The sequence below is a fragment of the Nilaparvata lugens genome, chromosome 4 (genome assembly GCF_014356525.2).
Source record: "Nilaparvata lugens isolate BPH chromosome 4, ASM1435652v1, whole genome shotgun sequence".
Taxonomy (NCBI): Eukaryota; Metazoa; Arthropoda; class Insecta; order Hemiptera; family Delphacidae; genus Nilaparvata; species Nilaparvata lugens.
In genome coordinates, this window is record NC_052507.1 from 37,438,788 (window position 1) to 37,499,213 (window position 60,426).

Below are 60,426 nucleotides of genomic sequence, written 5' to 3' on the forward strand. Positions count from 1 at the left end.
TTATTTTTTGAACGTCAATAACTAGAACACTATCAGGCAAATCTAATCACAGGTTTTGTTTGTAAAGAAAAATAGAGTTATACTGAGGTTCATATGATTTAAAAAACTTAAAACAAAGCAACATCAATGAAAACCTTATTGAAAATTTCTTCCTCATCACAGAATTAGATTTTGACTGATAGTTCTCTAGTTATTGGAGTTTTATAAAATATCGAAAAATCTTTAGATTTTGAAAACTAAGGTTGCTGTAGGAAAAATTTACTGGACATTTTGTTGTAAGTTTCCTATGGAATCTGTATTCTCGGCTGTTACATCTTTCTTGGGACATCCTGTGAAAATTACTATTATTCTTCATTATAATGATGAATATTCAATTTTTGGGAAACAAAAATGTTTCCCAAATTGGAAAAATTTATATGAACTGCCTTCTGCCAGAAATTGTAGATCCGAGGAATAGTAGATCTATGCCCATAAGGAACCCGCCCTACATTGAAAAGGAAATTGAAAAAGCAAATCAGAATAAACTCGAAAAAATTAAAAACAAAACTGAGTGAATCAGTCCGTATGAAGTTTTTGTAAATATATGATTATATAATAGCCAATAAATAAATAAGTCATACATGTTATCCATTTATTGTTAAATTAAAAAAAAAAAACACATTTTCTGCATTTCCTTTGTAAATTTTATTGAAAATAGAACTTGAAATTGTAATGAATTTTGATAATATGAATATGCATTATTATTTCTCATGATAATCTCTATTATAGGTTGATGTTATAATAATTATGTGGAATCAATATTTGTAAAGTTTTTAATATAGAACAGAAATTATCTATTTGCTTCTGAATTCTCTTTTCATTACAGTAGATGTATTACCTTTCACTGATAATAGAAACCTTAAATAATGTATAATTTGGAAATGAATTGTTTTATTGATTTCAATAAGCATTTCAATTCACTTCAATAAGAAATCATGTTATCACATACAGTGGTGTAATACAACAGTTCACTAGTATTATAATTCTTTGTTATTATATCAGGCTATAAATACCTTTTTCCATTGCATATATTTCCACCAATAGATTCATTGATGGAAATACCATGTAGTACATGGAAATGTAACTCATGGGAGAATGTATTAAATCTTTCTACATACGAGTTTTCGTAAGTTCAAATATATATATTCGATGATATTCCATGATAAGGTATAGTTATATACTATTCAGAACCTTACCAATTTTCAACCTTTGTTTTTCTTATTGGTCTCACTGTTTCCAAATCAATGTAGGAATTTGCCACACTGCGTAAAATAAATATAATTTCAAACTTTGTTCATTATTCAATCAATCAAATAGTTATTTATTTATCATTGCATTTATACAATATAAAAAGTGTGAAAATAAATATAAAATAATTGCAATAATCTGTTCAGAAAGTCTTATATTTAATAAATACATTAATTGTATTTTATTCAAATATAAGGTATAAATTTGAACTGAAATGTTTAGAATTATCAGTGTATTGAGGTTTCAGCTGGATATGTTTATACTTTCACACTATTGCTGCTTATAGTCGAAATATGATTCCTAGTGAAAATCATTTACAAGCTCAAGAATGAAGACTAAAATGTTGGCCCCTGTGAGAATTCAAGGAGCTCCAGGCTACTAAAGATTTCTTCGTGAACACACTGAAGACTAGACAGACAGTCATTCATCAGACAATAGACAGGCATTTCAACAATCAATTGGTTACGGTCAACTGCAGACTTGTGTGGAGGGTTGATGGCTTTGTATGTTCACTCCCAAACGCTCTCTCTCATAGCGCTCTCACTTCTCACTCAGAAAACTTTACTGTTTTTAGCCCTACACTGTTTTTAGGTCTACACTGGTTCGTGCCATAGACTAAAAATTTTACTCCCTTCCGGGCCTTAAACCAAATGTTTTGGCGCAACTGAAGAGGTACATGCATTAAATGTATAGGAACAAGTTCTTAATGAAATTTATGAACATCCAGAGAAGAGCACTAGAGATTGTCAGTGCAGTTCATGTCAATCAATCTATTAGTTGGAGGATACTAAAAGAGCAACAATTCATCCATACCACCTCCAGAAAGTTCATACTCTATTGCCACGAGACTGTTTTCCCCGTGTGGTATTTGCCGATGGTTTTTAGAAAAACTTGTAAACCCAACTTTCTAACAACTGTTTTATTTACCGACGAGGCACACCATACAAGGAGGAGGAGGAGGAGGAGGAGGAGGAGGAGGAGGAGGAGGAGGAGGAGGAGGAGGAGGAGGAGGAGGAGGAGGAGGAGGAGGAGGAGGAGGAGGAGGAGGAGGAGGAGGAGGAGGAGGAGGAGGAGTAGAAAGAAGAGAAAGGTTAAATTTCAACTTTAAGGCCGGAAGGGAGTAAAATTTTTAGTCTATGGCACGAACCAGTGTAGACCTAAAAACAGTGTAGGGCTAAAAACAGTACAGTTTTCTGAGTGAGAAGTGAGAGCGCTATGAGAGAGAGCGTTTGGGAGTGAAAATACAAAGCCATCAACCCTCCACACAAGTCTGCAGTTGACCGTAACCAATTGATTGTTGAAATGCCTGTCTATTGTCTGATGAATGACTGTCTGTCTAGTCTTCAGTGTGTTCACGAAGAAATCTTTAGTAGCCTGGAGCTCCTTGAATTCTCACAGGGGCCAACATTTTAGTCTTCATTCTTGAAGCTTGTAAATGATTTTCACTAGAAATCATATTTCGACTATAAGCAGCAATAGTGTGAAAGTATAAACATATCCAGCTGAAACCTCAATACACTGATAATTCTAAACATTTCAGTTCAAATTTATACCTTATATTTGAATAAAATACAATTAATGTATTTATTAAATATAAGACTTTCTGAACAGATTATTGCAAATTATTTTATATTTATTTTCACACTTTTTATATTGTATAAATGCAATGATAAATAAATAACTATTTGATTGATTGAATAATGAACAAAGTTTGAAATTATATTTATTTTACGCAGTGTGGCAAATTCCTACATTGATTTGGAAACAGTGAGACCAATAAGAAAAACAAAGGTTGAAAATTGGTAAGGTTCTGAATAGTATATAACTATACCTTATCATGGAATATCATCGAATATATATATTTGAACTTACGAAAACTCGTATGTAGAAAGATTTAATACATTCTCCCATGAGTTACATTTCCATGTACTACATGGTATTTCCATCAATGAATCTATTGGTGGAAATATATGCAATGGAAAAAGGTATTTATAGCCTGATATAATAACAAAGAATTATAATACTAGTGAACTGTTGTATTACACCACTGTATGTGATAACATGATTTCTTATTGAAGTGAATTGAAATGCTTATTGAAATCAATAAAACAATTCATTTCCAAATTATACATTATCTAAGGTTTCTATTATCAGTGAAAGGTAATACATCTACTGTAATGAAAAGAGAATTTCAGAAGCAAAATAGATAATTTCTGTTCTATATTAAAAACTTTACAAATATTGATTCCACATAATTATTATAACATCAACCTATAATAGAGATTATCATGAGAAATAATAATGCATATTCATATTATCAAAATTCATTACAATTTCAAGTTCTATTTTCAATAAAATTTACAAAGGAAATGCAGAAAATGTGTTTTTTTTTTAATTTAACAATAAATGGATAACATGTATGACTTATTTATTTATTGGCTATTATATAATCATATATTTACAAAAACTTCATACGGACTGATTCACTCAGTTTTGTTTTTAATTTTTTCGAGTTTATTCTGATTTGCTTTTTCAATTTCCTTTTCAATGTAGGGCGGGTTCCTTATGGGCATAGATCTACTATTCCTCGGATCTACAATTTCTGGCAGAAGGCAGTTCATATAGAATTTTTCCAATTTGGGAAACATTTTTGTTTCCCAAAAAATTGCATTTCTAGCAATATTTGCAACTTTTATGCCTTTTGGTGTCCACAGCACAAAATAGCATAATTGCCGACCTGTCACTCTCAGCTGCCCTTGGACTTGGTAATAAAAATCATGGTTTTCATTTATGCCCCCTATTTCCCCATTCTTTTCAACCCTCCAAAATGTTACTTTTTTATTTCTAATAGCATCGTCTGGTGTCAGTTCTCTCGCAGATGATGGACACTTTATTTCCACTGTAGCATCACTATTTATAAGACCGTCTGGACTCGCTCCAAGAAAACAATGCTCATTGTCAATGAAGAGACCACATTTTTCAATAGTGACCCCTAGATGAGTAGCAACTTCCTGACGAGCAGTGTCCTCATGCTCTCTCCCATAAGCCATTGACTCACAGTCGAACACAGAATATAACATGTGTTTCACTACTGATTGACAACTAGTCTGTGGTCTCATTTTGCATACTCTTCCAAAATTTGATGCGGTCAACAGATTCCTGCGAATTTCCAGCCATTCACTACTGCTACTTTGATTCATAGTCTTTTTCTGGATCATTTCTCTTTCTTCTTCAGTTTTCTGAAGTGATTTTAAAAACTCAGCTGTTTCCTTTGCCATGGTGTCGTCGTCCAAATCTGGGCGCTGAGCTGAGAGACCATAGTTCTTGTCATTTTCAGTCTTTGATGACGAGAAGAGAGATCTCTTGCATCTTTTTTTATCCTTTTGGGATTCACTCTTTCTTTTTCGTTTATTCTCGGTACTTTTTATAAATACTCCAGGACTGCTGTTATGTAACACTTTGTGAAGGCTGTAGTGAGCCTTACCAGAGTTGTGTTGTACAACAGCGGCTGCACATCGTCCTTGATATGATCCTCTCATGGCAAAATTTATTCTCTTACCACCAATGAATTTTGCAATTATTGAATTGAAATTTTCAACATAATTACTTGTGACATCCGTTAGCAGGCTCCTACTGTGTCTACTAAGGTCTTTGAAAATTTGAAGGATGGAGTTGTACAGCCCAGCTTGTGTCATGCTGGGTACCAGGTTAGACTGTTGTGGAGCAGTACCAGGCATTATCTGACAGAAGTAGCCGCGCTCAGCACATCCTTGGTGCTCACCGAAAACATGACTAGGAATGTTTAGGATGTCCTTTCTCAGATCTTCAATTCTTTCTTGTAGTGGTCGGTTTTCTGATTTTCTATGCTCTTTTGCTTTGACTACAGCTGTTCTACACCTCATTATATTCTCTCCAATTCTTTTACGAAGAATAATTGAATTGTTGGAAGTTTTTGTAGTGGTTAGTGTTTTAAGTCTGTTGCACATATTTCTGAGAAGATGATTCTTGCACTCAATTTTCTCCACTGTCAAATGCTTATAAGGACGGCACTCGCGAATTTTCTTATATACATTACTGTCACCGTCTGCTATAAGCCTAGCATATATGATACCTTGCACCTCTTCACTCCTCTGGAAAGCTTCACAAATGATGGCTGCTTCCATGCTCGTTGAACTTTGACTATTTCCCCAGTTCTTGTAGCAGGAATGTTCTTTTGCTGGCTCTTCCAAGGACTCAGCACGAGCACATACACAACAATATTTATTTTTCACCCCAATGGATAGCACTTTCCGTGTCCTGTATCCAACAACTGCTGCCTGCAAAAAGAACATAAATCTTATCACAGAAGAGTGGTTATGAACTAAGCCTATCTTTTAATACTAAGGTAGGTTTCAACTCAATATTTATCACTTTTTAAATAACATAGCCTGAATATTCATCATTATAATGAAGAATAATAGTAATTTTCACAGGATGTCCCAAGAAAGATGTAACAGCCGAAGAATACAGATTCCATAGGAAACTTACAACAAAAATGTCCAGTAAATTTTTCCTACAGCAACCTTAGTTTTCAAAATCTAAAGATTTTTCGATATTTTATAAAACTCCAATAACTAGAGAACTATCAGTCAAAATCTAATTCTGTGATGAGGAAGAAATTTTCAATAAGGTTTTCATTGATGTTGCTTTGTTTTAAGTTTTTTAAATCATATGAACCTCAGTATAACTCTATTTTTCTTTCCAAACAAAACCTGTGAATTAGATTTGCCTGATAGTGTTCTAGTTATTGACGTTCAAAAAATAAAAAAATCAATAGCAGCACTTCTGCTCAGTCTACACCTTTTCCAACTGTATTTTGAGGAAGTCCAATTGTAATTCCAATTGTAATTGAGAATAGTCATTTGTATTTGAGAAAATGTCAGATGTGAATGAGAACTGTCAATTGTATTTGAGAAGTCATCCTTTGTAATTGAGAATAGTGAATTCTATTTGAGGAAGTATCATTTCAATTTGAGAGCATACGATTTGAAATCGAGAAGTTGTCAGTTGTAATTGGGAAATCATTTTAAAAAATCAGTATTTCCAGTACTTATATTTTTCATAACTGTACTCATATAAAATAATATGATAATAATATTTAACACTACACTAAAACGTTTAGTTTTGGAAAAAAATATTTTCAAGCCCCAAAATCCATTGACGAATTGCCAAATTGTTTGATCAAGAGATTCAATTGATTGATGATAAAGTTTAATTGCGCCGTAAACATAGTGAATTTGATTTTTATCAAGTGCAATATTTTACAAAATGTTTGGAGACAAAAGTCGCGTTGCCAATACATACATAGAAATAATACTCATTAACCATTCGTAAACAGTACAAGGGAAATACTTTCACGATTGAAAATATTAATTTACCGATGCTATAGTAATTGGAATACTGTGTAGACCTACGTAGTACAGTATCCTTTCCTGCTCAAATCGAACCTGTACTGTAGGCTACAGAAGAGTCACATGTCGATTGGAAAATTATACCGATCGAATACTTTGGCCAAGAACATTGACTTACTCCTTCTTCCTTCTCGAAGATATAACAAGATAACATTGAAAGTGCATTAGAAATGACAAATTGTAGTAACTCCATAATAATATTGCAAGTGAAAAGTCAGCTTGGATTATTTTTATTTCATGCAATGATGTATGCATTACTCAATGCAACTTGACCTACTTCTCTTGACTCTTGTGACTCTTGACTGCTTCCAATAGAACAGCTGACGGAATCTCAGTGGCATTTTGAGCGTGTTCTCCAGCCCAGAACTCACTAGTAATAAGTCTCACTGGTATTACTAAATTGTTTACGAGAACATCCCATAATGTATTGAATTTTTCCCAGATTACTGAGCTACTGTAAACATACTTATAATTAATATGCTAGAATTGCAGTGATTGAATGCTTACCACGCCTGACAATGAAGAGTAGTTGTTACGGTAGGATCGCTTACACCAGCTGCCGTCGGCGACAACAGTGATAAGAGGAGTGCCATTCTTATCTACGTCGCCGTGCTCCCTGGCCAGCCTCGCCTCCTCCTCTGCAGCATCTTTCATCGACATCTCCGATGTTGAAATCCAGCCTTTAGTAACTTCATTTTCATACTTGATATAAGTTTTGTTACTAATTGGAGGAATATTCATGATGGACAGCATCTCCTCCAGCTGAGCGTGGCCACCCCCCGTAGTCATTGTCCCACTCACTGCTGCCATATTTATCCCCATTCTATTATCTTTCTTCTTCTCTGACCAAATAGTTCGTACAATATTGCACATTTTACACTTCATAATAAAACAACTTTTCAGTCCTACCCTTTTTTCCCCCACAACTTTCATATCTCTAAATGAACAATCGAAAAGACTATGATGATCCAAATGTTTTATTTGTTCAAGAAATTCATTGATATTGATGATGCGTCTTCCCAGTAGCTCTTCTTCTTTTTCTTCTCCACCATTTTCATTTCTGTGTTGTACTAAGTTGTCCATAGATTCCTTTGCTTTCCTGAAATAACAACAAAATTTATCTTAGTATGATAAACGTATTTTCAACACCTGATTAAACTTGTAGCGTGAATGTTGATGTGGAACTTTTCCATAATTGAAGAGACTTGAAACGTTGTCAAAAATCCACTTTTATTAAATAAAAATGGATATTTTACAGGAGCATGCTTTCCTGTGTGCTCACACATCATCAGCTGTAAGTTACAGTACAGTTGGGAAGTAGAAAGATTCCAACTTAACAAAAACAAAAGCAAAATTAAAAGAATTAAAATTAAAATCATAAATTAAAAATAGAAATGATAATTACTCAGAATGATCAAGTAGCTCTTGCTTTTGTTTTTGTTAAGTTGGAATCTTTCTACTTCCCAACTGTACTGTAACTTACATCTGATGATGTGTGAGCACACACGAAAGCATGCTCCTGTAAAATATCCATTTTTATTTAATAAAAGTGGATTTTTGACAACAAGTCTATTCAATCCTGAGCAAACTATTAGTAATGTTTCTATTTGATATTTATTAGGGGAAACTATACAAGTTATATTTGCGTGTAGTCATATGGAACCAATATGTATTTGTAACAATTATACCAAGCTTCACGCAAGACTAAATAATAATAGCTGTAAGAAACCTTTTGGCGAGTACGAGACCCATAGATAGATATAGACTATAGATAGACTATAGATAGCCTATAGATAGACTAAAGATACCTATAGTCTATATAGAGACTATAGAGACCTAAAGATAGACTCCATTGCAATTTCGTGTATACTGTATTGTTACCTTTGATGAACAATAATATGTGACAGGACAGGTTTTGGTTGCCGGTCAGTCACTGACTCCACTTGCACATCAAACCCTGAGACACACTGATCCGTCTCTCTTACTCTCATTGGAATATCCTCTCATTACAGTGTCCTACAGAGGGCGTATAGTATTTGACATTTTTTCTCAGGGGTTATAAATTTTCAGAAATTATATGGGCTGTAATAATAATTTTTCAGTGAGTGTTATGTAAGCCCACATTCCACGGGATTTTAAATGAATACATTGAACTGGATATTTGTCTTTATAGGTTTTTCTAATAGATGTTTTCTATAGTACATAAAAAATATCTCCCAATTACACGTGATAAAAGACTATGCTAATGTAATAAATATTAGACCTTATGGATATTTCGATCTATTCGTATTTCGACCCCTTTCTCACGGATCACACCGATTATTACTGTAGGGTTCTTTGAAATACTGCACTTGAAAATATGTCTAGTGAACTGTGAAGGTATTACAGATGTAATAACCAAGTGAACATTATAACATCAAGAATTTTCAAACTTACCTCTTTTCCTCCATGTATTTTTTCAATGCATCATTCAATCGCCGCTTTTTCCTTGGAGCTGACAAGCATTTTCGAGTCTTTCCCATAATTGATAACACGAAAATGAAAAAAACTATAATTATTCACCAAGGACACAAATGAACACCACAAAACTGATCCTTTCTTGTTTCTCGTATTCAAAACACTAATGATTTCCTATTACTAGTCGACAAGGCGACAGAAGACAGTCGAAGTCACTTGAAAGACAAAATTCCTCAACTAGCTTACAAATGAACAATAGTGTTTTTCTACTCCCTCGCTCACACAAACTCACTCTCTCTCTCTCTCTCTCTCTTAGTGGGTCTTTTCTACTAATCGGTCTATTTTGGGTGGAAGGTATAGAAATACAAACTTGTTATCCTGCTACCAGCCCTTCTGAGTAGAAAAGGAAGGTGATATCCTCCTCTCCTACCCTCTCTCTTCTCTCTAGTGCTACCCTCCCTCGGAGAACGCCGGAACTACCATGCAGGCCGGCTAAATGCAGTTTTTGCAGGCATTTATAAATTTATTTTTTAACAATTTCAAAAAATAAAATATTCTTGTTTGAAACGTATGGAAATTTAGAAATTGGGGTACCTTAATTTTTCTCGGAAATCGATACTTTTCTTTCCTATGGTAATAGGGCAAGTAAAGTGATAACATTTTCTCGAATTTCAAGCTTATTTTTAATTTTAGGTGAAAATGTTACTGAACATAAATTGTAGAGATTTTCATGCTGAATCCTTTCCACTTGAAATTTTTTGTGTAATTTTTAAAATTTTTGTCCTGGAATTTTAACAAATATGGGACTTGTGGTAGTTTATAGAGCTTATCAATGACTATTTTAGGTATAAATTTGATCAAAATCGTTGGAGCTGTTCTCGAGAAAATCGCGAAAAACCCTGTTTTTACAACATTTCCGCCATTTTAGCTGCCAACTTGAATTGCATTTGATCGAAATTGTTCGTGTCGGATCCTTATAGTGTAAGGACCTTAATTTCCAAATTTCAAGTCGTTCTGTTGATTGGGAAATGAGATATCATGTAAACAGACGCACATACACTCATACACACACACCAATACCTACTATACTATTAAGTGATAGTAGGTATTGCGCACACACACACAGCCACACACACATACACACACATACAGACCAATACCCAAAAACCACTTTTTTGGACTCAGGGGACCTTGAAACGTATAGAGATTTAGAAATTGGGGTACCTTAACTTTTCTCGGAAAGCAAAACTTTTCTTACCTATGGTAATAGGGCAAGGAAAGTAAAAAAAATGAGAAAATCAGTGTTTTCCTGTTTTGTACAGCAAAAAAGGAGTCAAAGCCGGCAGCTGAACATAAGGTTTGAAACAAAGTTACAGCATTGTGGGAATGCTGAAACATGTGTAAACTGAGAAAGTTTGATCGGAAGGCATGTGCCAATTTGATGCCCGCTGCCATCGGACTCCCGTCTACTTACTGCACTCCAATCCCTATATATACTCAGCACAAACCCATAAACAGCCCAGCAAAACGCGAGAGTTTCAGAATCTGCTAAAATTAGTTCCAAATATCCAACAAACTACAAATCCATCCACCATCCAACCATGCTCACGTGAAAGAACATACATTTCATCACCAGCTTCAGCGATCAAAACTGGGAAAAATATCAAGGAAGTGCTGAATTTCAAAGAAAATCGGGTTTTAAAATTCGTTGAAAATATTTGGTGTTCGGAATGTGCAAGTAGTTCGGCTGCTAATCACTAGATAGCAGTGGGTGTCAAGGGTTGGGGTGCGTGATTACTATGAAGGGGTTGGGGTAGCTCGGACTCCAACCCTCCCCTCATTCCGATAAGGGAGGGAGAAACGTAGGCAGTGAATCAGACGGGGCGATGTCAGGATACACCACCGTCAAAGTCAGACACATCCATCCTAGCACTGAAAATCAGTCTTGTTTTGGCGGTGGCCACTTTTGTCGTTCTTGTGCTGAAAAAGAAGTGTCTTGTTTTGGCGGGGCGAGTCCGTGACTAATTTCTCTACCTGGAAAACAGTCTCTGGTTGTCGCTATCAGCTTTTGACGCTTATGTCAGAATAGCTTGGAAGTAAACTGGTTTCAATTTTGGCACAGACTGTACTTTCTTTGAAATATTCTTTTTAGAACTTAGTGTGACTGTAGAAGTGTGTGTGTGACCACCATTGGACAATACTCCTGCGTGACATTGTCTCTTATCTCAACCTTATTTAGTTCTATTGCTTCCTCTCACATTCTCTCTCTCCCACTCTCTCTCTCTCCCCCTCCATCACCCTCTCTCTATCACTCCTGCCCCTTTCTCTCTCACTCTCTCTCTGTCTAACACACACACACTCACTCTCTCTCTACTATAGGCCCCCTACTCTTCACTCTTTATGCGAATGACCTACCCTCTGTCATCAAATTTTCTAGTTTCCATACTTATGCTGATGACCTTCAAATTTATGCAAGCTGCCCAATCACTAAAATTAATGAAACAGTAAATAAAATGAATCACGATATAATTTCAATAGTAGAATGGACAAAGAAAAACGGACTAAAACTCAGCCCATAATAATTGGATATTCAAGACAAGTAAACAACATCGATTTAAACTCACTTAGCAAAATTAATGTTGATGGTGTCGAAGTAGCTTACTGTGATTCAGTTAAAAACCTTGGAATTATTATGAACAAAAATCTTGACTGGTCTGATCAAATTAATAAGACTTGTAAATTTGTATTCTCTGCAATGCATTCATTGAAGAAGGTGCAAGATATTCTTCCCAGAAAAATTAGATTGTTACTAGTCAAATCGCTCATATTCCCACATATTATATATTGTAATTCTGTGCTCAATGATATGCAAGTAACCTTAAATGATAAACTTCAGCGATGTCAAAACTATTGCCTCAGGTTTGTTTACTCTCTCCAACGCCATGAACGAATCACTCAAGCCCATATTGATAGTTCAACTGATCAGTTACCTGATAGTTACCTGATCAGAGAATGCTTCGTATAATCAAACCTGTTAGGGATATTTTAAAATATGGTGAACCAATCTATTTTAAAAACGATTTTAAATTTGTATCTGAAGGTAGGAGAATTGATGCTTCCCACACTAGAACAGGTGAAAATACTCTAAGAATTCCAAATCATCGAACAACTATTTATACTATTTATCTATTTCAAAATCCTTCCTTGTTAGCGGTTGTCGTGCATGGAATGCACTACCAAATCAAATTAGGTCCATAGAGAGTCGAGCGGGCTTCACCCGTACATTGAGACATTATCTTTTAGAAAAAATGGCTGAAACTGTCCCACCCTAGCGCAGCATGACATTCAATTAAACCTTCCTTAATACCTATTCTTATCCTCTTTAATCATTTCCCTCCACTCCAAAGTAAAAATTATGAGTTTTCTCTTTTTTATTTCTTTCATGTAAATTTAGCATAAAATCTGTATAGGCTACATTTAAGATTGTTTCTTATTCTAACTCTTCCTCGAGTGGATTTTAGCAACCTTTTTCTATATCCCTTCCCCTCTTTTTTTGTATTATAATTTCCCCTTCATAATTCCCAATTAGAATTATTATTATTCCTCCATGAGCTTTCATAATCATATTATCTTGATACTTACATGAACAGAACTAATCTCTTTTGTACAATAATTTCCCTTTGTCATCAACATTATTTTTGAATTAAAATCTAAAAATCTTTTTTCTAATAATAAATTTCACTCCCTCATTATTCCAATTATTATATCATATTGATTTTCGAATTATTGGGAATTAACTTTTTCTTTATTTTTTCCCCTTATTATTATTTACTCTTTTCTGTTAATTGATTTAACTAAATGATTTATCGTTTCTATGATTTGGTTTTTACTTATTGATACTTTTTTCTTCATTTTTTTCGCTTAGACATAATATTTTGATTGAATTTTCAACTTTCTTTTTTCACGGTCAAGTGCTGAAGGGGAGGGTATCCTTGATACGCTCTCTGAGAATGGACTTCTTAAGGTCCAAACTTCACCGTTTCATGTGAAAACATTACAGTAGTATCTTAACTTATGCATTTTTCATCATTATTCTTGCTCAATATTATTGTAGAACTCATCAGTTTAATATGATTCACCATGTCATTTTACCGCTACTGGTATTTATTTTTAACACTAGAACGTAAGTTGAATTATGTTTTGTTAAACACATGAATAAAGGAATCTGAATCTGAATCTCTCTCTCTAACTCTCTCTCTCTTGCCCGGTTGTGTGCTAATGCTCTCCTTTCTTCAAAACCCCTCAGGGTTTTGTTATTATTTCATACAATGCTTCAGACATAATTATCTACAAGCCATGCCTAGATTTGTAAATTTCTTTGTGTCAATAATATTCATTACTATCAACTCTTGCTTGTAATATTGTAAATTCCCCCATTCCACCGAGTAGGATTGTATAATATAGTTGATGTAGCATCGTACTGGAGGGTTGATGGTTGAATGTGAGAGAGGGCCGGCCGTGCAAAAAAAAACTAAAACTGCTATTCAATTAAATCCTCACTTCTTCACTTTCTCACTATAAGCCTACATCCCTCAGAACCACACTCTCTTGTGAAATACACAATCCCCTACACTGAAATAATTTGACTCCTTCAAGTTATGTGCTCCCAACTTGATAATACCGCCCGTTGTTCTCTCAATAATATTTGTTGAACGAGCGTTAGCAAGTTCTTACTTTTTACTAAAGTTCAAAGTTGTTGCCAGTCTGTGGGTTTGCTTGTTTGTTTGAATGCACTACAATAACTTTAGAAAGAGTTGATCAATCAACTTCAAATTTTTAACACACACTCTTCGAACCTTTTTACAGGTCAAGTTCGTTGAACAACAAAATATTTTACTCACTTCTTCGTCGTTTTTCAGGATATAAAAGTAACATTGAAAGTTAATGAGATAAAATAACTTGCTCCTGTGTGTCTGCCTGACTATTATCCTTCAGTAGCATACACATAATATTAATGATACAAATTGTGATGGCAGTTGCTATGTCGTTGGTATTATTAATTTAACAAAATTTGAATTTTGATTCTGAATCATTTACCCATACGGTGGGTCCTATGAAGTTCTATGGATTCACGTAGGCCTACAGCGTAATATTAATAGGAAAACAGCTTAATGTTCCTTTTCCAAAGATAATTTGACAGTGGGCTTCACTGGGATTATTCAAATTGAAAAAAATTCTGTAAGTAGCTTCAAAATTTTGGTCTGCCATCTTCGTTCCGCCACATTGAATCAAACATTTTCTCTCCTGGATTATTGAGTTATGTGTTGGATATTCCTCAGTGATTGCTGCATCATCTGAGAAAACTCCGTAAAAGTGATCTCTGTTCGAAATTAACAGAATGCTCAAGTATAGACATTTAGAAGAAAACAAACATTTCATTTAATGTTCATTGAAATCGACCACATCAGTATTATTTACACGTGAATTACCGGTAGTGTATTGTTAATGTATTAAGATTTGAGAAGATAATATGAGCATCTTATTGGTTTTTCTCTCAAGGATTGAAATGAATGGCTTAATTGCTTTTATATAATCATGAAAATATCACAGTTTATTACATTCCAGTACAATTATCTTGTTTCACAATCCATTTCTAAGTAGAGCTCATAAGTATCGTAATCTTGTCATACAATTACCATACAATAATTGAAGTTGATTTCATTCAACTTCAGTGGTGCCATTTCCCCAATCTGCTAAAGGGGGGGGGCAAAAACCAAGAGGTATTGGGGGGGGGAGGAATACCCCAAAGGATAGAGGGACCTGGGTTTTTCCCCATAAATGTTACATTAGAAGATGTTATTATATGCTTCATTTTTTCCAATTTTATACAAATGTGGTTGAAGTATCAATACAAACATAGGTATACATTATTAGTTATTAAATTCAATCATGGAATATTTATTAGAAATATGGGTCTACAGAGAGGCCCTAGAGTAGGAATACACTGAAACAGATTTCTTAAAAATAATGGAAAAAGATAAATTTTTCTTTTACAATGACAATTTCATTGGGGATCATATTCTAATTGGAAAATAACTTTCAGTTAGAAAGCTAAAGATACATCAAGCTGTTCCCATAATTCTCAACAACTCTTTACATACATTTTTGATTGTCTGATTGTGCCCTTTCTTTTGCTTTCACTGTGTCATCTTGCAACTTGTTAATTCTCACATTGAAATTTATTCAATAACTCACTTATTGTGCTCTGATCAATAAGTGTACCCATTCTGTATTCAAACTATACCACAGAGAAAAATATATTATTTATTACTCTGTACCCGTATCCATACTTTCAAGGCAATTTTGCTACATTGTTGATACTGTAGAAGGAATTATACTACTGCTGATAAAGAAAAGTATTAAATCATTATGAGACTCTAAGGATTCGTGTAGATAGACCCGCATTATCATTATTTATCTAATTCTTGAGGGGGGCCTAGGCCCCCTAGGCAGCTGATTATAAGTAAGAATTAATATTGATATTTTCATAATACAGTACACCTGAAGAATTGGCAAAGTTTATGGTAAGGGGTGAGGAGGTACTCAGCTCTTCCAACTAACATCGTATTAGTTTTGTGCAGTCTACTATAACAGACGTTCCCATATGGATGTTACTATAGACGTATTTATCATCGTATTCAATTTCTGTTTGTTTGTATGTCTGATGGAAATCGAAAACGGCTCTAACGATTTTGATTAAGTTTGAAACATAGTATATAGTTTGAAATATAGAGTTTGTGATACGAAAATCATCATTTGGATTAGGACTCATGTTTAGGATAACTCACTGAGGGAACTTAAAAATAATTAGGTACGGTAATAATATTCATCAACCGAGTAGCAACTGACTGAGAGAGTTTTCCGTCGTCAGTTGAAAACAGTTGATGAAGAGAGTTTTTCATCGTCAGTTGAAAACAGCTGATCGAGAGAGTTTGCCATTGTCAGTTGAAAACGAGACAGATATGTTAAGTCACCAAGTTTGTTGACGTCATTTTTTCGAAGTTATTGCATGATTCGAGAAATAACTGCAGAAACGAGAGACAACTGCACAAAATAGGAATGATATATAGGACTTATAAATAGATAGGACTGATAAATAGGAATTATACAGTTACAAGATAAGTCATCGCCTGATATTACTACAAAGAGAGATAGAAAAGAGTGATAGGTTTCAGAAATAAATTGTCAATGGTCTTGTTAAGAATAGCCTACATGTGAGGATTCATCAGAACAATACCATTGTTTGAAAACCAGACAGCTCTGCGTAGTACAGTCCGTCCAAGAAGTGTAACCTAACCGAAGTGTCAGAGATTCGATGTGTCTGACTTTGTCGTTTCTGTACGGATGTAAAAGTGTCCGGTTTTGGCGCCTAACGCACACGCCAATTCGAGACTCTTTCAAAACAGTCTTTCCCTGTCGCTGGCGTACGGTGTCGATGGATGAGATAGTCGCTGTCCACTCCTGTCAGGTTCTGGGTGTGTCGGAGGACTAAGGTGGCGCGTACCCGAATCAGACTAGTGCATTAGCATTCTATGCGTTGAATTTCCTGTTCTGCATGATTAAATCAACTAGTTCATTTTTTATCGTTGCATATTGTATGATTTGATAAAAAAAAGGTTATTGAAGTAATTTCTTCAAGATTCACAACACAGTTATATTATTCAAATTCAGTTACAAATACAGTATTTCTCAATGTAGAATATTATTCATTTCTAGTGAATAAACCACTAGAGTTCCTAGTACTAAACTTTTTCACGGTTCTCTATTGATATCAATTGATGAGAAGCTAGTTGAATATTTCCATAACATATCAAGAGGTAGGACCTTTAATTCAATTTTGTACGGAAATTGGTTTTTCACTTCATAAGTTGAATTATCAACTACCTACTTCACCTATAATAGCTCAAATCTAATCAAACATTTTTTTTGACTCTACTTGAGAATATAATATATTTTCGTAACTTGGAAAAAATTGGTTGGGATCTAGACAGTAATTTTCCATGAGTATTCTCGTACAATCTTCTTCTTCATCTATAAAAGGCTAAGCCTCGACAGACTGAAATCACACCACAGCCCCAAACTACTGAGCCTAAAAACTTGAAATTTTGCACAATTATTTATGGTAGCCTCAAAACATCCACTAAGAAAGGATTTTCAGAAATTTGCCCCCCTGAGGGAGCTGGGGCCCCCAAAAAATGTTGTACTTTTTAACCGTTCATTTCACAGTAAAGTCATGAGGAACTTTTTTGTTCAGCTGCGAAAAAAATATATCTATGCAGGAAAATTCTGATCAGAAGCACAAGGGGGTTCAGGAGAGGGCATTTTTCGAAAATGTTGATGTAAAATCACACTACAGCTCAAACTAATTGGCCTACACACTTAATACTTCGCACAAATATTCTTCAAACATGCTAGTCGCGCACTAAGAACGGATTTTGAGATATTTTGCCTTTAAGGGTTTCAAAGGATGAAGAAGAATCCTATTAAGTAAGCTTATGAACATGGTAGGGTGAACGCCATATGGAAATGAGATAATTGACTCATGATATTCTAACATGATATGTTGTAATCATTGGAAAGCTTAAAATAATCTTATCAATCAGCTGATCGAAATAATTTTGCGTTGAGCGCGAGCTTGCCATTGTGTTCCATTGTTGTATGCTTGGCCAGTTTGGTTTGCACCCTTCTATCAGCTGTATATTTATGGAATCTCAGAAAAAAGCAAAGTTGAGTACTAGCCGTGAGTTCATTCAATAAAACTTATATATATATTTTGGTTTTTTTTATGAATAAAAAGTACGAGTTGATGAGTAACTCCTTATATTTGATCCAAATGGTTATTCATATTGTAGTAGTCGGGGTCACTGCAATCAAAAGTTCTTTATTCTGTAGCTAATAAATTACATATGTATTGATTGTCCATAATGTATCCAGTGTCCATAATGCAAATGATTGAACTACTCAAAATTAATGGCTTACTGGTCCCTCATAGAATTTAGAGTATTCCTGGTGATTGAGCCTGTCTTTTTTCAGCGTTGACTATTAATAATAAAACTTTATTTACAACCAGCTTACCCGGCAAACTTCGTACCGCCAAAAACTCAATGTATCTCATGTCACACTTGACTTTATTTGGTGAATCATGAAGTTTATCTGACAATCAATATTCTCATTTACATCTAAATACGGACTTCCTATTAGTCATGCAGCATTCATTATTCCGAAAATATATTCTTCCCAATCAATTGTTGTAATATCTATCAGTAAAGTGTAGAATTGAAAAAGATAGATGAGTTAAATCAGTGTTTCAAAGATGAATTCAATGTTCTCATAGTATTTGATTGCCAATAGATGGTCCAGGAAATATGCGATGTACGATGAATCACACAGAATTTCATATTCTTTCCATCTTCCATTTTAGGATGAATATAAGCTGAGTTAAATTCAAAAAAATTGTAAATTATTCTGTCATTCTTCAGTAATTAATGAATGCAATATGAACAACTCTCTCCCATGCGGTGAATAATTTTTTTTCAACATATTCCATTGTCTCAATGATAAACTAGAAGAGTGATAATTATTTGTATAGGTCTTCTAAGGAACCATTATCTACAGCTGGTACCAATCAACTAGACTTCAACTCCAAACTATCGTGACGTGTTTATTTCAGCTGGTAACTTCAGATGCTAAATCATATTATCACAATATGATCTTAATCATGATCATCTTTCCGTTCTTCGGTAGCCGCTCGGCCAACAATTTTGAAAACATAGGTCTGTAAAATGGATTAATAAATAATTATTATTAGCTCCCCTATTAAAATTTCTGCCCAGAAACCATCCCCAATATTTACACAACATATTCCCAAAGTTTCATGAAATGAAATGAAATGAAAAAATTCTTTATTAGGCGGAGTTAGGACTTTCAAGTCCTCTCTACCACTCAACCTCATGCCGTTATGTCAAGTAGTTTTCAAGTCTATAGGGAAAAAACATACAAACAAACACACAAACAGACATTCATTTTCATTTTTATATATATTATATTATTATTATATATATAGATTCACATTCGGCTCAAACAAAAGCCTCTCTAAATGGAGATAGAATAATAAGTTTGACAACTTTCAGTTCTGTTGTTTTAACTTTTTTTCCAAATCACTTTCAAAAGTTCATGTAGTACCTATTATTGTGTTTGAGACACTTCTAGCGCTATCATAGTTTCACCACTAGTCTGTTTCATAGTCCTACCTCTTGCAGTCGTTTACTATATCTATAAAAAAGTAAAGAGCTGGCTTATACACTGTTGGGTTTCATAATCTTGAAATCCCAATCTAGAAATATCCACTACTACCTTGGCCTATTTTTATTGAATAAATTTGAATTAGTTCCATATTTTTATATTTTAAAAGGTTCATTGTATTTCATAATTGCTCCGAATAACTCAATAAATTAATAGGCCTAAGTTACACATGTGGTGGTGATGGAATATGCAGGAAAATTTGGCAATATATATATTATTGATCAACTCACCGATATATATAGTCCTCATAAACCGGTCGACACGATACGACAGCGACATATATGTGTTATATCTGTCCTTCACATATGAAGCACGTTCAGTTCTCAGCACATCATCATACGGCACGATCCGACACACACCCGACAAACGATAAGATTTTTTCTTCACCGCACTTCTGAGATGTGACGTCACACTCAATTGCCAAATTAAGGAAGGACATAGGATAGGTGGTGAATGGAATTTGATATTTTATTTTATTTCGAATTACTTTAATTTTTTTTTAATAATTTGGAAAATATTATCATCTGTGGAATATTTTTGTTTTTGGCTGACCAATCTATCAGCTGTATGGAAAGGAGCGCTCTCTATTATCGGAAATAGGAGATAATGAACTCAGGGATTGGCGCCTACTTTCAAAATTCTTTTGATTTAAGCTGTTTCTATTTTTATTGGAAAATATGCCGTGACAACACGTACGGGATAGGAAAATTATGTTTGACGCATCATCACGTCTGAAGTACTGGACTAATTAACTTGAAATTTTGCATATATTCCTAACCAACCAAGGATGGTTATAGGTCTAATTATTTAAAATTTCATTACGTCAAGTTTTCAGTTTGTTAAGTTTTAAAATAGATCCTCGCGGAGCAAGGGTTCCTGCTAGTAATAATTATAATAACCAACACCATGGAACAAATTAATTTGACAATAATCACCTTTATTTAGATTTCCAAAATTCAATCACAAAGTGTACTCATAATTACAGCAAATAGTAATGCGAAACAGGAGTACAAAAGTAGAATAACTACTTCACTTCTTCATTGCTTCAAGCTTTTTCTTTCCATTTTCTAACAGTTCTCTGACATTTTTGACGACATTGATTGATTCCCTTGAAACTGTCTCTTTAACTTCATTCAAAAACTGAAAATAATCATTGAATAATCAGTGAACAACTTTGATATCAATAACAGTAACAATAACAATAATATGCAATCCAAATACAATTCACAAGATTAAAAAATTCGTCAATTTGTGGAACTTGCAACTTTATAAGCTTTATTGTGTTTAACATGTTGAAGTACTGATTGAATATTTTTCTAGATCACTAGACGATCACGACAAACATTTTATCGACGTTATAATGAAAGTATGCAGCTGAAGAATTCACTGGTTTTGATAATGATACCGGTCTGTATTGAATGAAAACCATCAAAATGATCAAACGCTCCAGTACAAAACAATTTGAGACAAGAGTGGTTTTGGCAATATCAGGTCATTTCCATTAAATATGCATATCTACACCTACAACATCAATAATTAATTCAAATATCATATTGCTGGAAAAAAACTATTATTAAGTAGTATTACCTCTTTTCTGGCAATCGGATCTTTCATTTTTGCAGCCAACTCATTAGCTTGTCCCATCAGATCATCCAATTCACTCTTCACAGACTCTTTGTATTTCTTGAAAACTTGGTCCGATTTACTGATGAGAGAAAAAAAATCATGAGCATTTTTTGGGCATCAGTCGTAAAATTCATCAGATACTGGGAATTCCAGTATCACAATAAGTTGGGATTTATATAATATAGAGTTAAATAACAATAAAATTAAGATTGAAAGATTTTGTTTTGGATGAAATAGTCTGTAGTGTAATGGTTGAGAGTCACGAGTAGGCCTACGGTCCAAATGAAGCGTATACATTGATTGCATCATAACATTCAATGAAAATCATCTCTTATCGATTTGAACTTACGAAGAAAGAAACATCAATTTATTCGATTCAGTGACAGCGAAACTAGTGGGTTGGAGTCAGTTAAAAAGTAGAATGAGTCAGTGGATCAGTTGTCCATCCTGGAATCATGGAGTGAGGTCTAGGAGAAGTTATAGACTATTAAAATCTTTCATGCTATATTATCAAACGCTATTTATGAAGTAATTGTACTTAAAAGTAAAAGTACTCAAAGTAATATTATATAAGTAGTATTACCATAGTTAATCATACAAAATTACAAAGATATCTTTCCGGAAAAAAATTCAATTTCAAAATTTCTATTATCAACTCCAAAGAAGCCGTATGAATCAATAATTTGAAATAGATTACTCGCAAACCCCGTCGAAATCGTTATGTTTATGAGGATGATAATTTAATTTCAAAAAGATGAATCTGAGCCGAGAAATGAAGCTCCTTCAAAAATACGTCTATGCAATCCGCTCTACATTGCTGCACAATATGCATTGTGCCCGCTATGATATTTGTTTAACGGAATTATTTTTGGAGTACTATCAAATAGTACTAGCTATTTTTTATGTTACAGGTCATATTATGAGAAAATGAGACATGATTTGTAGCTATTGAGCAGTATGATTCAAAACTGAATATTCATGATCATATTCATACTCACACCCCAAGCTCCTGAGAGGATTCGTCCATGCATTTTTTCAGTTTTTGATGAGCTGCCTCAGAACCATCACGTATAGCATTGGTAACATTCTTGGCCAACTGTGGAATCATTAATTAAATTCAATATTGATAGAATTTCATTCACTATCTATACAATTTTAATGATTATTGCTTGCTGTGTGAATAAATTGATAAATGAAGAAATAAATTTCATTTCATCTATATCATTGTGATTATAATTATTGCTTGATGTGTGAATTGATGAATAAATGAAGAATTCAATATTATTGGTAGGGCCAATGATAAAGCACTAGAGAAATATTAATTGATGATAAATTATGTTAGTTATATTACAAGAATTTTTCTAGATCAAATTCTTGCTGGTGGAATATTTTTTATGATAAATATATACACATTTATAACTGGATTTTTCATAATTGATACCCATTCGACTCGTAATTTTGATCGGATTATTCAACCTCAAATCACGTTTCCATTCACATGATTGAAAATAAGTATTTTATTTACTCACCTCCACTGCTTTTTCCGAGCCTTTCATTTGATCAATCATGATAACTGCTCTGTCTACCATGAGTTTCAATTGCTCATTATCCTTCACAGCGGACGTACCTGCCCTGGTAAGACAATACAACAAAACCTTGAACAATATCAATTCAACTGGAATAAGGTATTCATAGGAAGTTCTAAGTTTTGTTATTGATCCATTAAAGACTACTAGAAAGCAACGGAGACATTGATTGAATCTCGAAACTAATATGAGAAGCTCTGTATTGTAATGGAATCTGGAACTCAATAAGCATCAACTGCAAAGTGATTTCAGAAATGGAAAATAGAGGTGTACTGGAATGGGAGATGGGAGATATAGGAGTGTAGCTAAGCCGGGGACGCCAGGGACAATGTCAAACATGCTTATATGACTGAGCACTCAACACAGATGTAGACAGTCCCACACAGTGTAAAATTTTCATAATTTTCGAAGATACCGTAAGTGAAACGCATTATTCGGAATTATGTATAAATGTATCAAATAACTGTAACAGACTTTTTATAACGTACTAATCCTAGTAAAGAGGAAATCAACTGAAATAATAGGCTTTAGTTTGCTAGTCTTATAATATTCTGTGTGTAAAGTTATACTGCCGTACTTCATGGAAGGATGGAGATTATTCTCCCAAGCACTAGAAATTCACGGTTGATACATTCATCCATATTCTGAATATTGCTATTGCACTTATGCTCTCTTGAAAAAAAATCACGAAAATTACACACCTTGAGCAGAGACAAACGAATAGCTTACGCTTATCCTTTCTCTATGCCATGGGTGAGGAGTGTCCAGCCCTGCAGGCCCACAAATGACTTGTTCCATACTGTCTTGGGTCGTTTGCAACGCTACACTTCTATTTCAGAAACTTTCTCTTATTTCCTTTTTTCGCTGTATATCTGTATAGTCTCCATTTCTGGTCATTTGATAAATTCATTCATGATTTTGAATAATGCTTTTGCACTTAAGCTTACCTATTCGGTTTTTTCTAAATACAATCATATTGTTATTCATCTATAGCTCTATCACTAATATTGGAAGATATATAAAATATTCAACATAATTTAGCAGTACGTACTTGACCTTTTCCCCAGCCTCCTGAAGTGATTGATTCATTAAGCTCATAGCTGCTCTCAGATTCTTCGCCACCTTGAACAAGTAAACCTTGCAGTTGTAAAACTCTTGGATATTGCAAAAGAAGCATAATTATTTGCACCAGAAAAAAATTGTTAATTTGAATCCTATGATGTATCACTACTAAGCAGGAATCATTTTGATAAAAGAAAATGGGAATTCTCTGTGATGTATATTTTTCAAATTGAATGAGATTATAGACACTATTATCAATGAGCATAATAATATATACAATTATTATTAGATTCCTTCTGAGAATGGGATTTTACATCTTTGAGTAAGATTAATCATCACTAGAGGACATGTCCTTCAATTTTTCACAGTCTCACATCATATATTTATAGTCTTTATCCAGTGAGTATAGGCCCCATATTCACTGGTCTCACCTAACCGATCGAACAATCTTATTGAGAAGCCATCCAACTATCACAAAGATGAAGTTCAAAACATAACAATACAAATTCCTATTGAATGGATTAAGAAGTATACAATTTGGATAGAGAAGGAAATTATTCGAAGTATATTGATGCATTAGACTCACCAAGAAGAAGCTTTGCATCTTTCTTCTGAAGTCTATGGTAATTTCAATGCTTTACAACCACAGCAATGATGGATTCTATCTGGCAATAAATAACACACTGTAATTTGTATAAGATTAAGAGCAAACGTTTTTATTCAATGAACTTCAAAGCCTGAAAAAAATTCTCACTTATGTTTTTCGTTAATATTTTATATATTGAACAGCGTGAAAAATTTAAATAAATTGGTTCAATAGAAAATAATAAAAGGAATCTAGTTTGAATTTCGAAAACATTTTTTGTTATTTTGAAGAATTTGTTCATTTTCTTACTGGATTTTTTCAAGAAAAGTCAAGCTGTATTTGATTTAATGTTTGAGACGAACCACCATGGAACAAAAGACTTCGCAAACATGTATTTGATCAATTGAGTAGGTTTCTTGTAATAGTAGTAGTGTTTTGTTTCTTGATTCATCCATGCGATCATTTCGGAGGTTCGCATTCGTAATACGTAGTGACATCGTCTTCCACCTTTCTACATTCTTCTTTTCCCGTAGATTCGTTCAGTTTGCATTCAATGCTCTGCTGCCATCTCTTTCTCACGAAATACACTTTATCTCTATTACTATTCCTCCCGGCCTCAAATTCTTCCTTGTTGATTTCCCTGCAATTCGATATATCCATGCCTCCAAGAGCTGAAGGTGGCCGGAACGTATTCAAAAACTGTAAATGACGGAGAAAAACATTGTAACATGCTCTTAAGGCCTTCGAGTTTACATAGGATTTGATAAGGATACAGTGAACACTGCGTTAGGATACGACTATATCGGTCAGGTTGAGATGAAGATTACTGATCGCTAGCGTTCATCTATACCCTATATTATCAATGACTCCAAATAGTGTTTCTATCATTGCACAGCAGTTTAGTGGTGACGATCTTCACCTCGAATTGCTGTTTTTGTTCACACAGATTGAAGATAGTCTGTAGAGATGCAATTTATCTAGACTATTTTCAGTTTATTTCGAGAGGTTCAACTCATTTAGTTGTACATTGAAGCTTATTTGAAATGGAAAGAAAAATATACTGTACTGACGCCAATCAAGACAAATTTTATATCATGAGAGGGAGAGAAATAATTGAATCATAAATGAGTGGTGCACCTAGCAATTTTTCTTGTTGATTCTATCATTTTTCCTTGCGTGGAAGATTCAACTGCAGATTGTCACTCATATCAATGTCAACGAATTGATAATACTTAGTTCGAGTAGATTGATCAAATTCCCTGATAACTTAATAGAATAGGTCTATTTAATGCTTCATACTCTTCATATTATGATGTGTGAACGGTGGCTTTGGATTGCTAAGCTCATATATGTGCGGGGGTGCATTCTGCTGTCCTTCATAAAAAAATGTAATAAATTGCAAGTTCTAAACTTGCAAGTCACACTAGATCATGCCACCTATAATATTTTGAGCTAGAATGCTTTCAATAGTACAGCCTTCCAGAATTGATAGGTCTGAACATTCCAGTTTTCATCTACAAACTACTGATATCAACCAAACCATTGAAATAACAGGGCTACACTTTGGTATTCAAGCTATTTGCAATAATATTGCGAGAAATCAGATTTGAAGATTGCAATGATTATAGTCATATTGTTATGCTTACTTTTTGTAGAACAACAGGATCAGACAGACTCTTGACAACAGATTCCAAATCCTTTTTCAACTGCTCCATATCTACTTTGTGTTTGGGTAAATTCTCATCAGATTTCCTACAAATGGAAACGGAAGTAGCTGGGATATGACCGATTCAATCAATATTGATATTTGAATGAAAATTCGAATAAATTAACTATCAAGAAAATTGAAATCAAATGAAAATCAAGGAGAGGTTCTTGCAGTGATAGCTTTTGAACATTTTAATATGAAATAACGATTATTATACTGCTATATTTACTTTGTGAATCTATAAACACAGACAAAAATGACAACAAAGACAGACAGGTGTGTACTATTGCTATCAATAATTGAAATGAATCGATGAATTCACTCCTCTTTGAATGCTATCAGCCATTTTGAATTAATGAATCAAGAAATAATACAATCGAATAAGCTGAAGAATGAAAAGGAGAGGAAAAGGAATAAATTTGAAATAATGCAGGGGAAAAGTAGAAATTTGATTAAAAATATATAACAAAACATGCAAGTTTTCAAAGAGACTTGCTCAAAATCATAAATATATGACTATGGAACTATTAATAGAGTTTATGGAAAACTCATTCAAACACAAAAGGATTACTAACAGAATAACATCATCCTGGACATTTTTCATGATCTTTTGAAATTCATTCAATGCCTGTGATAAATTTTGCTCAGTGGTCTGTAGGATTCTCTTCTTGAGCTGTAATTCAAAAGTATATCAATCTGAATAACTTCTCCATTTCAAGAATTCATCTCTAGTTTCAGAAGATAATGGTTAGCAATAAGTTTTGAACTTCACCTTCCATGAATGAAAAAGTACAATTCATATTATTGGATGATTTATATTAATGAACTAGAAAACGAATAATAATAATACTAAATTAATATGATATCAATTTGATGAATTATGTTGGATATGTTTTTGAACATCACCTCTTCTTGCACTTGGGGATTCATTAAGTCACTGACAACATTCTGAGCTTTTCCTATCAAATTATCAATATCCTGCTTCAAATCTTCAGGTGTTTTAGATTTGCCGCTTCCCCCTGGTCCAGCCATATTTGAACGACTGAGTATTGACAGCCTTCTTGTATTACACCTGAAAAGAGTGAGGAGGAGGAGGATAGGTAATAAATGGAGGTAAGAAGTTAGAAGAAGAGTGGAGAAGATGAGGAATATACAAGGAGAAACAGAGAAGCATGGATTTTCTAATCAGGATACTGAGCAAATATTGTTAACTATATCTATACTACTGTATATAATAGGCTATAACAGGATGAATTGGATTATACATGTACGGGATACAAAATATATGTTTGGCACAACATCATGGCTGAAATAGTGAACCAATTATCTTGAAATTTTGCATAACGATTTTTAATTCACCGAGGATGATTACAGGCCGATTTTCATTTCATTCGTATTAATACAGAAAGTTTTTTTTTTAATTTGTAATATAGAGTTTATATGAAGAATAAATGTCCAATAAAATAGTTTTTCTTTTGTAAATTATTATAGTTGTTATTACTTTTAATATCAGTATGAAACTTTATAACAAAAATCTGGTGTTTCAATATTTGCAGTAGTAGAAGTCTCTGGGGTGAATTACAGCATTTAAATGGATTTTCGTTTAAGAATAATAATTAATTTATCAGCATTTAAATAATTGCAATATTGCAGTACCATCTGTCCATCTGTACCTTGATTTCCAAATTTCAAATCATTCGTTAATTGGGAGATGAGATATCGTGTACACAGACATACATACACTAACAAAGACACATACAGACCAATACCCAAAAACCACGTTTTTAGACTCAGGGTACTGTACCTTAATTTGTTTTTGTAAGACTTTCCTTACCTATGGTAATAGGGCAAGGAAATTAAAAATTGATCTATTTGTGCTTTTAAAAGACCATTGTGAAGCACGAGTAACATTTATAGATAAACAGAGCATGGCCACTGAATTACAAGACTAAGTTAAGTGAACATGCTTCTGTTTTGTTTTACCATCAGAATAAGATAGCCCTGAACTATATGAGACGCTTATATTGGAAATTAATAATAGTTGCGGTAATCAATGAATACTAGCATGAGTTTCTCACTAGATTGAATATTCCAATAATTCTCAAAAAATTTAGTAACTTACCCGCTTCTTGTAGACTCCGCACTTCCAATACAGCCACTCTTCTGTCTAGAGTAGCTTGAAAACAGAGAAGACACTCTTTTTAAAATCAAAGCTTTGTCTAAAACTTTTATGCTCATTATAATTTTCCCGTTATATTCTACTAGATTTCTTGTGGGAGATTTTATTCAAGGTTCTACATGTTTCTGTGTTTACGTGGAATCACAGACTATTCTATTCATTCATGTTGTTTCAAATCAGCTTCAACATGTGGATGAACATCTGTTTGTAATTTTTCATTTTGAGCTCTAGTCCAGGTAACGAATGCTCAACGAAAGATTATAGGGGGAAAAGTTTGAAACACAATTTTCAACTCCACAGCTCTTTTAAAGATAGTAAGAGGATTATGAAAAGTTCTCACCCCTACCACTTGTGCTAAAGGGGTGGGGGTGGTTTGAAAGTACCATTTTTTGATTTTTCGCATATATCTCGGAAACTATGCACCTTATGAACATTTATATACCATGCAAAATTGAAGCTTACAAAATTACCAACAAGTTTTGTCTTTTACATTGTTCCTATATCTCTCATAGATTCTGGGATATCCGCTCTTGAAGGTGAGAAATGATTTGAAAAAACACTTTTGCCTCCAATTTTTTTATCTTTTCGGCCTCATAATTTTTGAAAGATTGATTCGTGCTGATTATGAGCTGATAGAGCATCAAATTATCTATAAATGATGTATATTTCCACTATTTTACGCATTTCTCTACGACTGTTGCAGCAGTTTTAGTGTTGAGAGTGAAATTTTCGATTCAGCAACAATAGATCAGTTGACAATGTAATTTGGAGGGAATGCTTGGAACACAATTTTCGACTTTGCAGCTTTGTTGAGACTATTTTGGAGGTGAGCATATCAAAAATCCCAACCCCTACATCATGTGCTCAAGGGATGAGGGTGGTTTGAAAGTTACATTTTCCACTTATTACTTACATGCTTATATCTTGGAAACAATGTATTCTATTGACATAATCAACTACATACAAATGAAGCTTGATAAATTATCTACAAGTTTCGATTTTTGATATGCTCACCTCCAAACTAGTCTCAACAAAGCTGCAAAGTCGAAAATTGTGTTCCAAACATTCCCTCCAAATTGCATTGTCAACTGATCTATTCTTGCTGAATCGAAAATTTCACTATCAACAATAAAACTGCTGCAACAGTCGTAGGGAAATGCGTAAAATAGTGAAAATATACATAAAATTTAAGATAATTTGATGCTCTATCAGCTCATAATCAGCACGGATTTTTTTTCATCAATCGTTCAAAGATTATGAGGCCGAAAAAATGGGAAAATTGTAGGCAAAAGTGTTTTTTCAAAACATTTCTAACCTTCAAGAGCGGATATTTAAGAATCTATGAGAGATATAAAAAATGTAAAGGACAGAACTTGTTGGTAATTTTGTAAGATTGAATTTTGCATGGGATATAAATGTTCATAAGGTGCATCGCTCTCGAGATATATGCGAAAAATAAAAAAATGGTACTTTCAAACCACCCTCACCCCTTTAGCACAGGAGGTAGGGGTGAGGACTTTTGATATGTTAATCCTCTCACTATCTTTAAAAGAGCTGTGGAGTTGAAAATTGTGTTCCAAACTTTTCCCTCTATAATCTTTCGTTGACTGGACTACTTCCCATCTGCCAATATTGAGAACTTGCAATATTATTGAACAAGGAATTGGCAATAAAGAATGAAACCTTTCTCATATTATTATTATTTTCATTGGATTGTTCCACCTTGATATATTTTTTTTCCTTCTCTGATTTACTACTTCCTGATCTTCCATTCGTTTTAATTTTTTGTGTAGTTCGTTTTTCATACATAGATCGTCTTCTTTTTGAGTCATAGTTCTCAGATTCACTTATATTTCTCTCAATTCTAGAAGTAGAATTTTTATGTCGTATATTTCTTCTCCCCAGTATTTTTCTAAGAAACTTCAAAGGTACTTTCGATTTTCCCGACTGCTTGTCATTTACGATTTGAATACTCTGTCTAGATGATTTATGGAGTTCTGAATCATGATTGCTTTTGAAATTTTCCAATTTCTCCTCTCTCTTTCTATCATTATTTTTTGATGAACTTTCATCTTCTTTTAAGTTGTTTTTCTTTTGAGCTCTATTTGAATTTATTATAATTGGCGGATTAAGCTGTTTTTGTTTATTATCATTCCTGGATGTATACATTTCATTCATCTTTTCTTCTCTAGTTTGTAATATTCTATTGGGATCCCTGTTTCTTTTCAAACCACTTCTCTCTCTTTTGAAATCTTTCTCACTCCTTCCTCGGAAAAAATCAAAAGTGAAGTACCTATTTAATCCATTACGTTTCTCACTTGTTCTTGATATGATTGATTCATCAGGTTTTGCTTCTGTTCCATCATTGTCTTCTTCTGATTTTGTCTCATGCATTATTCTTGTTCGAAGCTCCTGTTGTTTAACATCATCAGCATCAATTTTTTTCTCTACTTGGCACTCGTTCAATGTTTGGTTCCTCGTTTTCTTGCTATACTCCACAAAACGCTTCCCTCCATTCAGCCTATTCCTTCTACGGAGAAAATATACTTTCTGTGGTTGACTTGAGCTTTTTTCCACACCTACTTTCTTTTTAATATTTTCCTTCGACTCTCTACGTTCCATACTACTTCTTCGTCCCCCAAAATTACTCTCATTACTTACTTCACGTTTCAAATGATAACATATTTTCTTATTACCACTGTCTTCATCAAATTGTTCTCTAGTCATTGAGAAATTCCTAGGTTCGGTTGAAGTTTCTGTGCTATTTTTCCTCCTATGGCGATAATTTTGTTCCACAGCTTTCTTTCTTTCTTTCCTATTCATTTCATCATGTGTTATCCTCTTTGAACTCTTCCTATCATCTTCCTTGACTCTCTTGTAATCATGGCCTTTACGTACATCCTGTAAATCTGTTCCAGAGCTCATTAGTGTGATTTCATTACTAAATCTTACATGACTATCTCTTCTACTCAGTGGAACCTCTTTTTTCAATATCTTGACTGGTTCATTATCAGGCCTAGCATTCCTCTTATCTGTTTCTTCACTCTTCTTCAACAAAGCATTCCGTTGTTCCTCTTGATTAACTTCCAGTATTGAGAAATTTTCTCTGATGAATTTATCTATGTGTCCATTTCTATTGTTTCCTTTTACACTATCACGTCTCATTGACTTTTGTAACGCAACTGGAAAACATCTACCAATTCCACACCCCACTGTGGGATTGATACTTTTCATACTGTCTATGGACGTGCATGGCTTGATTGTGATGTTAGGTCCTTTAATGGTTATAATATCTAAATCACTGGGATCTTCAAACACTCTACGATTTGCATATCTTTGAAGTTGTGACACTTTCAAACTAGGATTTTCGTTTCTCAATTTTCTCGTTCTTATATTTCTTTCTATATTTCTAGACAATTTAACATCTCCAGGCAATGTATGATTTTTGGGATTATGGGATGCTTTGTAAGCTTTTTGAGTAGTTTCACGAGTCTTATTATCCCCATCATCACTAACCTTTCCTCTTTCTCGATTTGAATCTCTAGATTTTTTCCTGGAATACCCGTCATGATAGGAGTGGAAGCTACTGGATAATTTATCATGCTTGGAACTTTCTTTGCGATTATGTCGTTTCTCTAGAGTTGAATAATTCATTGCTGATCTTTCACCATAATGATATGTCACTTTTGTTCAATAATATCAGAAAAATGAGATATTTTATGCATTCAATTGAGCTCATAAATTCTTACGGATTCCATTAATACAATTTGGACATCCTGAATTAACGAAAGTCTCTCAAATGGAGATTGACCGATCTGAAAAATCGATAACAAACATCAGCTACCTATACCTAAAAACACAATAAACATATCTCACCATAAATTTTATTTTGTGATTCAATTCAAACCATCCAACAAACTATCAATAATGCCGAAATAGATTATCAACATTGATGCTATGATTATGTCAGAAAATTCCACTAAAAATGAATTGCTGGAATCTGAACAGGAAATTGAACTGAACACATAACACATTGCTGGTAACAATGTCGATTGAACGTGTTTGTCGATCAGAGTATAGAAATTGATTAATTGAGTGCTTTATTTATGCAGATTACAATATATACTGGGATATCATAATAGCTCACAGAACAGTTTGAGATGAATTTTCATATAATCTGAAATAATAATTATTATTGAATTGTACATGTAATTCATTGGAGATAGTATTGTTCATGTATTCTACATGAATTGGTGGAGCTTTAAACATATCAATGTCTATCATTTGGAAAGAATAATTAGAATATCCTTTCCAGTATCTCTCTACCAAAACGTTGATTTGAATTATTCAATTCAGAGTTTATTTGCAAATGAAAAATGTTATGGAAGTTTACATACACATGAAACGTAAAGAACAAAACATAAGATTGATTGAATAATATAATTATGGGAGTAAATGGAAATATAAACTTTTAATGATTGAAATGGGGTAGGATAATAGTGGATCAAGGTGCATCCCGACACATAGACTCTATAGTGGGATGCTACATGATAGTTTAAGGAAAATGATCCAAGTATTACATACTAGGGGTAAACAGTTTCATACATTTGTTACAAAACATGTTCCGTTAGTCAGGATTAAGCTCTTTCAGCTCTCGATGGACTGGACGGATACGGAAAGTGCATTTCCTGCACGACAGGCACTAAAACGGATTTTGTGTAAATAGTAGTTCGATGATTGAGTATCCTCAAAGTACTGTCTCCGGTTCTAGTATGTGGAGCATCTATAGTCCAACCTTCAGAAACAAATTTGAAATCATCTTTTAAGGGGAGCAGAACAAAAAATCTGGTGTGGCGCACTCACACAACTTTCCTTGCCGTTATGAAAATTGATCAACTGACGCTAGTGTTCACGCGCATCTCAAGTCTAATCTAAGATCAAAGATCTAAGCCAACTGGTGACATGACGATAACGCAGCAGACACATAAAGTCTGCTATCTCTTCAAAGTGAATGATTAATAGAATCAACACTTGCCAACAGTTTGCCAATTAAATGATCTAATTTTCTCATACTTGGAGCTAATTTTCAATTTTAGGTGAAAATGATACTAAACATCAATTGTAGAGATTTTTATGTTCAATCTTTTCCACTTGAACTTTTTTGTTCAAATTGTATCTGAAGCCTGATAATTGGGAATCTAAAATCAAACTTTGCATAGATGGGGCGAAGCTCCTGGAATTCTTACAGATTTGGGACTAGTGGCAATTGATGGAGCTTATAAATGACTTTTTTTAATATAAATTTGATCGGAATCATTTGAGCCGTTTATGAGAAAATCGCGAAAACCTCTGTTTTTGACAACATTTTCGCCATTTTAGCCATCTTGGATTGCATTTGATCGAAATTATTTGTGTCAGATCCTTATAGGGGAAGGACCTTTAGTTCCAAATTTCTAGTCATTCCGTTAATTGGGAGATGAGATATCGTGTACACAGAAGCACATACACTCATACACACACACACACACACCAATACCCAAAAACCACTTTTTTGGACTCAGGCGACCTTGAAACGTATAGAAATTTGGAAATTGGTGTACCTTAATTTTTTTCGGGAAGCAATACTTTCTTTACCAATGGTAATAGGGCAAGGAAAGTAAAAATAACTCCATAAGACGTAATGTTAACATATGTATCTTCTTCTCAGGGACCCTTTGAGGTAGACGTCTAAAATTCTGTACAGTACTACTTAGCACTATTATGAACACTTTAGCGAGAGGTAATTAAAAAATAATTTTTAATTGATGTCTTCAACAATAGTTTCGTCTTTTTTGTAATTCAATATTGTGTTTTCGAGCATTCATTCAGAAAAAATCATACTTAGTGAAAAAAATGGTTGAAAAAAGAAAAGCTTGTGCTGAAATATGTAAAAAGGTCATGTTATTCAGTGTTCGAAATATCAGGTGGATCGGTTGGATGGATCTCTAGTGAAAGGTACATAATCATGGTAACATTACGGCTTATGAAGTTATTTTCTGGTCTGCTCCCCATATTCTGAGATTCAACAATTCTCAAGATTCAAGAGGGTTTTTGAGCCACACTTTGGAGCCTCAATTCCACTATCTACGCCTCCATATCCATCACCTTTTGCTGGAGCTAATCTGTATTATTGATATCTCTCAACAATAACTCACTCGAACTTTAAGAAAAACTTTTGTTATTCAAAGATCAACTCAATATTATAACTCAATAAGTTAAGAGGTAAGTGAATGAAGGTGATTACTAACATTTTTTGAGAAAGTGATATTTCAACATGATTAATATAGGAAGACCATCAAAGAGATGGCAATGAAATTTTTCACAAATAATCTATACTAATAGTCAGATAATCATCACACAAATTATCGGGAATATACGAATAATCATTCCAATAATCCAGATTATTACCAAAATTCTGAGTCGGAACAGGCAAATAAGCCCAATCTTTGAAGGCAAGATGAAGATGAAGAAAAAGAAGAAAAGAAAAAAGATTTGATTCATCAGGAGTAATAAAATAATTGAAAAAAAACACAAATATGTTGTCAAATTCAACACTGTTTTATTTAGTACACGACCAAGTTATTTCGTGACCATACCGGTCACATTTTCAAGCTAAAAGGTTAAGGGAAATGTGACCGGTATGGTTACTTGGTCGTGTACTAAATAAAACAGTGTGGAATTTGACAACAAATTTGTGTTCTTATTCAATTATGGAACGGTTCTACAATATTGACAACGACTCAGTTGAATTTTTAATTACAAAATACGTAACTGGACAGAACTAACTCTCTCGAAAAGCAACTTAGAAAAACAATCATTGCTATCTGATTCACTGTAGAAATTTATAGCCGAAATATATAACATAAATTATAAATATATGCATATCCATAGACCAAAAACGATGTAAATGCTCTTTTGAATTGAATGATAGTTTACTCAATATAGTTAGAGCTATAAGAGCTAAAAAAAGCTGTCAATCAAGAAGATTTTAAGAATAATAAGTTGTTTCATTTGGATTTTGCATTCAATTATTATACATGAAATTGAAAATTTTATAAGGGAATTATTTGATTCACTCACTTCCAATAATTTGTTGTAACTGATAGAAGTTGGGTAAGACTATTTGGATCTGAATAATCTAAGTTTTTCTTACAGAATTCTATTATGTAAATTAATAAGTGGATTCGATACGTGTATAATATGACTCATCAGATGGATCAGATCATTGATACTTCTCTTCAAATGGAACCCAGTTTTTGGCTGGTTCCAGGAATCACGCATTAATTCATGCAGCATCCTTCACCCCTTTCAAATAACGCCACATCAGATAATATATGACTGAAAAACCTGAATAAAACAACCCTTCTTTTTGGATGTGGAGCCATCTTGCGAGAAATAGTGTAAAACCTTGCATCAGCCATGCAACTTGTCTCACTCAAGGGTAGTAATATTCTAAAATTTGTTGAATTCCATCAAATACTTGAGAATTGAGATGTTTATAGTGTAATAGAATGGAATAAAGTAATGATGAAACGCAACCCCTACATAGTGAGAGAGTCGATTCAGTCACAAGGTAGATGAGAAGCTATGCAATCGAGTCCAAAGTTGAGAGTTTCTGTGAGATATTGCGACTCTCGCAGATCATTCTCAGAAAGGTGATGAGTATATATACAGTGGAGTGGTGGTTTGTATTCGGGGAGTCCGAAGGCAGCTGACACCAAACGATCAACTGATCATCCGATCCATACTCTCAATTAGGGATGGGTATCGAAAGACAAAACATCGATGTTTTGAACATCGATGTTTTTTTCATCCTAACATCGATAAGTGAAAAACATCGAACAGTAAACATCGATGTTTTTGAACATCGATGTTTTTAAACATCGTTTATCGCCCTACGTTTTTATGGATGATACTGTTAGTCCAGTCAATATAGACATAAAAAAAGGGGTGTTTGCAATTTATATTGTAGTTCTGATTTTTTAATATATTATTTGGGTACATAAGAGAAGTCCAGAACCAATTTCTTCATGCAAGATTTCCTTGTGCTAGATACAAGATAGCCCAAAAACCTCGTATTTTCGGCTCATATTCCAGTTTTCAGCTATTTCTGCCAAATCTCTCCCAGATTATATAATTCTGAAAAAAAAATGAGATCACTCGGAACTCTCTATCTCCAATGAGTACTTTGTTATAATTTTTCAAAAATGAGTAAAATTTGAAGAAAAAATCAATTTTGATGAATTTTAGTTTTAAATCAACAATATCTTCCGATTGTTACAATTTAGATGTATATTTCAAAATCCCTCTAGGCGTATTTTTGTGCTATACAATCTGAGATCAGGTAGAGCGCTCTATGTCATATAGATTACCAGGTACACCTGTGAACAATGCTCCTTGTATTTTGGAAAACACCTAATTTTCAGCTTCAACCATCATCACCATCTACTTTGTCCTCACATTGATATTTCGCACAATGACATAAGTTCATGGGTAAGAATCACCCGTTAGATGCACTTAATTTCAGTATTTCCTAGTAGAGGCACGCTTAAGGACACCTCAAGGATCAAAATTTCAAACACTTATAATTTACTTTTGACACAATGCTCAGATTTCATGGTACTACACTTTGTTCTTCTCGGCTTGCCAAGGCGGTTCAAAATCATGCATCAACAGTCAAATTCGGTCAAAAAATAGAAAATTTATTGTTGAGTGTAGGTACTTATTCATATTCAATACATAAGAAATTGCCAATTTCTATATTCAAAGCTATGTATCTCGGTAACCCCTTATTATAAAAATTATCACATGATCTTGAAATGTAAAATAGAATTTTCTATTTCATCTGCTGTAAACAATTCATGAAAAATATGTTCGTAAAGTTAGATTTGATTGTTTTCCGGAAATAAATCCGGAAATTGTAGATATTTTTCTCATACTAACTGTTTTGGCAGTTCTATGATAGCGAAAAGTGATTCAAGATGGATTTTAGGCAACTGAGCTCGTAGAGGATGAATTTATCTACAATTTGTAATCAATCGTGAGTTTCTATGATGTATCAGACTCGTTTTAGAAACTCTCGATCAACAGTAAAATTACGAAAAACTGAAATCGCCATTTTTAAAATCTTAACTTCCAAATTGTTTTGGAATCGAAAGTATTATTCATTGGAGTGGGTGGAGGGGGACAATTTTCACATTCTCACTAAATTTGGAAATTTTATCAGAAGTATTTCACAAGACATGCAACTTTGAATATAGAAATTGGTCATTTTCTGTGTATTGGAATCTGGGCTTAAGTACACTCAACAATAAATCTTCCACTTTTCGACCGAATTTGACTTATTATGCATGATTTTGAACCGCCGTGACGAACCGAGAAGGATGAAGTGCAGTGCGATGAAATCTGAGCATTGTGTCAAAAGTTATGTGTTTGAAATTTTGATCCTTGAGGTGTCCTTAAGCGCGCCTCTCCACTAGGAAATACTGAAATGAAGTGTATCTTACGGGTGATTCTCATAGAACATAATCTCAAGAACTTATGTCGTTGTGCGAAATATCAATGTGTGGACAATGTAGTTGGTGATGATGCTTGAAGCTGAAAATTAGGTGTTTTTCACAATACAAGGAGCATTGTTGTCAGGTGTACCTGGAATATGAGATCGCTATACCTGATCTCAGATTGTAGAGCACAAAAAGAGCTTCTAAAGTGACTACAATTTTATCTGGAGCTATTGTTCCAATATTTCAACAGTTACTAATTGGAATCACAGCAATTTTGGACTTGTGCTATTCAAGTAACAGTCTTTCGAATAATTGAAGTCAGGTTGTGACTAGAAAGATACATCAACTCTAGTTCACAAGATTTGTCATCTTCATGGTCTAGTCTGAGACCTCTCGGGATATCCTTGAGGATTCAGTCTTGAAATTTCACCCTAAGCTAATTTTAGCAATCATTGATACTCATATCGTATTCATTCAATACCTGCTAGATTTTTTAGGAAATGAAAATGGATTAAGTTTTTTTATATGGATATCTGCACTCCTTACAATACGAGGACCTCTTTTCCAGAGCTAGATTAATTAGTGTTGAACACATGTTGAGGGAATAATTGTAGTAAGAAAAAACTCTTTCTTCCTAAGAAACGAAGAATCCGACCTCTTATTCAATTCTAAATAACTAACTATCTAACCTTGACATGGGCCACAGAAGTAATGTAAATCTTCAAGAGTATCCAACAGTCTCACATAAAAATACAGAGAGCCTGATTAAAAAATAAAAATAGCAATCTGCAGGAAGTCAAAACTTATGCGAGATCTTTTACAAGAGTGATCTATATTCACAAAAAACACTAAACAGAATACTATACTAAATATGATAGAGATAATGATTGTAATTCTGTTACTATTGCTTATTGCTCTCAAGATAATCCTCTTCAAACAAAAAAAAAAAACTTGTATCAAATTAAAAAATTAGAATTGTTTTTACTTTTTAGTTGGGAAAAACATCGGATGACCGATGTCTAGGTAAAACCATCGATAAGTGAAAAACATCGAACAATAAACATCGATGTTAAAAACATCGATGTTTGATGTTGAAACATCGATGTTTTTAAACATCGATGTATCGATACCCATCCCTACTCTCAATGCATACAAGCTAGGTCACAATAACTCACTTATTAGGGACCTGTGTCAAGCTGTCGGATTTGACTTCCTTTTTTACTTTCCTTGCCCTATTACCATTTGTAAAGAAAGTATTGCTTCCCGAAAATTATTAAGGTACCCCAATTTCCAAATTTCTATACGTTTCAAGGTCGCCTGAGTCCAAAAAAGTGGTTATTGGTCGGTGTGTGTGTGTGTGTGTGTGTGTGTGTGTGTATAAGTGTATGTGCGTCTGTGTACACGATATCTCATCTCCCAATCAAAGAAATTACTTGAAATTTGGAACGTAAGGTCCTTACAATATAAGGATCCGACACGAACAATTTCGATCAAATGCGATTCAAGATGGCGAAAATGTTGTCAAAAACAGAGGTTTTCGCGATTTTCTCGAAAACGGCTCCAACGATTTCGATTAAAGTTATACCTGAAATAGTCATCGATAAGCTCTATCAACTGCCACAAGTCCCATATCTGTAAAAATTTCATGAGCTCAGCCCCATCTATGCAAAGTTTGATTTCAGATTCTCAATTATCAGGCTTCAGATTCAATTTAAACAAAAAAATTGAGCATGAGAATCTTTACAATTAATGTTCAGTAAAATTTTCACCTAAAATTGAAAATAAGCTCTAAATTTGAGAAAATGTAATTATCCAATTATTGCAAACTGTTGGCAACTGTTGATTCTATTAAATGATTCACTATGAAGAGATTGCAGACCTCGTGTGTCTCCATCGTTATTGACCTGTCACCAGCTGGCTCAAATCTTTGAATAGTAGACTTGAGATGCGCGGGAGCACCAGCGTCAGGTGATCAATTTCCATAACGGAAAGGAAAGTTGTGAAGTGCGCCACACCAGATTTTCCTTGATTGCGATAACAATAATTAATATTATTTAATTAATATTCACTCCAGGTTTTCTAAGAACCTCTTAATTACTTGTTGAGGGGCTAAATGTCAGAATATACTAGTAGTTCTCTTGTGTTTATGGTAATTTTTTATGCGTTACAATTTCTGGATTGTTTTCATGAATTCATGCTTTCAACTCATAAATTATACTACTGTATTCACTAGAAATATCATTATATACAGACTATACATTATATACAGAGTATACGAGGTAGACCTGAAATCATTTCACTTATATGGACTACTCTTGTTCAAATTAATAAAAATGTTGTTAAAATATTTTTATGTTTTTAATAAAGAGGTAGACCTATATTCCCCATCAATTATGTAACCAACTTATTATGAAATTTATTCTGGAATCAAAATAAAGAGTAAAATACTTCCTAGAATCAACTCTGTTTCCAAAAATGATTTTTAGGAAAATACCCTCAAATTAATTAATTTTCAATAAACATAAATTCATTTCGATCAGCACCATTTTTGAAATGATTCTCCCAATAACAAGATGGGAAACAATATTAGAAGTTTATTAGTTTAAATAGGAATTTTTCTTATCAAACCGAACCCATGTGAGATCCTTATGATAGGGTTTTCAACGTCTTTGACAAAACTTTTCTTTTCCTTGTCCACTCTTAGTGGTGGAGGTCTAAATACTGGTCCCTTAGGTTTATAAACGGCAGGACCCTGCTTCTCTACAGCCTTCTTCTTTCCTTTCTTAGAATCCTTGCTTCTTCCTTTATGTGGTTGACTCTTATGTGTAGTTCCATTCACTTTTTTCTCCACATTCTTCATTATTCCTTGTTTCTTAGCAGTATCAGTTGTTTTCCTGCGTTCTTGGTGGACTGCTTTTGGTAAACAGCTTCTATATAGTTGGGTCCGTGATATCATACGATTAGCCTCATTTATGCCTTCGTTATTTCGAATCTGCTCAAAATTATCTGACTCGTCATTGTTATATGTATTTTTCGATGCTATTCTTCCATTGTGATGACGATTCTCCCTTTCTAATGCTTCCTCTCTATCAATTTGATACATCTTTCGCCTCAATTGACGTTTCTGATCTTCCAAGAATCCTTCCATTATTTGCACCCATGATTGCAGAACATCATTGGGTTTTGTACGGGTGAAGTCTCTGTCAAACACACTTTCTCTTGTATTCAGCTCCTGCTTGAATTCGTCTACGCTCTTAGTGGGTGTGTCTCTCAAAAAAATTGGTACACGAGGTTGATTCTTCGAGCTGCTCTGCTCAATACTGATTGATTCCATCGGTTGTCTAGTTTTATGATCATCTTTCAGTATTCTTCGTACGCAATGCTCTCTGAAAACACTCTTATCAACGTCAGCGACAAAATTTTGATCGACTGCCAATGGTACTACCTCTATATCTACCCCAAGTGGATTCTTAACCGATTTGATCCTATTTCCAGCTTCAGAGCTTGACTTCTTATCCCTAATGATTGCAGGTGTTCCAGGAGCCTTCAAACATTCATCAGTATCAATATTAGCCACCGATGCAGTAAAACCTTCTGATTCCTCTGAAGGTTCAACCCTTATATTGAAAGGTAAATCCATTGGACTAAATTCCATTTCGAGTGTAAATGTTTTGTCTTTACCTTTCGATATGATTTTTCTATGATTCTTCAAAGCATTTTCAATATCTTTCGCTAACAAACGATCTCCCTCTTTAGTTTTATCAGTAGTTTCCCATTTCTCTTGCATGTTTCTATTCGAATTCGCTTGATCACTGATATTTTCAATATAATTTTCACAAGAATTCTCATTTTTGACAATATCATTGTGGTCTCTCCCAGAAATATCACGGACTTTCCATTGTTCGAACAGCTTTTCTGTCAAGTTTGGTTCATCGCTAGGAACCTCCAATTTTTGTAAGTTTTGCAGTGGGTCTTTACCAATATTCACGGACATGTCGTGGTGATACTCGAAAAGATTTCCTTCATCTTTTGCCTGGAAGCTCCTATCTTGTCTATATTTATCTGGAAATCCCCATTCTTCTTGAATTCTTATGGTGGGATTCAACTCATTATGAGATACATCAAATCTTTGTGAGTTGTGTTGAACAATGAACACACCATCAGTCATCAAATTAAGCTCTCGGTTCCCTGAAGCAACTCTATTATAATATTGAAATGGCGAGTTGATACGGTCTGTATGTTGTTGAGGACTTGGAGCAGCTTTGTTATAGCTTTGAAATGTGAAGTTGGTGGGGTCAGTATTCTGTTGGATACCTGATCTTTGGGAATATTCCCATTTTTCTGGGACCTCTCCAGTCAAAACTGACTGTTCATCATCTGTTTCTACAGTTTTTTGTGTACTGTAACAATCGATATGAACCTCATCACTCATTGAACTGGCCTCTGATTCCCCAAATTTGTCATTGTTACTCTTGTGATATCCATTGTCAGTGAGAGGATGAAATTCATGAGCCTGAGCCACATTGTGTCGGTTGGCTGCCACAAAGATTTCTTCCACTTCTAGGTTTTCAGTGTCTGTAATGTTGTAACGCTCTTTAAACTCTTTCCTATCCATTGTTTTCAGAAGTTGTAAAATAATCTCATAAACGATATCAGTTCAAACCTGCAACAGATTATAACAAAGCAGACTTCAAAAATGGTGATCATCTAGAATATCAATCGAGAATATTCCTAACCATTTTCTAATGATAGTGTCATGTAGTTTGGACATGATTATTTTCACTGCTTCTTTGCAACTTATAGCGTAAGATTCACGTACTTCTGTGCCTTTGTTGTTTTGGATCATGATTATATCTTAAGACATGATGATGCTGAATAGGTACTTCTAGTAAACTTGATAATTTATGAATGAGGGTGTCACATTACGCCTGTTGAGCGCTGGAGTTTGATTTCAACTTCAGTTTCTGAATCACATTGAGATTGATCATAACTTTTATCAGTTAAGCAGAATTCCGAGATCTGTTTTTTCCAAATATAGATTTGTCATGCATAAATTCAGGTAATTCAAGAATCTTCTTGGATATTAAGAGATGCCTAGAGTTATAAATCAGGATAGAATTGATGATGCTGAACAATTTTATTCAAAAAGACCAGCCTAATCAGTAGGCCTATACCCAGGTATTCATCCTAATCTTTCTACAGGATGTGCGATTTAATCTTCTACTACTTTCAGTAAAAAGGCAAAACAATTCGTGATAAAAAATAGAGATACCAATGGATTGGTAGGTGTAATGGACACCAATGTAAAAAGAGGAAAACTGAACAATTTATTTCAAGTTACGGTTACTGATAAATAAATGATAATAATTATTCAAATTTACGAGAACAAAAAGTCACAAACTCTAATTATCTTCCAACTCATTAGGAATTTACAAAAAAAAAATTATATATATACATATAATTATATTTTATATATGAGATACTCGCTAGGCTATTATCTGTGGCCGCTCAATAAAATTATAATTGAAATTGGGATGTGCTGAAATTCCTATTTCCTGGAAATACCACCTTGTAAGATTCCCGGTCCCCTGGTAAGCACCCAGGTCTTGTATGGTATTCACTCTCGACGTTGAATAAAAATATATAATGGAACTCTACAAAATGACTGATTGAAACACTACATTTCCTTACAAGATTCCAATATTGAAAATACAATATTATGCAAGGTTCAAACTGCCTAGAATGAGACAGCCTATAATATTGTTTTTCAAGAGAATACCCCTTCAGGTAAGTATTGGAAAACTAATATGGGCCTGGACATGAAAATTCGAAAAGTATTTATGTGGTTCCAAACAAGACCTTGGCTTTTTGGAGACCAAAAGCCAACTGTAGCTTGCATGAAGCAAGGAGTGGAATCATGAAAATTGCTTTTACATCTCAGTTACTGAACATGATAAATAACACGTTCGTAACTGACACATTTGAAATTGAATCGTTTTACCATCTGAGTGCAGCAATATTATTGACTCCATGACTAAACTTACAATTCTCAAAAATAATATTAAAAATAGAACAGTTGAGTCAATGTCATGTTTGAAAAATCAACGACAATGATAAAGGGCTTCAGACTTATAGAAAAAACAATCAAATTTTATACCGTATAATGATGGTACCTCACCATTTCAAATTGAAATGACTTGACAAAATAATAATTGTCAGTTCACTGTACTTTCATAATCGATTTATAGGATCTTGAATTCCTGTTCCAGAAACAACCCTATATTACACGGTCACGAAAACGAGTACCGTAGCATAGTAAGATATGCATCATATATGTAACATTATGAAATCAGCAAAATAGCAAATGCAGTCAAAAAACTTCTCACACTTTCATTACTGGATATTTTGTTTTGTGTAGTTCAGGGTGCTTTTTTAATGGATGATATCATGTTATGTGGAAATATTACGAATACTATGGCAGATTTTCTAGGTGTATTGTCATTCAAATGATATAAGAGACCAGGGAAAGCAAAACTCTACTTTTGTTTCCAAATCAGAAAATGAATTTGATTGAAAATTCATAATCCATCCTGAAGCTGGGTTTACACCAAAGTTATTAACAAAATGTTAATAACTTAATTCTTATAGATCCTATTAGATTGAACGGAACTTGACGAACAGATATGTTCATCATGTGCATGATAAGTTATGTTCAATATAATAGAATCTATAAGGATTAAGTTATTAACATTTTGTTGATAACTTTGGAGTAAACGCAGCTTTATTCGTAGTAACCAGGCATTGATATTCAATCTTATCTAAATGATTTAATATAACATTGACAGATGATATCCGTTATTGATTTGAAAATCACTAGTTGGGAGACTTCAATGACATTAGAAGGCCCTATTGTGGATTGAGATTCCAGCTGCATGTCTTGTTATTAATGCTTTCTTCTAAGTTTTCAGCATTGATGATTATATTGAATTTGTTTTATATAACTGGATAAACGGTTGTTTAATAAGAAGAACAAATATTTTTAATGATATTTCTTAATCTTTCAACATTGGAGACTAGATTGTAATACCAACGCGCTTCCACACAGTCTGTTGTTGTGAATAAAGTGAACTGCGGAATTCTTAGGAACTGCAGGAACTGAATTAGATCGATTCTATTTGTTCTAATCACCAATATTCTATTATTGTTTCAGAAAGTGAGAAATTTTATTTTGATGATCGTGTTTCTTATTAGTAATGTGATAAACAAAAATGTTCGTAGTTGAATCATGAAACACTGATGAGGATTTCGGATTTCACAAACTTCTTTCAGTGAAGGAATTTGTGAGTGACAGGCAACTTTATTCTCCACTTTTCAGATAACAAGAAATTGAACTTTCTTCTCTTTGGGATTGTTAGAGGCATTTTGAACGTATTGGCCAATTGTTTCGGACCTCCGGCCTTGGTGTTTGCAGAATTATCAGAATTTGTGCTACGTCTGCCTTCAAAATCATCCGATTCCTTGGTTCGTTTCTTACCCGGAGTCCTGGTTTTCAAAATAGTTTTAGGTTTCTTCTTCCCCTGACTCTCAACCGATTCACCCGTTATCCCACTCATACGATCCATTACATTGGATAAACATTTCCATTCTACACTTTCTGTGATGATTTCTTCCTCAGGATTGACAGTTCTTATATCGTCACATACAGTAATTTTCTCAGGTTCAGATTTTGAAAGATTACTCCCTTGGTTCTTATATTCATTTTCTTTATCGTCAACATCTATCTCTGATTCATCACTCATCTCTTTCTTCAACATATGATTTGATCTCTCATCTGATTTATCATTGGATTTCTTTTTCGATAAATCTTTCAAATTTGTTGTTCTCTCTCTTTTTAATAATTCTTCTTTGGGGTTTTTCAATACTGATTTATTGGCTCCTTTATTGGTTATAGATTTCTCACTAACTGTTCTCTTCTTTGTTGTTGAAATCACTTTCACACTGGTTCTATTTTTTTGAGATGTTACAACATTTCCTGCTTTCACACGAGGTTTAATACTCTTTGTAATCTTGGTTCCATTTTTCCCATTCTTTGTAGTAGGCATAACATTTTTCACCTTCTGACTATCCTCGTGTTCTTTCTCGTCTCTCAGCTTTGTATAAGTGTCAGTCCTTTCCACTTCCAATTTCTCTTTCTGCTTCATTGATAATTCCCTGTTTTCATCGTCACTTTCAGCTCTTTGAAGAGATTTTTGCGAAACTTTTGAAAATGTTTTTGAATCTGAAATCCTTCTACTTCCATCACTCACTTGTTTCTTCTGAGTTGATACCCCTTTTACTGCTATTCTGTTCATGATGTTCCTTTCCTCAAGTTTTGCTTCCTTGATTGTCTCCTTCGTATCTTATTAATCTGGGTCACCTGAAAATACAGTGAACTTCTATATAACGAAATATCAAAGATCGATATTCTCTAAAAAACGAGTTCTATAGTTCGGCAAGGTTAATTTCCTATAAACAAATAGTCAACAATTATTTGCTCTGTCTTTGATAACCGATTTCGTTATACAGAAGTTCAACTGTATCCAAATCCCTAGATAATGTACGGTAATTTTTTGAACAGTCTCTGCTATTATTGTACGACTCGAAACTACTTAAGAAAAATGATAGTGGTGGAATTGACGATTTTCAAAATTTGCCTCTTAATTTCTTCCGCCGAAGCTGATAAGTGATTAAACAGGTAATAGAATATTCCAGAGTAAATAACAAATCATTTTCAAACTATTCTCTAGACAGAAATCTTCTATTAGGGTGCTCGTTGACTTATTTTCTCATGAATATGCAAACATAATACAAAGGTAGGTATTGCCAATAGAGTTCGTCATCAAATGCAAAATTCTGCTTACAGAATACATCCTATTAGTGAGACAAAAGTAGTTGATAAACACTAGCTCTACGGTATAAGATCTACATCGAGCAAAACATTATTGTAATTTGTCAATAGCTGAAGATAGTGCCTGAAGTAGCTGATTTCCAATGTTCAAAGTTTTGAAGAAACTTTTGTCCCTCTTCATATTCCTTACATTTGAATCGTCAATGTGAAAGGTATCAGTCTTTCCAAGCATCAATATATGAATAGATTTGAGATTCAATCATTTATTGTTCAGATTGAGCGTTCCAAATTATCGACCATTTCTTACAATTCCTCTAAAAATTTATTCAATATTGATCAGTAAGATTCAATTAATGAATACATTCTGAGAAAGAGAGAATTTGGAAGTTCTTACCGGAATTTAGAGCGGTTTCTCCAAATGAACATGAATGTGCGTCCGAAGAATTTTTCCAATATGTATACAAAAAGAGTCAATTCACCAAATTTTGATTCCTGGAACAATTAAAAAATTATTTGTTATTATCCATGTAAGAAATTGGAAACATGAGAATTTGATGCTAACTGAAGTTATCATGGCTGTTTTTAAAATATTGAGAATTTTTTATGCAAAATTTGAAATGTTCCTCTGATACCGACCAAAATTTATAATAGATTTATTCTAAAAATCTTACTTCCTTTTATATTTTTTTTTATATCCAAATAATCCTAGAGTTAACGTTCCCAACACTTGTCTATACACAATAATTAAATTTCAAGAACCAATAAACATTTATATCTTTAAACATCATTGAAGGATAAAATATATAGATGGTATTAAAATATTAAAAATGTTGAATATTTATGCTTAAAATTATGAAGCTATGATTCTCTACAAGTTTTTTAAACGTGGCGTCCATTAGCTCCTTTACTAAAAGAATCTAAATAAGCGTATAAGTGAAATACCTATAAGCTTTACTACAATATATATTTTCAGGTCATTCAACTTTGTTCTCTGATCATTCTATGAAATTAATTTGAATATTGTAAAGTTTATAACTGATAGCTAGCTAGCATTAATACGTTGGAAAAAATACTTACATTGTAATTTGTAGTGTGTGATAATGTTTATTAAAAATTCAACCTTGTTCTGAAACTTGAAACATTTTCGTAGTCATGACGACAAAAGCTTTTCACCAGTTACTTTGAAAATCAAAAATCTCACCCAAGAAAATCATAAGCTGACATACAGCCAGACTGTATAAGAATAAACCTAAAAGGTTTGAAAGGTTGAACAATGTTAAGGTGGTTAGGTCTTTTCTTTTAAATGGCAATGTACTGGTATTATTTAAAAAAAATTCTAATTATTAAAAAGCAGAAAGCTTGCATGTTGCACCTGAGAACATGTTTGTTTTAATATAGTTTGGCTATATGTCACCGTATAATTTTTGGGGATGCGATATCTTGCCTACCAGATACTTTATCTGAGAGAAAATTCAAACTATGCCATTACCATCATAGTTTCTTCAGATCTACTCTACCGGTATCTTAAGAAGGCAGTTTTTGGCCAGTTTAGAACCAGAAAATTGATTCTCGTGGCATTTAATAGAGATAAAGAGCCGGTTTCAGAGCTCGGGATTTAGCTAATAGTCCAGTCGGTTCTATTACCTCAGTCACTATACAGAGTGCTCTGAAAAAAGTGCCCATAAGTCAGGGCGTAATACCTCTCATCAAAATAAGAAAAAAGTTCCAATTAACAAAGGTTTAAAAATGCTTGGTTACAAAGTTATACAGAGTGGAAGATTTCGTCTGAATTTCTGTGCCACTCCTGAAACGAAGCCCTATGGGTATTTGTTGGCTGTAAATTAAGATGTACAATTTAGTGTAATTTATGCAAAATGAACTCAGAAATTCAATAAGACCATTTCCAGACCTTTAGCTACAATCATTTTTAAGATATGTGACGAAATACGCGTAACTTGTTCCCGAAAAACAAGTTTTTTGAGCTTTGAAGCAGATTTACTATGTTAAATGTACAATAAACTCAAAATATTTTTCCACAGAACTTGTAGAAAATGTAATTTTGAAGAGAAAGATGTAGAATATGTCTATAATAGACAAACGCAACCTTGAAAAAATAATCCTTAATTACATACAAAACACATGAAAAGTTGAGAGCTCAACAGATTTTGTCTATTTTTCATGCGTTTTGTATGTGATTAAGGATTATTTCTTTAAGGTTGCGTTTGTCTATTATAGACTTATTCTACATCTTCATCTTCAAAATTAAATTTTCTACAAGCTCTGTGGAAAAAAATGTTATTGTACATTTAACATAGTAAATCTGCTTCAAACATCAAAAAACTTGTTTTTCGGGACCAAGTTTCGCGTATTTCATCACATATCTTAAAAATTATTGTAGCTAAAGGTCTGGAAATGGTCTTATTCAATTTCTAAGATCATTTTACATGAAATACGCTAAATTGTACATCTTAAATAATAGCCAACAATTACCCGTAGGGCTTCGTTTCGGCAGGGGAACTGTAATTCAGACAACATTTTTCACTCTGTATAACTTGGTAACCAAGCATTTTCAAACCTTTGTTAATTGGAACTTTTTTCTTCTTTTGATGAGAGGTATTACGCCCTGACTTATGGGCACCTTTCATCAGAACACTCCGTATACATTGTAGTTCTGATTTTTAAATATTAAATATATTATATTTTAATATTGAATATTATATATCATCGCTGGTTTTGAGAAACTTCGTATGTGTTAAATTTTATTTTTTTCAGGAGAGCAGAAAACAACTTCAAATTGCTGGTATTTCATTGAAAAATTATTGAAAAAAATGTTTTCTGTACATAATATAACCTTTAATGTTCCATATTATTATCCTATGAATATTCAGTTCATTGCAATGGTTTTTAAAATTATAATAATAATAATAATAAAAAATGAATAAATTGTCACATAGGAGGAATCCACTGGTGATAAAAGTCACATAGGAGACTTTCCGTAGCCATGGTCAATGTTAATCTTATTGCATGGCAACAATCAAGCAATTGAACAGGTGTGATGATTCTAATCAATACAATGTAATTAAATCTGGGGCCAGTTTCATAGAGATTCAGGTTCCCTGTAATACAGGAAATAGGCGGACATACACTAGATGTATAAATGTTTTCACATACCACTTGTAAGTTTTTATGAAACTGACCCCTGTTATCACATAATAAGAAACTATTCTTCAAATGTGCAATATTCGTCTATTCACATTTCACAATGTTACTGTTCTTTGTATAAAAATATCATAACTATGAGGAAAAAGTGCTAACAGAAGTAGAAGTGCTAGAAGTAGTGCTAACATAGATGTTGGAAAGCTGGAAGACAAACAATTGAAGAGAGAATATGAGCTGAAAATACAAAGTAGGTTCCAAATGTTGCAAGATCTACAAATAGACATAGAAAGTAAGTAGAAGAAAAGTGTGACAGGAACAGCCAAGGAAATATGTAAGGAAAAGAGGAGAGTGGAAAAGAAACCCTGGTTTGATGAGGAGTGCGAGTAGAAAGTAACAGAATGAAAACAAAAGAAAAGGATTTGGTTTAAGTAGTGACACAGCTGAGAATGGAGACAGGTACATGGAATCAAATAGCGAAACAAATAAGATATTAAGAAGGAAAAAACGAATGTTTGTAAATAGTTTAATTGATAAAGCAGAACACGATCATTCAACGAATAATGCAAGAGACTTTTTTAGAAAAATAAGGTTTTTTTAGAAGGGATTCACACAAAATCCGTATGGGGTCAAGGACAAAGAGGGAGTTGTATTAACTGAAAACCAGAAAGTGCTTGGAAGATTGAGAGAGTATTTCTATGAACTGCTGAACTTGGAAGACTTGGACATTGCTCAAGATGGAAATAATGAAGAGACCTAGGTACTGCAATGTACAACCCGACGTGGACGTACCATCCAAAGAAGAGGTTGAAGCGGTAGTCTCAGCTCTTAAAAACAATAAAGCTCCTGGGAAGAATGAAATTTCAGCAGTTACTGAAGATGGGAGTAGATGTAATAATAATAGATGAGCTGTGGGAATTAATGAGACCAATACTCGGACAAGAACTGTTGAAATCCCACCCAGATGCTGAACGATACATCACCTTTCATGACCACCTTGACTGTCTCTATGAGAACAAAGACATCTCTAGGAAGCAGGTGATGTTTGGTACCAGGAAGCATCAAATCATGACGCTAGTTCAGAAGAAAAAAGCACTAAGCAATGCTGATGAAAAGAGACATATATTGGATGATGGAGTTCATACTTTGGCATTTGGACATCATTCTCTTTCTTGTAAAAGAAGCAATGATGATGATGATGAAGAAGTTGATGAACCATCTGCAAAAAGGCTATGCCAGAGTGATAATGAGTAACAGCCATCATTAGAGAACTGAAAATTATATAGATAAAACGATCTCATACAGAATGTACTTTAGGATACTGATAAAAATCAATAATTGTTATAACATGACGTCAATGCTATTGAACTCATAAGAGTCAATGCTCCATACATAGATTTGTGCGATATGCGTTCTGCAGAATGATTCTAGACCATGTCAGCATAAAACCTTGTCACATGGACTTCTGCCCTAAATGGCAAATACCGAGAAAGATGAGTCATCTATTGTGCGGGAGGAAGTAAAAAAGGGGAAGGCAACAGCTATCAATCATCATTCTTCAATCATGGCGGCAACAAGCATCTACCAAGCAGCGCTCCACCTTGTGCTAGCACTCAGTGCCAGCGCATTGAATCCAAAGTACAGGACACAGGAATTTCTCACTTCAAGGGAACACGGCCTGGATATGTCAAACATCTGTCATATGCAACAGTGCCTGCTAACATCGGGGATTCCTGCTCTACATGGTAATCAGTCAGCGATCGACCAAATGTACATCGATGTCAGAGACTGGTACATGAATATGAGCTGTGGAGGGAGCTCTCTGCAAACGAGTCCACTGTGCATACAATCTGTGCACCTGTCTCCACCCTACATTCACATCGGTGGACTTTCTTGAAGCGGTTGTTGCAAGGTCATTTGAGGTCTGTGCACCATGCTGTGAAGAACGAGCATTCATTGCTATTACTACTCCAGTGAGTACTGCAACTGCCACAACAACTCTTGCTGCTAGCACCACAACTACTCAAGCTAGTACAACAACTCCTGCTAGCACTACAACCTCAGATAGTACTACTCCAACTAGTACTGCTGCTACTACAACTTCTGCCACTTTGCCAGACCCAGTACCAACATCAGCCTGCAGTGGAGCAAGCAGACATGTGTGAGTGTGGAGACTGTCTGCTAGTAGCCAGCAACCAATGGATCATACAACCATTCCTAAACTGTGGAGATAAGGACCTGCCTGAACCGTTTGGAACGGCTCAAAACTTCTTGGAGACATTGACATACATCTTCCATGACGCTGAAGTGTCAAGCTGCACCGATCTATGTCAGGGAGCAGTCATCTTTGAATTCGTGTCCAGCAGAGGATTTTGTGAAATAAGCGATCGACTAGGAGATTTGCATCACTGGATAGTTCTTGATATATTGGACTGAAATATTATCTTTGTGCACCATATATATTTCCATGCATACACTGTAAATAAACATCAAGTAATACCACAATTGTTGCACATTTTATTGCAAACAACCTTCAACTTCTAGAGTAAGTACAAGGTGTAGGATGAAGCATAAATTACATCCTATACTGTTAGTCATTCAATACAATAGGAAGCATCCTACTCTGATGAACTTATCTTTATGCAGGAGGTTGGTTAATCATGACTTCCGCCGACATCATGGTCCAATTAACTGGGCAACATCTTTTTATGCAGGAACTTGAGGTCTGATGAACTTGTTGCCTATATGAATGCTAATTAACAAATTCATATCGCCAGTATGGATAAGACAGTAATAGTGCAAGAGCTGCACAGACAGGCTCGTCAAAATTTTCCGACAAGAAAGGTTACAGTAAAAGGTCTTGACGATCTCTATCAGGCTGACCTTGTTGAGATGATACCATATGCTCGACAGAACAAAGGTTACAAGTACATTATTACGATTATAAATCGTCTCAGTAAGCTTGCATTTGCTATACCAATTAGGAATAAGTCAGCCAATGACATTGTTGGGGCTATGCGTCCTATATTTGAAAAACATTCAATGAAAAATCTACAGACCAATGATGGTGAAGAGTGGTTCAATACAAAATTCCAACAGCTTGTGCAACAGTATAATGTGAATCATTACTCAACTAGATCAGATAAGAAGGCATATCTATTGCGGAACGCTTCAACAGAACACTTAAACAGTTAATGTGGATCAAGTTCACTGGGCGAGAAACCTATCGTTGGACAGACATTCTAACCTCACTTCTCAGAAAGTATAATGCCAAAATTCATCGAACAATAGGTATGCGACCAGTAGATGTGCAGAGGAAGCATGAGAAAGTGCTACTTGACCGACTTGGTAAACAGTATCAAGCCTATCGAGAAGAGTTGCAGAAGAAGAATGCAGAGTGTAAAGGTAGGTTGTATCCAGGTCCTCATCAGGATATTGTGCCTGGTGACAAGGTTGGAATAAGCAAATATAAAAGACTTTTGACAAGGGATATCTAGCCAATTGGAGAAATGAGCTGTTCACAGTAACATGTGTACGTCCCACAGTACCTGTTACATATGAATTGGAAAACTATAGAGGTGAGCCTATTCAAGGAGGGTTTCACTCTGAAGAAAATGTAAAGACAACAGTGTCAAGTGTCTTTGAGATTGGAAAGGTTTTGAGGGAAAGAGGGGACAAGCTGCTAGTGCGTTGGAAAGGATACAGTTGAAGACTTCAGGAACAAAGTTGAGGAACAAAGGACCAAGCCGCTTCTTCTTATTGTCCATTTCCAGACAACAACATTTTACCACACGATCAAAATCAATAACATAATTAGTTGTGACTAAGTCACAACTCGTGAAGTGACAAAAGTGACTTGATCTAGGATGAGAGAGGTTGTACAACAGCAAAACTTGTTCAAAGTTATTGATTTTGATCGTGTGGTAAAATGTTGTTGTCTGGAAATGGACAATAAGAAGAAGCGGCTTGGTCATTTGTTCCTCAACCATATAGGAAGCATTATATGTGGACCTTCAGTGTGTGGTAAGACAAATCTACTGTTCAACATGCTTTTTGATCCAAATGGAATACATTTTTCAAATATACATCTTTTTTAAAATACTACATTTCAGTCCAAGTAGAAGTTACTTGAAACCATCATGCAGGGACTAGGCGATGAGATGGAATATGTAGAGTGTGATACAAGTGAGGAAATACCTGAACCACATGAACTGCCTGCCAATTCAATAATTATCCTTGATGACATAATTTGTGAGCAACAGGTAGCCATCAGGAAATACTTTAGTGCAGGCAGACACAGTGATGTCGATGTTTTCTATCTGGCACAGACCTATAGCCGCATTCCAAAACAGTTGATTCATGACAATGCAAATTTTCTAATCATGTTTGAACAGGATGAGCTGAACTTGAAGCATCTGTATAGAGACCATGTCGGAGCCGATATGACCTTTGATCAGTTCAAGGACATGTGTAACAAGGTTTGGTCGTCAGCTGCACATGCATTCCTTATTTTTGATCGCTCATCAGGAAAGAATACTGGGCACTACAGAAATGGTATCAACACCTATTTTGTTGAGGTGTAAGTCTAGTAGAGTATCAGTCTGTTATTGTGAGGCAAGCAGGATGGTTCAACCTCGTCAGAAGACATTGGAGGAGGTAGCTCCTACCATCAAGGAGATTGCAAAGCAAAGACGTGACATCAAGAGAAAGCATAAGGAGCTCACACTTGGAAGAGAATTAACAGAGGAGCAACATGCAAAACATTTCAAACGGCTAACTGAACCACTGGAAAAAGTTATCGAGACTCTTCAGATTCCTGCAGCCCAGCAGCAACCACCTCCAGCTCAGCAACAAGCACCTCCAGCTCAGCAACAGCCACTGGCTCAATCATTAGCAGAACAACATCAGCTTATACTGCCTACACCGCCAACAACTCCAATCAGACCCAGGCGTGTCCAATGTCCATCACCACCACAACTAGAAGTTGTTGAGGAGCAGGAGGAGGTCAATGTTCGCGACACAATCGTTTTGCTGAATAATGAATAAAGATTTTGAATTCAACATAAATGTTGTTTGTCAGACCGTCGAAATTCTTGATTCCCGAGTTTGAAGAAGAGGCTGCAGAAGAAGAAGGAGAAGAAGTCAAAGCGAATGAAGAAGAAATGGAAACCGGTAGTGTAAATGCAGATATCCCTACAAAGAAGTCAATGCCCGAAAAGGTCATCAACCCAAATAATTTAAGAACAGTGACCAAACAAATATTGTATAATAGTTGGAAGGAAGCTGAAAATAAATGTGTAATGATGCAAATCAAGAATGAAGAGCTTGAAACAAAGCTAGAGCAACTGATTAAAAGAATTTCTCTTCTTGAGAAAAATAGAGAGAGTAAAAACCAGCCTCTGTCATTTACTGTAGGAGGAAATTTGAAAACTGATAAACTAACTGCCGAAAAGGGAGAAAACAAGAAGCTACATTTCTCTATGGATGAAGAAGAGTTAGCAAAGGAGACTGATCAACGTTCTAGATGTAGATACTTATAGAAACGTGACGAAAAAATTGGTTGATACTGGCTATAAGTGGCATTCATACGAAAATAAACAGTCTCGACCCATCAGAGTGATGGTAAAGAAACATCATCCATGTAGTCCAGATACCATACTTGATGATTTGAAGAATCAAGGATATAAAGTCCTGGAAGTGGTAAATAAACTCAAATAGAAGACTAAGGAACCATTGGACATGTTCCTGGTATCCTTTAGCTGCGAGGAAGATATAAAAAAAATATTTGAATTGAAAACGGTTTTTGGATGTAAGGTGGAAATTGAAAATATAAGGAAGACAAAGCTGGCAGCTCAATGCAAGCATTGCCAGGCTTACAGTCACACCCAACGTTACTGTAACATGGAACCAAGATGCGTGAAATGTGGATCAAAGCATCTAAGTAGGGACTGCCAAAAGTCCAATGATGCCCCACCAAAATGTGTCCATTGCCGAGAAGCCCACCCTGCAAGTTACAGAGGGTGTACTGTAGCTATTGAACTGCAGAAAATCAGGAATGCGGGTCAAAAAAGGAAGACAAACACTCCCAAGAGCTCAGTCAAAATCAAACTACAAAGCTAGGAGATAAAAATACTAAGCAGGTAGAAACTCGTGTGCCTACTCTGAGTAGAAGAACATTTGCACCGACTGTTGTAGGAAACGAAGGCTCTAATTCGAATAGCTGTCAGTTCGATAATATGGAGGGAGATATTGAACAGGTGCTGAAGCTCATTTTTCTTAAGTTAGACAAGCTAGATATAAAAGATAGATATTATCTGTTTAGTTTGTGAAACTCATTTACATTTTCAGAAACTAATTACACTAAACAATCTTATATTAGAATCAGAGGATATAAGACTTATCATGCTATACATCCCAGTAATTCGGCGCGACGTGGAAGTGCTGTTATCATCAAGGATAGTATTCAAAATCATGAAGAAATTAAATATGAGTCAGAAAGAGTGCAATTAACTAGTGTAGCTGTTCAAACAAGAACTTATAAGTTAGTTGTGGCTGCTATCCACTGCCCACCCAGACATTCCATACAAAAAGGAGAATATAATAGCTTTATTTGAGATGTTGGGTACAAAATTCATTCTTGGAGGTGATTTTAATGCAAAACACGTTTCTTGGGGGTCACGTTTAACAACCACGAAAGGCAGAGAGCTCTATAAGGCTATTATGGAGTACAGTTGTGAGGCCATTTCTACCGTAAAACCAACCTACTGGTCGTCAGATATGCAAAAAGTTCCAGACCTGATAGATTTCTTCTTAATTAAAAATGTGAGTTTTAACTACATGAGTATTGAGGGAAGTTTCGACCTTGATTCTGACCATTCTTCAATTCTTTTACAGCTGAGTGAAACTATAATACAAAAAAAAAATGAATGGCGAGGGATTGTTAACACCCGTACAGACTGGGAAGGATTTCAACAGATGCTGGAAGAGAAAATAATCCCAGTGTACCATTGAGAAGCATGGAACAGCTTGATGGAGAACTGGACAAATTTGTCATTGAGGTGCAACAGGCAGCCTGGTGGAACACCCCACAACTAAGAAGAAGAACTGTAGGAAATAGCTACCCAACAGAAGTGAGAGAAATGATAACTGAAAAAAGGAGAGCTAGGAAAAAATGGCAACCAACAAGAACTTCACAAGATAAAAGGCAACTTAATCATTTAACTCAACAGCTCAGAAGAGAAATCCAACAAATCAAGAATGAATCAATGAATCATTATCTGAGAAATCTAACAGGAGATGGAAGCACCCACTACTCTCTCTGGAAGGCAGCCAGGAAATTGAAAAGACCCATTCAGCATGCACCACCAATTAGGGAACAGGATGGCTCATGGGCTAGAAGCAATACAGAAAAAGTTCAAGCATTTGCTGATCATCTGGTAAACACATTTCAACCACACAATCATGATGAGCTAGAAATTGAAGAGGATTTCATTCAGGAGAGCAAAGAGCTTAGACATGTTACACTGGATGAAGTAGAGAAAGAAATAAAAAAATAAATACAAAAAAGCACCAGGATTTTATTTAATAACAGGAGTAGTATTGAAGAATTTACCAAGGAAATCTATAGTGAAATTAACTAATATTATAAATGCCGTTTTCAGACTCGAATATGTTCCTTGCATGTGGAAGATAGCTGAGGTGGTACTGATTCCAAAACCTGGAAAAGAGCCCCACAACATCTCATCATACCGGCCAATATCTTTGCTTCCAGTAATGTCAAAACTTTTTAAAAGAATATTGTTGAAAAGGCTGACTCCGATTATTGAGAGGAAAAAATTGATACCAGATCATCAATTTGGCTTCAGGGAAAAGCATTCAACAATTGATCAGGTACACAGGATTGTAAAATATATAATAGAATGGTCATTGGAAGAGAAAAAAGTTTGTTCTGCAGCATTTCTGGATGTGAGTCAAGCTTTTGATAGAGTCTGGCATGAAGGACTAATCAATAAGTTGAAAAAGTTACTTCCAAAGCAATTCACAGACATCTTACATTCATATTTAACTGGACGATACTTCAGAGTGAACCATGAAGATGCTTATTCTGGACTAGGAGAAATAAAAGCAGGAGTACCACAAGGGAGTATTTTGAGGCCGGTTCTCTATCTTCTGTTTACAAGTGATCTACCATGTCTTGAGAATAATACAATAGCAACATTTGCCGACGACACAGCAATATTAGCTATAGATGACAAGATTGGAAGTGCCACAGCAAAACTTCAAAGATCTCTTGGAAAAATTGAATACTGGACAACAAAATAGAAGATTAAACTCAATGGAGCAAAATCAGTTCATATCAATTTCACCAACAAGAGGGCTCAACCCATACCAATAACCATTGACAATCAAATAGTACCATTTTCCAATGATGCCAGGTCCATGTTAAGAAGAAGAGAGAAGAGCTGGGAATAAAATACAAGAGACTCTGGTGGCTGATTGGAAGGAACTCCATCCTGTCAATTCCAAACAAAGTACTCCTGTATAAGCAGATTCTAAAGCCAGTATGGACATATGGTATACAACTTTGGAAGTGTACTGAAGACAGTAATATCAAAGTCATACAATGCTTCCAAAACAAGGTGCTGAGAAACGTTGCTGATGCTCCTTGGTACGTCAGAAACAGCAATCTTCACAGAGACCTGCAAGTCGACCTGGTATGCAGCGAAATCCAGAGGCATGCAGAGAAACACGAGGCTCGACTCCACCAACACGACAACATCGAAGCAATCCAGCAGCTGGAAAATGAAAGATTGGTGAGAAGGCTGAAAAGGAAGATGCCAATTGAACTGGTCTAGTGCTAATTCAATTGTCTTGTGTCCAGTGAAAAGCAGAGCAGTGGAAATGAGTGAATCCCACCTGTGTAGTACAGTCATGAGCAGTGTACTAATAATATTAGAATTTGAATAGGAGACCCTATTGAGGATTCTCTTGTATGAACTATTCATTAGTATTATAGGACAGAAAAAAGTTGCTCATTAGTCCCTAGACTAGACTACATTGCTAGTATCATTGAATATAATTATAAAAAAGACATACAAGCCAATTAATAATAGGATACAATGTAGACAGCAATTATCTAGAGTGACACAGTCATCTTGAATGACATGTCTTGCACTCAATCCAGATGTTTAGCATACAATATTATCACTACTATATATGCTACTGAGAACCAATCATATATAATGGTTCTATGTTCAGAAAAAAACAATGTTTGAAATCAATATTTTGAGGTTAGGTTACTAGTAACTTCTTCCAAACTAACCTAATCACAGTTCCTTGTCTACAATCATATTGATCTGTTGACTTATTGTTCATAGCTCCACAGGCAGAAACATAGTTATTCACAAAATATATTATGCATTACATTATGAGGTGACATACTTGAAATCATATGAATCTGCTGACATTTTGTTTATAGAGCTCAACAGGTATGAAGACTGAATAATAATAAATTAATCATATAAATCAATACATATCCATTTTTATGAGTAGAATAAGACAAATTTCTTCATCTCTTTTCAAAACATATGATAAAAAACATTTGTGTACTAACCTTTTTTATACAATTGAAGATCAAAATGGTAGCAGTGTGTCCTAGGATAGGCTACTTTTTCACAAAGAGAAGTGTGTGGCTGTGCTGCAATGTGCTGAAACACTGGGTTCTAGAACTGAACAGGGGAGATGTGTCTTGTATGGCTCTTGACTGAACACTGATGGTCCTCCCACTGTTGTGCACACTATATACACACTCCAGAGTAAGTGAGAGGCCTTCTGATTTATTTTTGATTCTTCATTATTGAATTTTATTGATTTTTTTATTAATTTTCATTTATTTTTGATATCCATTATTAAATTTTAATATTTTTTTCCATTTTTTTTCAATTCAATTTTTTCTCTTAATTTTTATTTATTTTTGATTTCTCATTATAAAATTTTATTAATTTCTTTCTTTAAATTTTTTTTCTTTTTGAAGTTTTTGAAAATTTGACCTTGACCTTGACCTTGACCTTGACCTTGGTTAGGTAAGGTTAATATAGGTTAGGTTGGGTTGGGTTAGGTTAGGTTAGGTTACGTTAGGTAAGGTTGGATTTCTTAGTTAGGTCAGGTTAGGTTGGGTTGGTTTTTTTTAGTTGGGTTAGGTTAGGTTGCATGGGGAAGTCTGGCGCTGAAGTCTCCCCATTCTATAACTACTATACAAATACACCATTATTGATGCCTATCCATTAGCTCAGATAGAAAACTTGGTAAATAGAATCTCAAAATTCAAAATTTACAGCTCAAATGACCTAAAATCAGCATATCATCAGCTTTAAATTTTGGAGTCAGAACGACCTAATATAGCATTTGAAGCCTACATTTCTGAAAAAAAATACAATTATTCCAATTGTAATACAATTGGAGACCTGTAATTGACCGAGCGAAGTGAGGTCTAAGATTCAAGTCGATGGTTTGGCATTTCTCTTAATGTTAAATGTTTA

At 34.4% G+C, this 60,426-nt stretch overlaps 1 protein-coding gene across 11 annotated transcripts; it reads right to left on the bottom strand.

The window, feature by feature from the left end:
• Positions 1-20,471: 20,471 nt before the first annotated feature.
• Positions 20,472-59,636, bottom strand: LOC111051778 (pre-mRNA-splicing factor CWC22 homolog). 11 transcript variants are annotated; one of them, XM_039427423.1, is made up of 11 exons: positions 59,502-59,636; positions 47,127-47,224; positions 28,247-28,300; positions 27,031-27,196; positions 26,700-26,797; positions 26,063-26,168; positions 23,820-23,890; positions 22,712-22,814; positions 22,181-22,278; positions 21,144-21,261; positions 20,473-20,696 (listed from the first exon to the last, which is right to left on the bottom strand). In XM_039427423.1, exons 2-11 carry the CDS (start codon positions 47,156-47,158, stop codon positions 20,586-20,588), a joined length of 957 nt encoding a protein of 318 aa, XP_039283357.1. In that variant the 5' UTR covers positions 47,159-47,224; positions 59,502-59,636; the 3' UTR covers positions 20,473-20,585. The 11 variants fall into 11 exon arrangements, with proteins under 11 accessions (XP_022194028.2, XP_039283357.1, XP_039283355.1 ...); XM_039427421.1 differs by lacking the exon at positions 59,502-59,636 and adding an exon at positions 47,810-47,920; XM_039427424.1 differs by lacking the exon at positions 59,502-59,636 and adding an exon at positions 47,675-47,803.
• Positions 59,637-60,426: the final 790 nt, after the last annotated feature.

What these genes read in the sequence shown, in the direction of transcription:
- LOC111051778 (XM_022338332.2), bottom strand. Translation starts at nt 31,957, where the DNA reads ATGAATTATTCAACTCTAGAGAAACGACATAATCGCAAAGAAAGTTCC.